Below are 72,089 nucleotides of genomic sequence, written 5' to 3' on the forward strand. Positions count from 1 at the left end.
ATGTTGAGAGGGATGCTGAGGAAGGAATACTTACTGTAATGGGGAAATAGTCTCTGAAGTAGGTCCAGATACGCCAGTTCCTTACCCAGGCCGAACGTCTGCCACCTGAGACAAAAGTGCCGGCAGAGGGTGATATTCATATTTCCACTCCATACCTCTCACTCACCCAGAGACTCCCTACTGTCTTGGAGGGACTAAATCCAAGAGGCAGGAAAGGAAGAACTCTCAGAATGTTTCCAGCTGCCTAGTGTTTGTGGCTCTGAGAACTTGGAAGAGATTTCTCTGAAAGGAACTCAGCAGACAGTGGCATGATGAGTGGAAGCCTCCTACAAGCACGGTACTAGACCAGGGTAGAACATTTTTTTTCCCCTAGGTTCATGAGTCTTACCTTGATTTGGAGTCTTCCAGTCCAGGAAAAACCAGACGAAGTAAAGTGCTGGTAACAGCCACAAAGGTGTGAACAACAGGCAAACGAGCAATGGCTGCACGATCCAAACTAAGGAAAGAGCAGGCCAGACCAAACTTGTACTGGCAGCAGAATTTGGCTCTGCCCAGTCCTATTACTACTACCTCATACTACCCACGTTCTGATCTTGGGCTTCAGCACAGTCTAGGTCTTGACATTTGCCCTTCAGAATATTCTGTCATCTACCATATGCAATCCTCACTTCTCCTCCTACCTCTTTTCCCTGGCTCCCTGTCTAGTCACCATACCGGTACTTTGGCTCTGGGCCTGGGAAAAGCTGCATGTCTACTGCTCGAATTCAGCTTATCATTTTCCTCTTCCTGCCCCCTAGCTCCCTTCCTTTCCATTATCTCAGGATCTGTAACAGTGTATGAGTCTACATCCCACTGTTCTTATACTCTTTCTTTCTCTCTTGACCATTCCCATGCAACATCTCCAGTCCTGTACTGTTTCCTACCCACTGTTCTTTTCCTCTTGCTTATTTCAACACTCCTTACATTTTTTTTTCCTTTTACTCCACGTTAACACTCCACTCTCAGAATGGAAAACTCTATGGCTTGAATGCTGGCTATCTAGCTGGGCATGCAGGCATAAGACTCAGGAAGCTGAGACAAGAGGATAATAAGTTAGAGACCACACTGAGCATGAACTTGTCTCACAAAATCCAACCAAACCATCAATAAAACAGCAACAACACAATAAAGGAAACCAAGAAGCAAAACCTCCATAGGCTCCTCTTCTCTAAGCCCACAATGCTAACTGTTCATTTGTGCAATTCCCTGTTCCCAAGGAAACCCTTGCACACACTTCTCTCTAGAGGTAGTGCAGGGGAAGGAGTGCCTGGAATTAACTGGCATATCACATTGATGTGATCGTGCTCCACACTCCCGTTTGTTCGCACTATGCCTCGGGGCTTCACCTGTTCCTTTTCGTTCAGAATACACAGAGCTTAAGAATCTACAGCACGGCTCTCTAGTACCATCTAAGTTGATCAAAAGGCCCCAACATGAGACTTTCTGAGACCATAAGACCATCACCCAGGTCTGGCCCTGCTTTCTTGGGTTGCCTTCCTGCTGGGCACTCTTGGTTCAATACTCACAGATGGCAAGGTAGCTAAGGGGCCACTGCAAGAGAAGCAGACTCTGTAAATAATCAGGCTTCTTCGAGCAAGGCATGATGCTCAGGAGCCTGAGGGAGGTAAAGGTCCCAGAGCTTGTCCCAGTGAAAGGCGCTGCCAGCCTCTGGAAGCTGACTTAATAGTGAACACCCGAGAAGATGAAGAGCCTGAAGAGCCGACTCTTTCCCTCTCCTTTCCTTGCCCTAACTCCCTCCGCCCACCCACTGCAGAAGTCTGTTCAGTAGCCTTGGGTACTGCCCCCACAGGTCTAGCTCCGCCCACCACCCTTTGACTCTTTCCTGGGACTATGGGGACATCAGGATGAAGAAAGAAGGACAATGGATGTTATTCAGTCCAAGCAGCAGATACTCAGAGGGGGGATTCTCTCACAGGCCACTCAGGGAGCACAAGGGGTGTAAACTGAAGGAGATGACTGGCGAGAAGAATATTCTAAGGGGTCATAGGGTGAGGAACACGTGGAATTGGGTCTCTGTTAAGCAGTGTGATGAGAGGCTGTCCTGCTTCACACTTTTTTTCTACATGCACACAGAAGTAGAGACTGGAGCACATTTCCGTCTTTATATTTAAAGTTAACTATTGTTTGAACCCAAGGACCAGAAAAACAAAACAACAACAACAACAAAAAACCCAATTATTAACATTTTTGGCATACTTGTCTCCTTATTTTGGAGGAGGATTTTAGAGCGACTGTGTGACACCATGCCATTTCATCACTAAATCCTTCATTTTGGAAATATAAAACTGCAGATGTTTTCTTCCACAACATCGCTACTGCTGTTACCCTTAACAACGTAGCAATTCTCCTAACAATATCTTATATTCAATATATAGGCAAATGTCTTTATAGTTCTAAATAAGATTCACTGGTTATATTTGGCTATTGTGGCATTTGAGTCTCTATTTTAATTGCACATCTCACTGTTTCGCTGTAAAATAGAACCCAGATACAAAAATCATTTAAATAAATGTATGGCTTGATTAATTATTATCAAACAATAGGCACCATTAGGTGAAAATATAGAACTTTCTGCTCTATTCCCACCCGAATCTTCTTTCTCCTTTCCAAGTAACCATTATCCGAGAACCTAGAATCATCTTTTTCATGATTTTCTCTGGGTTACCTCTCCAGATGTCATCCCCTAATAACTATACATAGAACTAAGAACAGTACATAGAACTCCCTACATTCTTCACCCAGTTTTCCCTCTCTGTTGCTTAGTGTGCTATGTAAACATTATATATTTATCAAAATGAAGAAATATAAATTGGAGACTCTGTTAACTGAACCCTAGGTTTTACTTGAATTGGGCCTGCCGTTTCACTGGTGTCCATTTTCTGTTCCAGGATCTCATTACGATTCTACATTCCCCCTAATCATCATCTTCTTAGTCTCCACACGCTCCGGGCCTCCCCTTGTCTTTCCTGATGTTGGCAGTTTTCAAGAGTTCAAGTTCATTTTATTTCGATACAGAGTCTTGCTATCTAGCTCTCGCTGCCAGGCTGGGCACAGAAGCTCCACTGCTTCCTGAATGTTGGAGTTCCAAGTGTAGGCCCAACTCTGTTTTATACTCTGTGTGTGTGTGTGTGTGTGTGTGTGAGAGAGAGAGAGAGAGAGAGAGAGAGAGAGAGAGAGAGAGAGAGGACAACTTGTGGGAATCAGCTTTCTCTTTCCACCATGTGGATCCCTGGGATCAAGCTCAGGCCATCAGGTTTATAGTGCAAGCACTTTTGTTCACTGAGGTATCTCACCAGCTCTCAAGTCTGTTTGAATATACAGGTTTCTCCTCCAGGTTTTTGTCTTCCTTAATTTTGAAATCTAGGTGATACCAATTACAGGTCAAATTGGGAGTAAGTTAACCTCCTCATTCTCTCTGCCTCCCCTTTTTGACCTTGTAATTTTTACACAATATACATGTTTATTGTTTTCACTTTCTCCAACTGAAGATTCCTATCTATCTAAAGGAATAAGGACCGCCTTTTATTTGCCACTGTAACTGGTGTGTGTGTGTGTGTGTGTGTGTGTGTGTGTGTGTGTGTTGCTGGGAACTGAACCCATGACTTTGAGCATGCTGGGCAAGTGCTCAAATACTGAATTACATATCTAGTAGTGTGACTGTTCTTAATGTCTGCCAAGTTTTAGGTCATTGATGTCAAGTGTGCAATCTTCAGTGTTTCAGTTTTGATTTCTGTGACCAGATGATTACTTATGTACAATGAGATCACTGGAATCCTATGGAAGCGTATGTTTTAGGGACCTCAACGGATGATAATAAGATGCACAGCAATAGAGAACAAAGGACACATTCCAAAAGGGAGAGGAAAGAATGCAAGAGAGGAAAGCAGGTGCCCTCTGACCTTTGAGGCGGTTTGGCATTAAGGAAAGTTCCATAAGCTTTGCTTCTCCTTATCCCAGAGTGTCCTCCTCCTCCTCCTTCAACAGGGCTTCCTATTGGTTAGAAACTAGCCTGGCCCCAGGGCAAGTGTTAGGCAGTGCTGAACAGCTGCTGTGCTGAGGTAGTGACATCAGCTGAGGATAGGATGAGGTTGCATCTCTGACACTATGTCTTTCCGGAAGAGAATGTCCTACACCACCTTCCTGCCCACACTCTCTCATCCTTGTAAATTGTTTTCTCCAGGAAGCTAGCCTCCTAGCTTAACTTTTCAATAATGTGTGAAATCTCAGTATTTCTTTCTATTTCCCCCTGTCCCCTGAAAAAATGAAGGCACATTGTTTAGAAGACACTTAAACTACAGAAAATGTTTGTGTGTGTGTGTGTGTGTGTGTATGTGTGTGTGTGTGTATGTGTGTATTCCATTTAGTGCCATATCCCAACCCTTGCATTAGTATTTTCATATGTAAAATACCACCGACTTCTGTATGATAATAGTTGTGTCTTAATATAAATTGAATAATGTATGGCACACAGAACCTGCTTTGTGCATATATGATGGTATTTGCACCCATTTGAAGCAATATATGTGCAATACACTATTTATTCATTTTCGACAATGTTCTGTACTAATGAAGTTACTCTCCTATGCCTCAGCAGTTTGCTTCCTACAAGTTGGAAACAGCTTTCTTTTTTTCCCCTCTTTTTCTTGTTTGTCTGGAGACAGGGTTTCTCTGTGTATCCCTGGCTGTCCTGGAGTCACTTTGTAGACCCGGCTGGCCTCGAACCCACCGAGATCCACCTGCCTCTGCCTTCCAGACTGCTGGGATTACAGGTATGTGTGAATTGGGCACTTCTTCTTCGTTCTTTTAAATAAAAGTTGATGGGGGCAGGAGAGATGGCTCACTGATTAAGAGCACTGGCTGCTCTTCCAGAGGTCCTGGGTATGATTCCCAGCAACCACGTGAGGGCCCACAGCTACTTCTAGCTCCATTTCCAGGGTATTCAGTGCTCTTCTCTGGCCTCCTCCGGCAGCAGGCACACACATAATAAACAGATATACATGCAGACAAAGTAGTTTTACACATGAAAATAAAATAATTAAAATTGTATATATATTTTTTCTGGTTATGGAAATAATCCATGTAAATTAGACAATTTTCAAAGTACCTAGGAAAGTGTAACAAGAACAAAAGCTACATATAACCTCATCATACACAAGTAATCACTACTAACTGCAAATGTTTGGGTGTCCATTTGTCTTGAGTATTTTTTTTCCTATACAAACATGATCATAGATGTAATATTACTGCTGAGTTTGAATTCATAAGTCCAACACATCAAGATGTGTATCTGAGAGCTCACTTAAGTAAATGACTCAACTGCTTAGTGCTTCAATTTCATCATCTGTAAAAAGATTAAATATTGACCCATATCACAGGATTGTCATTTAAATAAAATTATTCATGCAGAGTACTTGGCTCAGAGCTTTGTTCATATATATGTTCATATTAAAGGTTCAATAGGGGCTAGAGAGATGGCTCAGAGGTTAAGAGCACTGGCTGTTCTTCCAAAGGTCCTGAGTTCAATTCCCAGAAACCACATGGTGGCTCACAGCCATCTATAATGAGATCTAGTGCCCTCTTCTGGTGTGCAGGTGTACATGCAGGCAGAACATTGTATACATAATAAATAAATTTAAAAATGTTAAAAAAGGTTCAATAAATAAAACAGCAGCTAAATAGTTCAATGTTGGTTATTAAATAGTGTTATTTTTTATGTTTATGAGTGTTCAGTCTGCATATACACCTGCATGCTGGAAGAGGGCACCAGATCTCAGTATAGATGGTTGTGAGCCACCATGTGGTTGCAGGAAATAGAATCAGGACCTCTGGAAGAGCAGACAATGCTCTTAACCTCTGAGCCATCTCTCTAGCCCCCTATTTAATATTATTAATTAACTAAAATTGAGCCATACTTCATATTCCATTTTGTAAACTCCTTTGTATGAAATGGTATACTGTGTCATTCTTTCATGTCATTATAACATTTCATTGTCTGGCCATGCTATAATTCATTTATTAATCTTTTATTGCATATGAAGCACTATTTTGCTTAATCAATAATTAATCAGTTAATTAATTTTGAGACAGACACTCACTATGTAGCACTGCTTGTTCTGGAACTTGCTATGTAGACCAGGCTAGACTCTAATTTATGGAGTATTCCTCCTTTATTATGTTCAATGTCCTTTCTTCCAATAAATTTTAGGAGTTTAGGCATAGTACAAGAGTAAAATGCCTTCATAGGTCTCCAATGACATGTGTAGATATGGCATAGGTACCAGAGAGCTAGGTTGTATAGCCTTGTAAGGAGAACTCTGGGCCTAAGGAGAGACCATGACCCTCTTCTCCAAACACTTGGACAAGTAGGTACTTCTCTTTCTCTCTCTCTCTCTCTCTCTCTCTCTCTCACCCCTCTCTCTCTCACACACACACACTTGTGCGCACACACTACATCCCTTACCTGGCAATCCTCCTAGACCTGGTAGTGCTACTGTTTAGAGTCACCTGAAAATAAATAAATGCAAGCCAGTTTCAGTGGGTTGTGAAATCTGGAAAAATAGGATTTTTAAGACATGGATCATTGAGGTCAGTCTGTACTCAGAATAAACTTGAGTGAGCTATCTGTGTTTCATATTATTTTCTTTCCTTTTTGAGAAGAAAGAAAATGAATCTAGTTTTACCTGAACTAAAACGGTGAGAGTGTTTTGCAGTTCTCATGGCCAGAATATCTGGGACATCCAGGGACTTTTTTGGTATGCAGGTATACTTGGCTGCCCTGAATTGTATTAAAGGAAATACAATAAAAACAAAAAGAGATTAGGAAACTGGAGGATCTGGAGACCTGATTGTTAGTAAGAATACCAATCCTTTGTCATCATTATTATTTGTTATTAATGTGACCTTATTGAATTGTAACTATAATATTTTGTTGATGCCATACTCTCTGCTCTCCTTGTTTTGTGATTTTATGAGACAAGTGTTTCATGCAGCCCAGGTTGGCCTCAAACTTGTTATGTAGATGAAGCTGGCCTAAACTCCTGATCCTCCTGCCTACACTTTCCAAGTGATAGGATCACACGTATGTGCAACCTGGCTCTTGATGACATACATACTCATAACTTTATGGGCTTGCCTTCCTTCCTTCCTTCCTTCCTTCCTTCCTTCCTTCCTTCCTTCCTTCCTTCCTTCCTTCCTTCTTCCCTTCCATATTTTTTGGTTCATGTTATTCCTTCACATTCCTCTATCTCTACTATCCACAGATTCTGTCAATGAACATTACTTTGCTGAAAAATTCCTGAGAGGAATTTCTTTCTTGGAAAGTGTCACTTGCCCCTAAGTTGCAGCTTAGGCACACCTTGGCTAGTATTGCCTTAACTTCTTCCGAAGTCTGAAGGTTTCTTTCTGGTGTGCTAGCTTTGGAAGTAAAAATCTTATTTGTCTTGTTTTCAATCCCCAGCCTTTAAGGATTGACCAGAGCAGCATTAAATGTGCAAGTGAGTTCTGTCAAAATAGCATGTGGGCAGAACTCAGCAAAAATAGGTCACAGGGGAGGATGCACAGGTGTTAACATCCTTCTGAACCAATGCCTAGTCATATGGAGATCTAGATATTAAAACAAAACAAAACAAAACAAAACAGGTTGAAGCTGTAAGGTCAGCAATAAGAGGTCAGCAGTGTGGGAAGGCTGAGAATAAAGCAAAAATCAAAGTCATTATAAAAACTGACAAAATTAGTTGAAACTACAATGGTCCAAGTAAAGGTTACTAGAATTCAGAAGGGCAAAGCAACTTGATCTCTCTCTGTGCATGTAACTGGAAACAATCAGAGATTTTACCATTTCCCTACCTGCCTTGGTATGCTGGCTGGTGTGCCATGTGGCGTCACTGGCCAATCCCAGCTTGTTCCTCATATTACTCTATCTATCTCTGGAATTCTGCAGATTCCTCTAAGCTTTTTGGATGAATTCCTTTTGGATGGTGTGTGGGAAGTAGCCAAGCTGGAGGTGGTAAGGGCTGGGGATTGCAGCAGGACAAGGTGCAAGAGTGAAAACTACCGATTGCAAAGAATGAACTTGTCATCACAGGATGCTGCCAGGCAACTGATAACTGGGAAACTTGCTTTCGTCCTGTCTAAGGTGATTAGACTGTAAGGGCCTCGGAGGCATTCAGATGAAAGGAAAAACTCATTGGCTACACACTTTCTGGTGCACAGGCACCTTCAAGGGGTTCCTTCGAGGCCTTGCTTGTGACCAGTGGGTGGGTAACACGATCATTCATCATGTCCTTGATACAGTGGCCTACTCTATATTGGCCATTGATGTTTCCGGAAGGGCTTAGTTTCTCAGCCTTTTCCTTGTTTGGTTATAGAGAGACAACAAGTCATAAACAACCATTAAAATACATGTCTGATGTGGTGGGAGAAGTTCTCTGACTCTTCCAAGGCTCCGCCTTTATATTATAAGATACAGTAGACCTTCCATAGTCACTGTAGCTACTAGGAAGGAGTAGTCGCCTGCCACTGTTCAGTCCTGGGAAGTTACGTCATCTTTTATTGTCCTAGATTTGTTCTAAAATATAAACTTTGTGTATGGATTAGTCAGCTCATGGCAATGAGAGAAACATTATGGCACAACACTAGGATTTGTTTGCATGCAAGAGACAGGAAAAATGGAGGAGTGTAGTCCTACTAGCTACACCAGAGGTGGCAAACACAAATGTCTTTAGGAACGAAAAGTACTAGCGATGAAGGAACAAGCTGACAGTCACAATAAGGAATGATAAGAGTGTGAGGACCCATAGAGTTGCTTCTAAAGGCCCTCTAACTTCTTGTTGTAAACAATTTCAAACATCCAAGAAAATTAAAAGAATAATATAAGGGATACCTGTATATCAGCTCATTAAATGCAGTACTTGCTAATATTACACATACTTATTATGTCTCTTTCTATGTACACACGGGTGTTTGCAATATGCACATATGTACGTGTGTCTTATTTCTGCAGACCCGCCCCAGGTCTGACTGTAAACAACGGGAGACGGCTGGGATGGAAGTACAGACATGTCTAAATAATCCTGATAGCCCAGCCAACACCAATGAAAAGTGACATGAAACAACGTCTATTAGGAAAAACCGACATGGCCTTCCAGTTACCTCCCGTCCATCTTGTTTCTGGACACAGTATACAATCCTTTACAAATCTGGTAATGCCTTTCCCTCTTTAAATTTTATTTGTGCTTTTGTGAAATGCATCGCACATATAGAGTTGAAAGAAAAATAAGTGAACGTACGTGCAAGGCTCTTGGTTTGATCCCCAGGACTGTAAAACAGAACCAAAAGAAATGATAGCAGTAGTAACTTCCGGTGCCCCTATCATGCTCTTACCTCATCTTATTCCCCTGCCTACCTGTACCATGAGCCACCGCTACATTGCTGTTTCTCTCTGCTTCTGTGATTGTTATTCTATCCCATATACTCGTAAGTCTTCTAAACCAAAGACATTACTTAAGTTTGCCTTCCTTTGATACAGACACTTTTCAACGTATAGACTATTTTACATCCTGATCAATTCATTCTAATTAAGATCTGTGTTGTTAAGTTGAAATGAATTTGATGGCCCTGACGCGCCAAGCATGATAACCTAGCAATACAGCAATGTTTGTTCTTTCCCTCTTGATTGTGTGGCTTCACTGGGGGCAGTGAGTCAATGCCACCACTAAGTATCACAAAAGATCATCACTGACCTGGGGAAAGATTAAAAAAAATCAAAATATAGTTTTTAGTTGATATTCGTCATTTTGCACTGTCAAAGTTGAAAGACTTAAAGTCAAATCACCATTGAACTCAGTCTCTTAGTCATCTTCCTGTCACTGTGTCGAAATATGTGAGATAACCAGCTTATAGAAAGAAAAGCTTTATTTTTGCCCCATGGTTTCAGATGATTCAATAAGTGCTCATTTGGGGGCCTTTTGTAGCACAGCGGGAATGGTAGGAATGTGTGGCAGAGGAGGTAGCCGAGAAGCAAAAGGGACAGACGGGGAAAGGCCAGATTCTCAGTATCCCTCCCTTTCAAAACACACTTCAAATGACCCAACTGCCTTCTAATAGGCTTCACCTCCTAAAGAGGCTATCATCTCCCAATATCACCAAACTAAGGACCAAACTTTAACAACACATGGCCTTTAGGAGTCATTCTGAGTTGAAATGATGACACTGAGGGATTGTCTCTACACTCACATTGACATAGGCCAAGGACTGTTGTAGATGCTGGCACACAACATGGTAGGTGATCTGTGTTTGTTTGAGTTCTCTTTTCCTAGTTTGTAGATTGTCTTTGCTTTCCTTAATTTTAATGTTGTTAATTTCACAACCCCTTCCTTTCCTTTTAAATTTAATTTTTCGTATTGTATTTACACCATTTCTCCCTCTTCATCACCCTCACCCCATCTAACCAACTTCATGACCTCTTTAATTACTATTGTTTTATACACACACACACACACACACACACACACACACACACAGTCCAATTTAGTGTTGCTTATGTATGCATGTGTTTGGAGTTGACCACATGGGACAATACTTACCTTTGAAGTTTACATTTATGTATATATAAATTATATATGTATTTATATATATAATTTCATAAACCTTTTAAATATTTTTCTTTCAAAGGTTTCAATTTTTTGTTTTTTAAGGGAAAGTGGGGCTGAAAAAAAATAACAGGTTAATCTCCACATACGTTAACCTGGGGGCTTCTCAGTCTGCAAATGACCTGGAGCTAAACTTCCTGCTCCTTTTGGAAATACCTACCTCTTGATTTAAAGTCACAACTAAATTTCCATCCTCATCCCTGTTAGCACCAATGAAATGATGATGTGCACAGATTTTATAGGAAAGAGGTTTATTAGATGGAGATGAAGAGAGAGAGAAGAAGAGAGCAAGACATGATAGGGGGAAGGAAGGGGGTGCCCTGACAGAAAGTGGGGAGAGAGCAGGAGAGCAAAAGAGCTAGAGGGCAAGAGAGCAAGAGGGCGACAAAGTGGCTGATTAATCCTTTTAAGGAGAAACTTAACCACGCCTGCCAGGTGCGACACCTGGCGGGCAATACATGAAGACATCTGGTCTGCTAGGCAAACCGGAAGCAGGCTGCCTAAATACCTACCTCCTCGTGCTGGATGCCTCATAGCTTCTCTAGCTAAGACCTGTTGGAAAGAAGTATGAGTTCAAGGACTTGAGTGCAAGATATTTTGCATCTCATTCATCTGTCTAACAACTATTTTAGTGTTTGCTGTGCGCTGCATGTGCTGTGCTTCCTAGTACACTATGCTGTGGCTGCAGAAGGGACTCAGGCAAAACATTCTCGAGAGGGAAGACAGCAAGTAATAAACACACAACATGACATATACAGTATAATGTAGTAATGCCAAGTGTCATTGTGGACTGTGAAATAAGATCCTCTCCTCCTGGTTCCACCCTCACCTTCTTCCCTTTTCCCCTCTTCTCCTTCTTAGAAAAGGAGAGCTCCCCTAAACCTTCCCTGTGTTGTTTCTTTACCTGGAGTACGTCTTCTTTCACATAACCAACTCAGATTAGAAACCAGTCATTGAGTTGGGGAGATTGCTTAGTGGATAGACTGCTATGTAACTCTGAGGCTCTGAGGGCAGATGCCCAGAGTCCATGTAAAAGTTTGGAAGTGGCAATGCCAGAAAGTGGAGAAACACAGAAAACTTGGGGCTTTCTGGTCAAGCAGCCTAGCTAGTTGATGAACTCCATGCTCAGTGAGATGTGCTGTCTTTAACAATAAGATGGAGCCAGGTGTGGTGGTGCACTCCTTTAGCCCTAACATCTGGTAGGCACAAGCTAGAGGGTCTCTGAGTTCAAGGCCACCCTGGTTTACAGAGTGAGTTCCAAGATAACTAAGGCTCTGTCTTGAAAAACAAACAACATGAACTCAGTGGCTTGCTCTTTGACTTCTTCCCCCCCCACCACATCCCTGAGGGAGGAGCAGTCTTGCCAGACTATAGAGGAGGACATTGCAACCAGTCCTGATGAGATCTGATAAGCTAGAGCCAGAGGGAAGGGGAGGAGGACCTCCCCTATCAGTGGACTTAGAGAGGGGCAGGGAGGAGATGAAGGAGGGAGAGTGAGATTGGGAGGGAATGTGGGAGGGACTACATCTGGGATACAAAGTAAATAAATTTTAATTAATATAAAAAATTAATATAAAAAAGAAAAACAAACAGCAAAAATACCTTCAATAAATAAATAAATAAATATGGTGGAGAATGAAAAATTTCAGAAGTTTGCCTGGCTGGGGGCTGTACAAGAAATACAAGGAAACTGATTATTGAGGAGTAAGTAGTTTATTAGAAAAGTTATTAGCACTATGAACAAAGACAACAGCATGTGGGGTTTCTGAAGAGAGTACAGGCCCCAGCACTAGAGACAAGACAGTATGGCGGTGTTCTCTGAAAAGAAGAATCAGAACCTATGTGACAGAAACAAGGTATTTTTCCAATACTTTTTGAGGATGGGGGAAGTTTCATAGCAGAGGCATGCAGGCAAGCCCCTCTGACTCCCAGGTGGGAGGTAGGGAAGGGTGTGGAGCAGGATGTGGTACTAGTACCCTTTTGAATGCATGCTTATTCAGATGACAGATCCTGGCACCTGGAGATCAGTAAGCTAGGGACTCACAAACAGGCTGTCACTAGGGTGCCTGTTAACATCTGTGCAACACAGTTGCTTGGATTATCTTGGTCTTGGCAGTAGCTGGATTCTACCATTCTACTCTTACAGAGAGCAATATAGAACAACATTGCCTGCCTGATGCTGCCTGTTGGCCTCCACAGAGAAGCACACACAAATACACACACGCGAAAAATGGGGAAAAAAAGCCACTTTTCTTGACTCCCTCTAGTTGCAGAGCTATGAACACATTTAAATGATCATACTTGTACTAGAATTATTTGTGTGACGATGTAGGTTGAGCACATGGAACAACACCTTGACATAAGTTGGAGCTGTCTCTGTGTTATAAGCGGTAGCTCTGTTCTGGGGCTGGGCCCTCTCACTTTATGGTCTCCCTTTTTTCTTCATGAGCTAAGCTGGCTCACATCTCTCTAGACCACTGCAGTAGTTTCTCTGCGGTTTCCCTGTAGTACTTGTACTTGTCTCCTTAAATTTTATTTTCTAGAAGAAGCTAGAGGGAGGCCTGTAAACTCTTTGTCATTTTATGTCATTTTCCTGCTCAAAATCCCTCCAGGGATGAGGATGATTTCTGGATGATAATGTGAAGAACTTCTCAGGACATTTCTTTTCCTTGCTGTTTTAGTTTTTGAGACAAGCTCTCGATGTGTAGCTCAGATTGCACTTGAATTTGTGATCTTCCTGTCTCAGCTTCTTGAATACTGCTGGGATTAGAGGTGTGTACCATTATTTTCAGCACTCTAGGACATGTTTATATAAAAAAGTATTATATAAAATATTATACAAAGGCTACATTTTGTACAGGAAGAATTAAATTAGAATATGTACATATTCACATACACATATGTAATGTATGTATTTTTATTGGAATTTGTATAGATACGCACACAAATTTGTATATGAACAAATTCCTATGAATATACACACACATTCACACATAGATAAAGAGGTTATTGTTGGAAATGTGACTTTTTTGGATATTAAATATCAGCTGGTAAATGTGGAGAAAATGACAGAAATAGAAAAATGTTATTGTACAATCTCTGAGGAAACAATAGTGTCAGACAATGAATACTCATCATTAGTGACTGCTAAAACCATGAAGTGAAAGGTTCCCGTGGAATGTCACAATGAAAAGATTCAACATGGCATGATGGCCCACACCTATAATCCTAGTACTTGGGAAGCTGAGGTGGAAACATTAGGGGTTTGATCTTTATAGCAAGTTAAAATCTTGTCTGGAATACATGAGACCTTGTCTCCTAAAAAGGAAAGAAAAAAAAAAAAAACAAAACAAAGAAGGGAAGAAAGGAAGACAGAGTCGCACTACCACCATTTGCATTACTAAACAAAATCTTAGAATATCTAGAAGCGAGATAGCTCTGTGCCTCCAAAGTTGCACCCCAGTCTACACAAGCCTCAGGCTGACTTCTGTTTTACAGGAAATAGGGAAAATACGTGAACAAGTGAAAATACATCACAAGAAGGCAAACAGACAAAGCAAGAATATAGGACTTGCTTTTTTATAGGGTAATGATGTAGGTTCTCCCCCCCTCCAAGAAATCACTGATATGAACAAAGTGGAATGAAAAGAAAAGAGACAATGCTCGACAAATAGCATTATAGACCATCATAAACCAAATGGGAAAAATATTTAGAAGGAAATCGTAATAACACAATTAAGGACAGAGTGATATATGGAGAAATGGTTGATTTTGTTAGGTGTGATAGTAGCTTTATCTTTACATAAGGAAATAGGCTTTAAAATTTATTGACCATATTTTTAGATGTGACATGCAGAAGGATAGCTAGCCACAGCAAGTGATAACACTAAAATTTGGCTGACTGCTGAATTCATGTGACAAGATTAAGGAGATTTATTACCCTATTCTCCTTGCTTTATTAAAAAGCTTTTTATTCTCCTTATATGTTAAAAAGCTTTAAACCTTCCATTCCTTATTTAGATAAGAAAACATCCAAAGTCACTCCTCAGTCTAGGACCTCCACTTACCTCTGACCTTCTGTTCCATTCTTCCCCTATTTAGTATGTTCCAGTTACCATCTTTATGTTTCCTGACAGTTTCATGCCTAGGCTCTTTCTGGGTATCTGGATCCCTCTTCCTGAACTTTTTTTTCCTTTGGAGTAAGCATGACTGGGTCCTCTTATTGAGATTTCTGTTCAAGCAATACATTATTGCTGGGGGACTATATTATTGCTATACCTGAAACATGATTCCCTGCCACCTACTAATTGCTAATTAAATTTTACTAATAGCAGTAACTGAGGCTGATGGTGTTGCTTTCTTATCTGCCTCTCTAGTTAGAATACCAGCTCTGGGAGGACTGGTCCTATTTTATTTCAGCTGCCATGCCAGCATCCTGACTAGTGCTTGCCGCCTAGTGTACTGAGAGTTTTGGTTTCTTAAACAAACAAACAAACAAACAAACAAACAAAAAACAGTTATGTTATGTCAATACGTTTTTGTTTTAATCCCAGGTGTGGAATATGGGGCCGATCAGTCTATCCACAGCCGTTAACAAAGATTGTCTCATGCACTAGCAAGAACGTGATCTTTGCCAGCTCCAGACAGTTTAATTCTGGGGACTTTGGAGGGGGAATAAATGCCAGAGCTCAGAGAAAGAAGGGGGACACAGAAGAAGGAGGAAGCTGCTTCTTCTTCTATACTGGTCTTGGTCACTGTTGTTGCAGTTTGGCGAGAAGTTGGAGATAATTTAAAATGAAGGTTAGACTTGCCCCAAGGATCCCAATGACCCTAGCCAGCAGGAAGTAGTCAAAAAGAACTATGTTCCCTCTTCCCACTAACCTTTTTTTTTTCTCTCCTACCTGGTGTTGGAAGGAATTGGGATGGAGAAGGGTGGGAGGTATAAGAACCCAAATGAAATAGATTTAAAGATACACCAACAGCATAGTAGGAATGCTATAATTTTGTACTAGAGGAGTGTATGACAGCTTGAAGACACAGAGCACCACACCAGGGTGACATCTGCTAAAGTGCTAATCCTGTAGGAACACAATGTGCTGGCCTGACCTCTCTATGTCAGATGGTATGGGTGATCTTGGGGATAAAGATAAGGCATCTACTGAATTCTGCTTGTCTTCAGGGAGGATTCGTTTGTACAGATGCTTTGAGGCTGTTGCCTGCCTGACCTCCAGGAAGCCGGGTTTGTAAAGAGGGTGGAGCTCCCCTCCAGCTCTCAGCCTAACTGCTGTGTCCTGACTCACCCAATTCCTGTCCTAGGTCATCACTATGATTTATTTTCTTGTAGTTACTATAGTAAACAAGAAAGCTGGTTGTTGAGGAAAACTCTAGCAGGTCTTGGGGAGGTGGTCACATGATAGGTCCTGTTGTTTTGTTCTTCCTTAGGCAGTATGTCTGAAGATTGTGGTGTTGGTGATTTCATGCTCTGGAGAGTTTTCTCTATGACAGTCTTGGGTCTAGGGACAGGTAGTAAGTTTGAAGTTCTCTTTCAACAAGGAATTCTGCTCCCCCCAAACTACTTTCCCTCTACCCTTTCTTTCTTTGTTTTGTAGCTTGATAATTGCATGTTCTGTAGTCACAGGACAGACATGAACTTGGCCCTGGCACCCTAGAGATACCTGATGAGAGATACTTGGGCAGAGACTCCATTCAAATATTTCGAGCTCTACACATTCTAAAGGACCTTAGCCAATAATTGTTGTGCACACTTGGGTAATAGTGTCACATCTTTGAAATCTGCGACAAGGATGTCACAATTTCCTGATAAGCATTGTCAAGGGTATTCTTTATTATCCTCAGAACCTTCCAAGTGCATTTCAGATATTTTAAATGTGACACTTTTATTTGTCAGAAGGAAACATGACAAGGGACAGCTTGCTTTTGCAGAAGACATTAGAGAGAACATCAGAATAATTTAGTATAAATCTCATAAAGAAAGAAGTCTAGCCAGGCAGTGGTGGTGCAGGCTTTTAATCCCAGCACTCAGGAGGCAAAGGCAGGTGGATCTTTTGAATCCGAGGCAAGCCTGGTCTACAGAAAGAGTTCTAGCACAGACAAAGATACGCAGAGAAACCCTGTCTTGAAAAAAAACAAAACAAAAAAGACAGAGGTCTAAGAAATATGATATAGCTATTAAAGAAAATCTTGTTAAGCAGCTGGGGAGAAGGCTCAGTTAATAAAGTGTTTGCCACACGAGCATGAGAATCCAAGTGTGACCCCCCCCCCCCCAGCACCCATAGAAAAAGCCAGGCAGCCAGTCTCTGTCATTTCAGAGTTGGGAAGATACGAGCTATCTGGAGCTGGTTGGCCAGTGGACCTAGCTGAATCCCTAATAATTCCAGGCCTTGCTTTGTATATCTCAGTACCGTGGATAGCATCAGTGTACAAAAGGTTCAGTTCCGTCTCACTGATACCTCAGTGCAAACAGCAGCCTTCCTCTTCAGCCGAGTTCTATTAATGTTGAGAGAATGTCAGCCATCTCTGCTGGGGCCTGTGGAAACGCTTCTTCAGTTCTGATGTTCCACCCAGCAACTTTGCCTGTAACCGTCACACTCGATGAAATCCCTTCCTTTGACAGCTCACTCTGCTTATTTTTACGTGCTCATCACAGAAACAACGTTTGTACCAAAACCGTGGCATGGCTCCTTATCTACTCTTTGAGTCAAAAAATCAAAGGAGTATATTGAAGTTTTGTCTTAATTTTGGATGATGTTTTCAAACTGATTTGACATTTCTCATATATGGGAAACTGGAAAAGGTGTTCAATTCGAAGGAAACGGACCAAAATGGGTGAAGAATATTGGAAAGATTTTACAACCTGTCCCATTCTGGACCTTCAGTGGCTTCCCATTCAGTAACTTAGAATAGGGTAGAAAGAGGCAGATGGGGTAGTTGTTAACAGCACGTACTGGTCTTGTAGTAGACCTGAGTTTTGTTCCCAGCACTCACTCGGTCAGCTCACAACTTTCTCCATCTCCAGGGGATCTGATATCTCTGGCCTCACCAGATACCACCCCCCCCCCCATACACACATGCAAATAAGCACATTCACTTACACATAATAAAGATAAGAAAATAAATATTTAAGAAATAACTTAGAATAACATTGCAGACTTGGCTAGACCTATGTCAGTTAACACCTGCTTTCTTTAGCCCTAAACCAGTCTCCTCCTTCCTCCAGGTCACCTGGACCTCAGCTTGCAGACAGTTGATGTTATCAGTATAAACAGGACTTTGAGCATTACTTTGAGGATTTTATTTGTGATAAAGCGATTCCCTACAAACATACCTCTGTTGTCTTCTTATTTCTTATTATATTGACACACACCGAGAGCACACACACACACTTTGGCCACAATTAGAAAAAAAGATAAATGACTGTGTTAACAGGGGCATATTTTTTTTTTGTTTCTCTCTCCCTCCTTCTCTTTCTCTTTCTCTATCCACCCCCGCCCCCTGCAAGTGTATGTGTGGGTGTGCATATTTGTGTGCATATATGTGGAGGACAGATCTTGTGCAGGCCCGGTGTTGGTAACCATAGCTATTTGATTTCATGAGTACAACACCCATGTTGTATTCAGAAGACAGTGTTTCCCAGCATTCCCTCCCGTCCTTTCTGGCTCTTACCTGCTTTCCACCCCTTTCCTCCACAGTGTTCTCTGTGCCTCGGGAATGGAGGGGATAATGTAGATTTGGGACTAAATACTCAGCAGTCATTTATTATTAGCATCATGTGTCTTTACATGAATAGCTGCCTATGACAACACAAAACTTCTCTTACCAAGATTGAGAGCGGCCCTAAAATCTGTGGCTATAAATGTAAGTATTTATGGGGATGTTTGACAACATCTTCATTTAGCAAAACAACAGTAGTTAGTTCTCCCTTCAGGCTCATGAGCTTTTGACTCGGTTTATAGTAGCAGACATGAATTCCTCTTTGTGGAGTGGGATTCAAACACAATCAGAAACATGCAAGCCACTATTGCACCGCTGGGTATATTTTGACTAGCAAGTCAGTATTGTCATAGTATGCAGCGTCCTACATCGGATAAGAACGTGGATGACTTTTCTCCCCTTACGGCCTGGATTGCATCTTTGGGCATTATTAAAGCTGGTCAGCAGAAAGAAAGTCTGTAAGTTAGTTCTAGGTCAATCTTTCTTTCTCCTGAAACCAAAGTGTATGGTGTCTTCAGCAATAGGTTATCATCATCTAGTTCTTGTGGCAAGCAAGAGCAATAGCCTGTATTGCTTTTTTGTTGGAGGAGGGGGCTCTCTAACCAACTGCACTGCTCACAAGGAAGTGTTCCATGCATGGCACTGAGATTTTTGTTTAATAAACAATGATTTCTGGTAGTAGCATTATCACCTATCTTAGGTACCTTCATTCAAACTCCTTTCAAATTATGTATATATATACACATACACACATATATGTATATTATTTATATATACATGTATATATATGTATACATGTATATATACATATATATACATGTATACATATATATATAAATAAATAAATGTGTGCAGATTTAACTGGGTCATGATATAACTTTTTATTTCACTGAAGTTTACATTTTAAACAAGGTCTGAGTAATTCTTGACTATGAGGCCCGGGTCCAGACATTTCAACATCAGATATCATACTCCAGGCAAGTGGCTGTTGATGTAAAGACTATTCAGCCCCTCCACAGGAAGAATTCTAGAATGAAGAACTGAGAGACCAGTTAATGGCCCTTGTCTGCAATACCCAGTGCTTAAGGAGTAGGCTATTTTCTTATAGTGTGATTCTGAGGTGCCAAGAGCAGTTGCCTTTCAAATTAATTATATATGTTTTAAATTAGCTTACAAACTTAAGGTTTGCATAAGACTTTTCATATATCCTTAGTTTTTTTGGTTAACTCTCCTCTAACTCCTCTTCCCTGCTCCCCTTCACATCCTCCCCCTATCTTCCACTTAAATCTTCTCATCCCAGTATTTCCTTTTTCTTTCTTTTCCTATAACTCACCCCTGTCTCTGCATAAAGCTTTCTAGACATCTTTTTGGATGTTATGGAAGTATGCCCTAATTCTAGCAATTCTAATAACTTCATTATTATTGTTTCTTTTTATTTACTTATTTTTATTTGTATATGTATGAGTTTTTTATATTCATGTATGTAAGGGCACCACAAGCATGCAGATTCTGGGGAGGCCAGAAGGAGGGCATCTGGTCACCTGGAATTGGAGTTACAGACAGTTGTGAGCCATTTAGGTGCTGGGAACTGAACCTAGATCTTCTATAGGAGCAGCAAATACTTTTAAGCTCCAAGCCATCTCTCCAGCACGCATTTAATTATTTTTATCATTATTTCAGCATATAATAAAATATTAAGGGCTGGAGAGATGTTTCAGTGGTTAAGAGCATATATTACACTTTCAAAGATCCCAAGTTTAGTTCCCAGCCCCCATGTTAGGTGTTTCACAACTACCTGTAACTCCAGGTCCAGGTGTCCAGGTGATCCAATGACCTCTTCTGATTTCTGTGGGCATCAAAACTAACATGGCATACATGCAATTGTGTTTTTAAGATTTATTTATTCTTTATACAGCAGGCCAGCACCAGGTCTCATTATAAATGGTTTTAAGTCACCATGTGATTGCTGGGAATTGAACTCAGGACCTTTGGGAGAACAGCCAATGCTCTTAACCTCTGAGCCATCTCTCCAGCCCGTCATGTAATTTAAATATCTATATTAGAGCTAAGCCTGTAAAGTGCATGTTTATAATCTCAGCTGATCAGAGGTCAAGGCAGGAGAATCACAAGTTCAAGGCCTACCTGGGTTACAGAGTAAGTTCCAGGCCAGCGTGGGTAAATTTGTAAAATCTTGTCTCAAAATCAATAGTAAAAAGAGGGTTGAGGCTATAGCTCTAAGGTCAAATACTTGCTTAGCTTGTGGGAGGCTTTAAGTTAAATCCTCAGTATAAAAAAAAAAAAAACTACACAGTTTTTCTTTCTTGGCTACTGTAGCATCATAGAAATTATTTTTCATATTTTAATATTTGGATAAGACCTTACTAGTGATGTGACAGTCTGTTAAAGGACTTATTTTTTTTTATCAGTGTATATTAATTTTATGAAGTAATGGGCTTCACTGTGACATCTTCATATAAGAATGTAATGCATTTTAAAGGGATTCTAATTCAATTTATTCTTACTTTGTTTAAGACGCTTACAGCTTAATTTATGTGATATTGTTCTATGGCATTCTTTTTTTGGCATGTGTGCTGTTTTTGTTTTGGATCCTCTCCTACTATTAATGAAAACATGTGAAAGAGGTACTATCTTGGTGTCCTTCTTTGGGTTAACTAAATTGGTTCCATTTGTTCTGTATGGTCCTTTGTACATAATCAAAACTAGATTGATTCCTCATACGTTATAAAAAATAAAAGACAAACAATGGGATTAAATATAGAACATAAGGCAGGAACTTTTAAAGAAAAAAAAAACATATAAGAGAAAGTTTTGGGAACCTAGAACTCATTGAAGTTCATAGACATGACACCAAAAGAAAGAACTTTAGAGTAGGCTGAAGAGTGACTCTTAGAAAAACGGCCATACCCTAATCCTCCAAAATGGAGAACTAGTGCCTTCCCTAAAGAGACTTAGTAGAGGTGATTCACTTAATGATCTGGAGATGGAGAGATTGTCCAGAATCATCTGTGTGGTGATCACATGGGGTCACCATGTGTGTTCTCATGCGGGTTCACAAAACATAAATGTAGAAAGATCAGCGTTAGAGGAGATCTCATCACAGAGACAGGTGGAATACTGCCTCTGTTAGAAGAAAGCCAAGAGCTGAGACATGTGAACAGCCATTAGAAATGGGAGAGGCAAGGGAATTAATATAGCTTCCCTTACAATGCCCAGAAAGAAGAAAGTAACACTGTCATTTTATCCCAGTAATATCCATTCTCAGGCTTCTGGACTCCAGAACTGGTAGATTAAATTAAAAAAAAAATCACCAAAGCCAGGCATGGTAGTCCATTTCTCTAATCTCAGCAGGTGGATCTCTGTGATTTTGAAGCCAGACTGATCTGCTTAGTGAGCTCCAGGCCAGCCAGGGTCTACAAAGTGAGACCCTGTCTGAAAAATTGAAGTCACTGTGTTTGTAGCAATTCATAGCAGCTTCAACTGGAAACTCATATGATTTATGCAAGAGAAAAAAATTCATAAGTGGACTTCAATGAAATAATTGTTTTTGCAAAAGGCCCTGTTAAAATGTTGAAAATGTTGTGGTACATGCCTGTTATCCCAGCACAAGGTGGTGGTGGCGGGGGTTGAGGCAAGGAAAATTTCAAGTTCAATTTCTGCTTGGGCTACATAGTGAGCACCAGGCCAGCTGGGGCCACATTGCAAAATTCTTTGCTTAAAAAGTTGAAAACAGAATACACAGACTAGGAGAAAAGATCCACAAGCCAAATATTCAATAACCAAATAGTTGTACCTAGAATTTATAAGGACCCACAAAACACAGTATTCAAAAACAAATCCATGGGCTGTCAAGATGGCTCAAAGAGTAAAAACACTTGCTGTACAAGCCTGACCATCTGAGTTTGAGCCCCAGAACCCAGGGTAAGAGGAACTAACTCTTATACCACACCCACCCCACACACACAGAGGGAAGAGACAGCGACAGAGACAGAATAGCCCAATGTCTTTCAGTGAATGAATGGTCAAACCACAGTGGCACAAACAGCCTGTGGAACAGTTACTGCTCAGTCAAAAGAAGGCCACTTTGATCCACGGTAACTTAGTTAGATCTTAAGGGTATTGCGCTTCGCAAAAATAGCAAATCTCAAAAGATTACGTACGACATGATTCTGCTGCATACCATCCTTGAAACGACAAAGTTTTAGACATGAAGTGACTGTCAGAGGACAATAGTAAAGGTGTTTTTTTTTTTTACATGATAATATGAAGGCATTTCTCTGTGGAGATGAAACAGTTTTATAATATGATGGACATAAAAATGACATCAATTGATATAGAGATTCAACTTGAGAGCATGTGATCACACACACAATATGCATGTGAATATATTGAAAGCTAAATGAGGCCTATAGCTAGTTAACAATATTGTACCATGTCAATTACCTGTCTTGATACTTCAGTACATTTGTATAAGATATCATTATTGCAGGAAGCCAGATAGACATTCAAGGGATTCTACTTCTGTGACTTCTGGTGAAATGACAAGTCACTTTATTTTTTATTATTATTACTTTTTTTTTGTAACACTAAGGTTTATTGGGCCATCCTAGTACAGGCGCTGGGGCTTGCCCATGGTGCCCTTTTTTCTTATTTACTTTTTATTCACAATCATAAATTTAACTCTGAAATCCAAGTAGACTTGGAGGGGAATAAGGAAAATATGGAACCCAGAGAACTTCAGTGAGAGCAGAGGTCCCAGGGCGCTTCGAGCAAATGGGATGGGGTGCGCTCCTGAGCTACAGAAGGAATAGTCTGGTGTGTAAGATGCCTGCAAGTCAAAAGCATTAGAGTTGTCCACAGTTGGAAATTGTCATCTTCTTGCTGGTCTTGCCATTCCTGGACCCAAAACGTTCCATGGCTTCCACAATGTTTATGTCTTCTTTCACCTTCCCAAAGACCACATGCTTGCCAGCCAGCCACTCGGTCTTGGCAGTGCAGATAAAAAACTGGGAACCATTTGTGTGTGGTCCAGCATTTGCCATGGACAAGATGCCAGGACCTGTACGCTTCAGGATGAAGTTCTCATCCTCAAATTTCTCCCCATAGACGGACCTGCAGCCAGTGCCATTATGGCGTGTGAAGTCACCACCCTGGCAAATGAGTCCTGGTATAATTCTGTGAAAGGAAGAAGCCTTATATCCAAATCCTTTCTCTCCAGGGCTCAGGGCATGAAAGTTTTCTGCCAAAGTTCCACCATGTTTTCACTGTGTGTCAGCAGGGAAGAGAACTTGCCAGCCTTGTTTAGGCCTGGGCCCAGGATACCTGGGATCTGCTTAATCAGAGACTCTGAGGCGAAAAGGGGATCATACTTCTTTGCCAGCTTTTTGACCAACTTCTTGTTCTTACTAAGTTTCTTCAGCGCCTAGATGTCCTTGTAGAGGAAATCCACTGCCTTGGCCTCATCACAGTGCTGCTGGTCCCCCAGGACATACACTGAGAATTTGGGCGAGGACTGGACTTGAGCCTGACGGTGCCCGAGAAGCGTTTGTCCTTCTGAGGGTCATAGTTCTTCAGGCTCATCTGCAAGTGCACCATCTCTAGAAACTTGCGGCCTTTTGCACTGGTTCCGGTGCAGGCCTTCCCGCACTGTCTCGTGCAAGGTGTCTTCAGAGTTTGCTGCTGATGGCTGCTCCAGCCGTGAAAACCGGGAAAGAGGCACAAGTCGCTTTAAAAATAAAAAGCATTACAATTCTACTGTGATTATTTTTCCTTTAAGACTCTTTCTTTGCCACTAACTGGGATCGAACCCAGAACCTCATAAACCTAGTTAACCACTTGTCTACTGAGCTACATCTCCAGGAATACTTTTCCTTAAATATCGCCCACACTTTGAGGCAAAGTTTATAAAACACAAAATTCATTATTTTACGGGGGGCAAAGTCAGGAAGATCATGTGTTCAGTTATCCCAGACTACATAATGAAGTCTTTCCTATAAAGCCAAATATTTTTTTTCTTTAAAAATTTTTAATTGATTAATTTATTCAGTTTACATCCCAATTCTAACCCCCTCACCCCTCTCCTCCCAGTTCCACCCTCTCTTCTTCTCTCTTCACCCCTTCCCCCTACCCCTCTCCTTTTCCTCAGAAAAAAGGGGACCCTCCCATCAACCCACCCCAGCTCAAGTGACATTAGAACTGAGTGTGTCCTCTTCCCCTGTGGTCTGGTGAGGCAGCCCTTCCAGGCAACAGTCCATGTCAGAGACAGACTCCACTCCCCTTACTATGGAACCCACATGAAACCTGATCTGCCCATCAGCTACATCTGTGTAGGGGGCCTAAGGTCCAGTCCATGCTTGCTTTTTCTTTTTAATTAATTAATTATTTTTATTACAATTTTTTACAATTAATTATTTTTTATTACAATTATTCACTTTGTATATAAGTTGTAGCCCCCTTCCTCATCTCTTCCCAGTCCCACTCTTCCTCCTTCTTCTCTTTCTATGCCCCTCCCCCCCCAGTCCACTCATAGGGTAGGTCCTCCTCTCTAGCCTGTCAGGTCTCATCTGGATTGGCTGCATTGTTTTCCTCTGTGGCGTGGTAAGACTACTTCCCTCTCAGAGGGAGGTGATCAAAGAGCCAGCTGCTGAGTTCATGTCAGAGACAGCCCTTGTTCCCATTACTAGGGAACCCACTTGGAGACGGAGCTGCCATGGGCTACATCTGTGCAGGGGTTCTAGGTTATCTCCATGCATGGTACTTGGTTGGAGTATAGGTCTCTGCAAAGACCCCTGTGCTCAGATTTCTTGGTTCTGTTGGTCTCCTTATGGAGCTCCTGTCCCCTCCAGGTCTTTCTATATCCCCCTTCTTTCATAAGATTCCCTGCACTCTGCCCAAAGTTTGGCTATGAGTCTCAGCATCTGCTTTGATACCCTACTGGGTAGAGTCTCTCAGAGGCCCTCTGTGTTAGAATCCTGTCCTGTTCCCTGTTTTCTCTTGCTTCTGATGTCTATCCCATTTGCCTTTCTGAATGAAGATTGAGCATCTTCCCTAGGGTCCTCCTTCTTGCTTAGTTCCTTTAGGTGTACACATTTTAGTGTGTTTATCCTATACGTCTAATATCCACTTAAAAGTGAGTATATACCATGTGTATATACTTCTGGGATACCTCACTCAGGATGATCTTTTCTAGTTCCATTCATTTGCCTGCAATTTTCTTGTTTTTTAATTTATTTTTAAATTAAATTTTTATTTTTTTAATATTAGTTACAGTGTATCAACTTTGTATCCCAATTTTCTTGTTTTTAATAGCTGAGAGGTATTCTATTGTATAAATGTACCACAATTTCTATATCTATTCCTCAGTTGAGGGACATCTGGGTTATTTTCAGATTCTGGCTATTACAAATAAAGCTGCTACGAACACGGTTGAGCAAATGCCTTTGTTGTATACTTGAGCATCTTTTGGATATATGCCTAGGAGTAGTATAGCTGGATCTTGAGGAAACACTATTCTTAATTGTCTGAGAAAGAGCCAGATTGATTTTCAAAGTGGTTGTACAAGTTTACATTCCCACCAGCAATGGAGGAGGATTCCCCTTTCTCCACATCCTCTCCATCATGTGTTGTCACTTGAGTTTTTGATCTTAGCCATTCTGATGGGTGTAAGGTGAAATTTCAAGCTCATTTTGATTTTCATTTCCCTGATGACTAAGGATGCTGTGTATGCTTGGTTTTTCAAGACATGTCCTTGTTTGGTTTCTCTGTGTTGCCTTGGCTGTCCTGGATTTGCTTTGCAGACCAGGCTGGCCTTAAACTCATAATGTTCTGCCTGCCTTGGCCTTCTTGAGTGATAGGATCACAGGCGTGTGCTACCATGCCTGACTTAAAACAAAATGAAGAATAAAAGAAGCTACATATAGGCTTTAAAATTTTTAAACTTCCACTGATGAGTGAAGTCTCAGAGGACATTTATAGTAGGTTCCTGTTCCCTCTCTTCAGCCACTTCCTGTGTCTTTTCTATTTGCCTTTCTAAATAATAATTAAGCATCCTCCCTAGGGTCCTCTTAAGTGTTTAGCTTCTTTAGGTCTGTGGATTGTAATATGGTTATCCTGTATTATATGGCTAATATCTGCTTATAAGTGAGTATATATACCATGAGTGTAGTTCTTGGTCTGGGATATTTCACTTAGGATGATATTTTCTAGTTCTATCCATTTGCCTGCAAATTTCATGATTTCCTTGTTTTTAATAGCTGAGTAGTATTCCATTGTGTAAATGTACCCCAATTTCTGTATCCGTTCTTTGGTTGAAGGATATCTAGGTTGTTTCCAGATTCTGGCTATTATGAATAAAGCTGCTGTGGACATAGTTGAACAAATGTCCTTGTTGTATGGTGGAGATCAATTCAGATGCTGAGACTCACAGCCAAACATTGGGCCAAGTGCAAGGAGTCTTATGGAAGATTGGTGGGATAGAAGGACCCAGTGGGGACAGGAGCTCTACAAGGAGATCAACAGAGTCAGCAATCTGGGCTCATGGGGGCCTGCAGAGACTGATGCACCAACCAAGGACCATGCAAGGATCTAGAACCACTGCTCAGATGTAGCCCATAGGCTGCTCAGTCTCCATGCGAGTTCCCTAGTAAGAGGAGCAGGGGTTGTGTCTGACATAGACTCTGTTGCCTGCTCTTTAATCACTTTCCTCTAGTGGCACAACCCTGCCAGACCACAGAGGAAGAGTCTGTGGCAGTCAGTCCTGATGAGACTTGATAGGCTGGATTAAGATGGAAAGGGAAGAGGGCTCCCCCTTCCTGTAGACTAGGGGAGAGGGATAGGAGGGAAGTGGGAGGAAAGGTGGGACCAGGAGGAAATGAGGGAGGGGCAACATTTGGGATATAAAGTGAATAAACTATAAAAAAATAAGTAAATAACAACTTTAAAACTTCACCATTTAAAACTATCATTTCACCATGGCTTGCCAGCCTGTTTTCTTTCTTTTTTTTTTAATATTTTTTAATTTTAATTTTTTTTTAAAATTTTGGTTAATTACACTTTATTCACTTTGTATCCCCCCATTAACCCCTCCTTCCTCCGCTCCCAATCCCACCTTCTGACCCCTTCTCCATGCATGCCCACCCCAAGTCCACTGATAGGGGAGGTCCTCCTCTTCTTCCTTCTGATCTTAATCTATCAGATCTCATCAGGAGTGGCTGCATTGTCTTCTTCTGTGGCCTGGTAAGGCTGCTCCCCTCTCAGGGGGAGGTGATCAAAGAGCAGGCCAATCAGTTCATGTCAGAGGCAGTCCCTCTACCCATTACTATGGAACCCGCTTGGACACTGAAGTGTCATGGGCTACATCTGTGCAGGGGTTCTAGGTTATCTCCATGCATGGTACATGCATGGTACTTACATGCATGGAGTATCAGTCTCAGGAGAGACCCTTGTGCTCAGATTTTTTGGTTCTGTTTCTCTCCTTGTGGAGCTCCTGTCCTCTACAGATCTTACTATTTCCCTCTTCTTTTGTAAGATTCCTTGCACTCTGCCCAACAGTTGGCCATTAAGACTCAGCATCTGCTTTGATAGTCTGCAGGGCAAAGGCTTTCGGAGGCCCTCTGTGGCAGGTTCCTAGGTTGTTTCCTGCTTTCTTCTTCTTCTGATGTCCATCCTCTTTGCCTTTCAGGATGGGGATTGAGCATTTTAGTCAAGGCCCTCCCTCTTGATTAGTTTCTTTAGATGTACAGATTTTAGTAGGTTTAGTGAAGGATTTTATTAATCAGATTATCTGAAGCAGGAAGGCCCACCCTAAATCTGGGCCACACCTTCTGCTGGCAGCCCCTATAAAAGTACCAGAAAGAAGGAAGCTTTTCTTTTTGCCTATTTTCACTCTTTTGCTGGCAAATTCATCTATCCTGTTGCTGAGGCATTCTTTCTTTCTTTTTTTTTTTAATTTTTTTTGAGGCATTCTTTCATTGGCGATATCTTTGTGATTTCACCATAGAATAAAGATCATAAATGGACTGTAAAACTACTAGATTCTCTGCCTTCCTATTTTCAGACAGCATTTTTTTTGGACTACATAGAACATATATTGTGGGTCTGGATGAATATATGTGTGTGTGTGTATGTGTGTACTATATTTGGATATAGACCTAAGAAATGGAACTGCTATGTTATATGCTGTTTTATGGTTGATAAAACACTGTATATGTATATTCTTTTTACAGTTCTTTTCTTGAGAGAACCATGACTCAATAACAATCCCTGCCAATTTCATATGCACTTGATAGCTAGTTTTGTTGGAGGGCTATGGGACCATTTAAGGAAACACAACAGACTGAACGACTGGCTAGCATATTCAATGTCCTGGTTTGATGCTCAGTACTGCATCCAACAAGGCTTGTTGGTTTCCCAGTCTTGGGAAAGAAGGCAGGAAGAGTACATTTTCAAGACCACCCTCCCTTAGAAGCTAGATAGGCTTGTGCTCAATGCCTATACTTGTGTGAAAGTGTCCTCCATGACAACACCATATACAATGAATAAATGGAGCGAAATATCTGAAAAAAAAAGTAGAAAGCAAACTGATAAATATGCCTCTAGAAAATGAAGGCTGAGACACTGTAGTGAATTAGGTATGTTGGAGAGAACCTTGGTGTGGAATTAGTGAGACATGGGTTTGGATGCTAGTTGTATACAAAATTGTATGATTTTGGATAAGTTACTTAACTTCTAAGGACTCTAGCTATTGGTAAATGGGGATGGCAATGAGTACGGTCTTACAGGGCTGGTGTTAACACTAGGACAAAGGTTGTGAATATAATGACATGTTGCATGGCACATAGTTTGTATTTGACATCAAATGAACATATCGCTGTTGAACAGTCTTGCCATCTCATCTACTCAGGCCTAGGGTGGTTTTTGACGGCTCAGAAGAAACAGCTGCTTTGTGGGTATCTGGACCCGTTACTGGATTTCTGCTCCACTGTGAAGCAGCTGTGCTTCCATTCTATCACCCTTTCTCTCAAGAAGCATAAAGGATGGCTGAGGAAAAGAATTAGGTAGCCTGTACTTTACCAGAACCACAGAGAAATGAGGGAGGAGTCACACACTAGTTCATTCCAGAGCTTTATTTTTGTGGGGGAAACCATGGGACTACCAGCACAATTGAGGGAGTATTGTCTGTTTGAATTAGGAAGCCACAGTTCAGGTCCCCAGTTTACCCAGTCCTTAAATCAGAAAGCAAGGTCCTGGCCTTGGAGTATGCAAACAATTCCTGTTCTAAGTAAAGCTTCTAAGCTTACGCCTAAATACTGACAATGTCGCTAAGGTTTGTAGGGAAAGGGCAAAGAGTATCTTGTCTTCTCATTACTTTCATTAGGGAGTTGATGAGAGCGAACTTAGTTTATTGTCATAAAATAACAAGCTACCCCCTCTACTAGGCAAGTCCTCACCAGTCCTTTCCTGTCTCCCCATTCCCAAAATTGTCTTAACTACTGAAGTGGGGATTCAATTGCAGTATTGCCAATTCATTCAGCACTTCTGGCTTGGTTGGCCTCTGTTCACATCTTTAAAATCTGCGTCTCTCCCCAAATTCTTCCTTCCCTGTGGCTTCATCTGGATCCCTTATGTATTTGAGCTTTAGTTACAGAGATTTTTACTCATGTTATATAATTGTCAGCTGCTGGGTCGCAGAGTAGCCGAATTCAGCTTTGTGTTGGTCAAACAGCTTTCGTATGGCACTGATGTAAAGTTCACTGTACTTTTCCACCGTCTCATTGTCAGGATCACTGATTTTGGGGACTGGAATGGGTTCTCCAACTATAGAGGAAGAACAGAGACGAGTGTCAGAGTCCCTATCACAACAACACTACCCACACCTTAGTAGGGGTGCACATTCCAACAGTATCTGTGGCTGTTCCCCTCCATTCATTCTTTCCCTTGCTCCAGGTATGTCCTGACATTCATTTTCTGGTCACTTAAGTCTTACCAATGCTCCAGAGAATAAAAGCAAGCGTAGGAAAGAGCTGAATGAATTTAAATAATTCATTTAATAATTTAAATAATAATGTTCCTATGACATCTGGTGAGCTCTATCCCACCCATGAATGGCAGCAAGTATTATCTGTTTGGTTGACCTTTCCACACTGCTTTCAGCTGCACCTTCTGTAATTCCTTTAGTGTACCCTGGTTGTGATCCAGATTGCCTTGGGATTGATGGATGACTTGGGGTGAGAGACCAAAAACTTGAGCGCCCTTGAAAAAGTAAGAAAGCTCACCAACAGTGGTAATTGGATGTTTGAAAGGAACAAGGCCCCAGGATTTCTGAGTGAAGCCCCTGCCATGGAAGGTACAGAAATTTATGCCGAAGAGCTTTTTGCCAGTTTTCTGGAAGTGTTTTTGGAAAAACCTTAGCCATGTGCCTTCAGGAAAGACCGTGTGGTTGTAAACCTCATTCTCACCAAAGGAGTAAGAAGGGACAAGGTATGATCTGCAAAGAGAAGGAGAGCAGTATGAGCTCTTCATTGAGCAAAATCTCCCCCAGCAACACTCTGAAGTGGAAAATATCCCCAACCTCCCACCAACATGACCAGATTTCAAGCACCCATATATCACCAGCTTCATGTTTCATTCCTGCCATACCACTTCCTCCAATGGAACCTCAGTATTGCTGCAGCGCCTTAGACCATGACAGCAAGAAGTAAGCTCAGGACTTAGCACCTTTGTTCAGCATCCAACATGATACCCGCAAACTGCACATGTATACATGCCACTTCTCTCTTCAAAGTCCTCCCAGAGCTTCTCACTGCAGCTCTCACTGCTTAGCAAGAGATCAGTGTCTTAGACCTTGGCCAGCTTCCCCACTACTTAACCTTATAAAGTGTGCCAAGTTCTCTCATCTCTGCCTTCTCTTTATGTAGCAAATTCCATTTTGCCTCTCAGTACTCTGTTCTAACCACATCTCTTTAAAGAAATCTTTGGTCACTCTCATTTCCCACTGTGGGTTTGTTATCCCTCAGCTAATTCTTCCCCCTGTTCTGCTTTCCCACCTTCATGCCCAGCCTTGTAGTCACCTCCTTACCTGTCTGTCCAATCAAAAGTGAAAATCTGGGCAGTTCTCTTTGAATCCCTAGGGTCTGGTCTGGTGTGGTACTGCATATATCATATTTTTTTTATTGAATGCATGGGTTTTCCCTTTTGTTTGTTTGTTTTCTGTATTGTTTTTGAGGTGCTGGGAATTCAACCCAGAGACGTGTACATGTCAAGCAAGCACTTTATCACTAAGATGGACCCCAGATCTTTAAACATTTTTAATTGGAGACAGGATCTTGTCAAATTGTCCAGGCTCGTTTTGAACTTGTAGTCTTCCTTCTTCAGACTATAGAGTGGAATGGATTTCGGGCATGTGACATAATGCCTAGCTCTTTTCCCATTTTTGTCTGATTGGCAATTTCTACTCATATTTTAACTTTAGCATAGTTCAGATGTCATTCTCCAATGAAACCTCTAGTCTGGGCCATAGTCTTTCCATAAATTGATGCTCTCATGGAACTTTGCATATTTCTCCTTTATTTTCATTTACCCAACAAATTTCCACTGAGTTCTTTTTATGTAATAGCACTGTTTTAGGTCATGTGGATACACCAGTGAATACAAAAGATGAGAAAAATGTCCACACTCATGGTGTTTATTGGAAATGAAAGAGGTGGCAATGGAGAGACTAGTGAGGACTGAAGTCAGGGAGGTGGCTGAAGACCAGATTCTTCAAAATCTTTTGCTCTGTGTGGCATAGGAGTTATTGGAGCATTTTGAGACATGATATAACTTGACCCATGGTTTACCAGGATCATGCTAGCTACAACTGGGACTAGAATCTTGGAGATGAAGGAAGCAGGGACAGAAGAAAAGGAGAAGCTCCAAGGATGTTTAGACCTATGGGATGGTAGTTGGGATGCTAAGTAGCTAGACTCTACATATGTTTTGTTATGATATGTGAACGGATTTGTAATCTACCTTGGATTTGTAATCTACCTTAGGTGTGTAATCTACATTGGGAGTCTTCAAGTACTGTCGATCATTTATTCCTGTATTCTGATGTCCTGTACTAAGCTTGATACATACTAGGTATTTGATAGCTGCTGAAAACACTCTGGGGTTATCATCTGAGCACTCAGCCAGTGCCATCATTGCCTTTGGGTGGTTCTTAGGGCCTCACAGTGAATAAGTAAATACAGAACAAAGCCGCTTTTTCCCAGAGCCCCAGATTAATGGACCTTCTTCTACTCTTTCTCCCCCAGTTTCAAGATCCAAAAGTGCTCACCCAAATGTCTGGAGTTCCAAATACCCCCAAGGCATAATGTGAAGGATAAAAGGAAGTAATCACAGTAAAGAGGAGGTATCTATCAGGTTTCCTAGAGTGTGTGCCATTTTGGGTAGAGCAACAGAGGTTCCAAGTAATGTGATAAGAGAGTCCCCAAACCTAGTGACCCACCCTGTCTTCAGTGCCAGCTTCACAAAACCTTTACGACTTTTTAGGTAGAGTATGGAGACTCCTGGGTTGGACAAGATGGCTTCATTAGCTCCGCCCACTACAATGATCACAGCATTGCCTGAGCCTCTCTGGGTCAGCTTATACTTCAGGGACAATTCACTCACTGGACATATACCTGTGAAACCAAAAAGTCAGGTAGTGGGTAGAATGAACTTGGGTGCCTGAGTGTAGGAGAAGGCTTCCTTCAGGTTCTTCCTGCTGGAGGCCCTTTATCACCTTCTGTCTTTGGTCTCTTGTCTTGAGTTAACCCTAACTGGAGAATGTATCCTTAGTAGCAGCTGCATGCTTGCCTTGGTAGGACTGCAGGCTTCTACAGTCAGGGTTATACTGATTTTCTCTGTCTGCTTCCATTCATAGTCTCCTGTCCTATAGACAGTCTTTAGCTTCCCCCTTCCCATTTCTACCCATAGACTGTAGAGTTGTCTTTCTCTCTGAGCAGGCTGAGCTCTAGAAAACCTCCAGAGGCATTTCCTCTGGTGGTGATCAAGCTAGCCACCACAAACTAGTGTGCTCCTCCCCGAAAATCAAGCTGCCAAAAGGATCCTTTGACTAGGATTTCAGATGATCAGACAGATCAAGCCAAACTGAAATGTAGATGAACAATGGAATGTGGATAGTATCCTGTTCAGTTAAAACCACAGATGTTCATCACTTTGAAATTCCATTTTTGCAGAATTTGCATCCAAGGTCTAGCCATCAACAGAAACCCTAGCTACATGGCCATATCAACCTAAGAGGAGAGCTGAAATATCCTCTGGGATTCCCCTCAAGATAAATGTATCTTACCTTTTAGTTTGCCTTCACTTGTTTTCTGATGTCCAGAAAGATGAATATTCATCCAGGGAGAAGGAAATCTGATACAATGCCCTGGTATTAAGCCTGGCACTGGGAAGTTGTCCTGGATTCTGATAGATGATTGTCCTTTATCCTTGGCATCTTAAGCAAGGATCAAGGGGCTCCCAGGAGACACAGGACATGGACCAAGACTGTATGTACTAATTGGTATGAGAGACTTTACAGTGTCTTTAAGGTGCCTTGAAATGAGAGCTTACATAGAGGCGCATGCGCACACACACACACACACACACACACACACACACCATACACACACACACACACACACACACACACACACACACACACACACACTATGAATGCCTGTAACTTCTCTTGCTGCCCAACAAAAATGCTTCTCACAATCTGTGCAGAATCTGATAATTGGGCACATACTCCTGATACTGGTTGAATGCTTTTAGAAAATAAATCAAGTCATCTATCCCAGAATGACTATCAGGGCTTATTGAGGGTAGACATCTTGAGTTGAATTTCAGAACAAGATGATTGCTTGTACTCACCCTTGGACATCACATACTCTCGTACAGCTGGCAACCAGAAGATCCCTTCCAATGTTGCTAAATAGGGAGTTATAGAAGGGAACAACTTGGAAAAGCCAGTGGCCTCAGTACCAAAGTTGATGAAGGCACCAAAAGACAGAATACCATGGGGATGGTTGATAATGATGTAGTTGTGTTTGGGAGAAAGGTCATGAGTCTTCACCAGCTGTTAGAAGAAGATTGAGGGAGACTGATCAGGAAGAAGGATGAAAGGATCCATAAAGTCAGAGCCCAGCTGATAGCCTCCATATCCTTAAGATGTTATTGTCATAGAGATTCCCGGGGATTATGGTGCTAAGAGATGCTGACCTGGGTTTGCCACTGTGGAAAAAGGTATTGCTCATCTGTCTCCTCACTTGCAAATCTATTTTGGGTTTCTGTTCTACATTATACTGCTATGCCTTCACCTTCACTGATGGCCATTGGAGCCCTTGAAAACATGGATCTCAACAGAAAGTGGGAATTCAAGCAATAAGGAGCAAGGGCATCCAGAAGAAAAATGGGCATGAAAAGGAAAGGTTACCTTTACTGGGAAGTAGCTTTGGAAATACTTCCAGAGGGTCCAGTTTCGTACCCAATCTGAACGCCTACCATCTGTGGACAGAGAAAAAGAGAAGGGCAAGTGGGCCATTGCCAGTCCCTCTACCCCTCCCAGAGGTGAAAATTTTGGCCTATGCTCCTCAAGTTTTAGAAGCTGCCTCCCTCTTATATCTCAGATGTCCTGGGTCCAACTACTAAACAGAAAACTAGAAAGGTGACAGGGAAACAACCTACTCAGAGATCCCAGTCTCTTAAAGCTTCATGAAGCCCGTCAAAGACCTTTGTTCCATCTTCTCATCTCTTTATCCACCTCCCTCTTCCATGTTCCCATGACTCCACTCTTAGCACAGACACAACCACAATTCTATTCACTTCTCTTACCTTGAGTGTGGGTTTTCCAATCATAGGCAAGCCAGGCAAAGCAGAGAACAGCCAAGGGCCATAATTTACTGAACAGGATGGAATAGGGTATACCGAAGAGGGAAATACATCCTGAGGAGACACAACCCACATATGCCCTTCAGTTACTCTCAAGGCTTGATATGCCTCTCACAGCCTCATCTCATCTCTACACTAAGGGATCACGCAAGGCTGATATGGGGACCTTTTTTTCTTTTCCCCTCAGCCATTGCCTATCTCTTGCTCTAGCTCAGGCTGCTGTCTGGATCCTCCTGATGTCTGAGATCTTGTTCAAGGAAGCTGCAGAATCATAAAGTCCTCAGAGTACTTCTTCAGCTGGGGTCAAAGAGCAAAACTGCTTGGCAAAAGGAAAGAGAAGCACATTGGGCTGGTGCCTGATTATCTTCAGTCTGCTGGTTCAGAAAGTTCCTTCTAGAAGGTTGGTTTTCTTGCTTTGTTGAACTGATAAACCTATACTATCTTCTGAGGGTAGGAACCTGTTTGCAGTGTCCAGGCTGTCTGATATTGAGAAGAAAATGTAGATTAGAAACTGCTTCATTGTGTTTTATTTTGTCTCCAATCATAGGGTTGCAAAGTGTTCAGAATGGGGAAATGTCTCTCTGCTAGCAAAGAGACATGGCACACTACAAGAAGCAAACATGTGATGGCTTGTCCCATCCAAGGCTTGTTCATGATAGACAAGAGCTCGACCAATGAACTACATCCTCAGTAATGGGTTCCACTTTAAATAAGCATGTAGTCTTAGGACACTTGCTCTGAGTACCTCCAGAGCGCAGCTCCCTGAGGCCCTTATGTTGGCAAGACATCAACACAGGTTAGGATTAGTGACACACATGCCTTTAATCAAGCACTTGGGAGGCAAAGGCAGGCAGATATCTGTGAGTTTGAAGCCAACCTGGTCTATACTGTAAATTCAAAGAGAGCCAGAGCTGCACAGTGAGACCCTGTCTTGAATCAATTAACTAGTCAACCAAACAACAAACAAACAAAAACAAACACCAACACAGCAATGGTGTTTTTGAGATGGCATCTTGGGGCTACTTAGTCCGCTGCTGAGCAGCCGGTATGAAGAGAAGAGGGTTTTTACTGGTGTGTTCCTTCAGCCAGTGCTGCTAGCAGCCCTGGGTACAGCCTTTCCTCAGCTCTTTTAAAAGTCCATGTGGTTGCAGATTCTTTAAGCCTCCTCTGACTCCTACAGCAGTTTGCTGTTGGTGTCCCTTTCCACAGTAAGTGGAGCGCTCTCCAGATCATGCCAATCTCTCTGAGATTGACTCTAACCTTACTGCTTTGTGAAGTTCCCGATTTGACTTTGCTGTTTAAGCTAGAAACACCAGTGCACCGTATAACTCTTCTGATAGTTATTCTCTAGCTTTCTCCAGTCTCCAGTACCTTGTAGATGCTAGCAGACCATACCTGTATGTCACCACCCTCTTCTGACCACAAATGTGGGATTTAAGGAGGTAGCAGGGCTAGTGTGGTAGTACGTACTTGTGATCTTAGCGGCTGGGAGGCAAAAGTAGGAGGTTCGGGAGTTTAAGGACATCTTTGGATACATCATGAATTTGAGGTGAGCCTGAGCTACATAAGACTCTATCTTAAGAAAAGAGAGCAAGAGAGTGAAAGCTAGAGAGTGAGAAAACAGAGAGTTCATGTGCACATGTGACACTTCCATTGACACTAGGTCACGGTTCCAAGATCTTCTCTTTGTGTTCCAATTAGGCATTTTGGAGGGGATTATCAAGGAAGACTCTTAGATGTATATTCTCCTAATTCAGTTCACACACTAAAGGTGACCAAGCCACTGAAACAGATGCGCTGTGTGCTTATCTTCAACCTAATTTTTGTTTCCTACTAGGCTATGATGCTCACCATCTTTCTATCTGCTTGTTTATTTGCCTTCTGTGCATCCTCTTTTTTGTGCTAGTGGGATTGAACCTAGGATCTCAGAAATGCTAGGCAAATATCCTACTACTGAGCTACATCTAAGTCCCTTGATAAACAGATAAATATTTATCTATTTATCTATTTATTTATTTTTATTTTGAAGGCACATCTTGTTAAATTACTTACGATGGTCTAGAACTTGTCCTGAATCCTAGGTAATTCTTGATCATGGGACCCTTCCACCTCAGACTCCTTGGTAGCTAGCATTACAGGCATATACCCTCATTCATGGCCTCTGTGTGTTTTCTTGAATGAAGTGTATATTCAAATATTTTGTCCATTAGTCCTCTTTTTTTATTGCCATTGAGACAGAGTCTCAGGAAGCCCCAGAGTGCTCTCAAACTGGCTATGTATCCAAGGATGACCCTTAACTTCATCTTTTCCCGTCTCTATCACCCAAGCACAAGATTACAGGGATTTACTAGTTTGCCCACTTTTTATTCACTTCCAATCTGTTTTTATATTGTCTTATTATGGATTCTGGACATTCTTCAACATTTTACATACAAGTACTTTGTCTGTGGAAGTACTTCCTTCCAGTCATTGCTTTCCTATTAACAAGGGTTTTCATAGTGTAAAGCTTTTTGTTTTAGTGAAGCATAATTTGCTAGACATTTTTCCCTTTACGGATTCCTTTTCCAGTACTTCTTTAAAATGTGTGTGTGTGTGTGTGTGTGTGTGTGTGTGTGTGTGTGTGTACACATGGCGACAACTTTCAGGAATTATCTAACCACGAGGGTACACTCCCAGCTATGTTTGTTTTTATTTTAAAATAAAACCTCTTAACCAAGCAAGTCAAAGACTTGTATGAAAAAAATTTTAAGTCTCTGAAGAAAGAATTAGAGGAAGATATGAGAAGATGGAAAGATCTCCCATGCTCATGGCTTGGCAGGATTAACATAGTAAACATGGCCATCTTACCAAAAGCAATCTACAGATTCAATGCAATTCCCATCAAATTGCCAACACGATTCTTTACAAACCTGGAAAGAAAAATTCTCAACTTCATATGGAATAACAAGAAACCGAGAATTGCTAAAACAATCCTCTACAATAAAAGATCTTCTGGAGGTATCTCCATCCCTGATCTCAAGCTGTACTATAGAGCAACAGTTATAAAAACTGCATGATACTGGCATAGAAACAGAATGGTGGATCAATGGAATCGAACAGAAGACCCAGAAATAAACCCACACACTTACGGACACCTGATTTTTGACAAAGATGCCAAAACCATACAATGGAAAAAAGATAGCATCTTCAACAAATGGTGCTGGTCCAACTGGATGTCTACATGTAGAAAAATGCAAATAGATCCATACTTATCACCCTGCACAAAACTGAAGTCCAAGTAGATCAAAGACCTCAACATAAAACCAGACACATTAAATCGGCTAGAAAAAAAAAAAGTGGGGAATACCCTAGAACTCATTGGTACAGGAGAAAACTTCCTGAACAGAACACCAACAGCACAGGCTCTAAGAGCAACAATCAATAAATGGGACCTCATGAAATTGAAAAGCTTCTGTAAAGCAAAGGACACAGTCATCAAAACAAAGCGACTGCCTACAGATTGGGAAAGAATCATCACCAACCCTTTATCTGACAGAGGACTCATATCCAGTATATATAAAGAACTAAAGAAGCTGAAAAGCAGCAAACCAAGTAATCCACTTAAAAAATGGGGAACAGAGCTAAAGAGAGAATTCTCTGTAGAGGAATATCGAATGGCAGAGAAGCACTTATAGAAATGCTCAACCTCATTAGCCATTAGGGAAATACAAATCAAAACAACCCTGAGATTTCACCTTACATCCATCAGAATGGCAAAGATGAAAAACTCAAGGGACAACACATGCTGGAGAGGTTGTGGAGAAAGGGGAACCCTCCTCCACTGCTGGTGGGAATGTAAGCTTGTACAACCACTCTGGAAATCAATCTGGCGCTTTCTCAGACAACTAGGAATAGTGCTTCCTCAAGATCCAGCCATACCACTCCTAGGCATATACCCAAAAGAGGCTCAAGTACACAAAAAGGACATTTGCTCAACCATGTTTGTAGCAGCTTTATTTGTAATAGCCAGAAGCTGGAAACAACCCAGATGCCCCTCAACTGAAGAATGGATGCAGAAACTGTGGTACATCTATACAATGGAGTATTACTCGGCAATGAAAAATAAGGAAATCATGAAATTTGCAGGTAAATGGTGGGACCTGGAAAGGATCATCCTGAGTGAGTTGTCCCAGAAGCAAAAAGACACGCATGGTATATACTCACTCATATAAACATACCACATAGAATAAACCCACTAAAATCTGTACATCTAAACAAACTAAGCAAAAGAGAGGACCCTAACTAAAATGTTCAATCCCCATCCTGAAAGGCAAAGAGGATGGACATCAGAAGAAAAAGAAAATAGGAAACAACCTTGGAACCTGCTACAGAGGGCCTCTGAAAGCCAGAAGAAAACAGGAAACAACCTTGAAACCTGCCACAGAGGGCCTCTGAAAGCTTCTGCAGTATAGACTGTCAAAGCAGATGCTGAGCCTGATGGCCAACTGATGGGCAGAGTGAATGGAATTCTATGTAAGAAGTGGGAAATAGTAAGAGCTGGAGGGGACGGGAACTCCACAAGCAGAGCAACAGAACAAGATAATTTGAACACAGGGAACTTCCCAGAGACTCATACTCCAACCAAGGACTATTCGTGGAGATAACCTAGAACTTCTGCACATATGTAGCTCATGGCAGTTCAGTGTCCAAGTGGGTTACATAGTAATGGGAAGAGGGACTGCCTCTGACATGATCTGATTGGCCTGCTCTTTGATCACTTCCCCCTGAGGGGGGAGCAGCCTTACCAGGCCACGGTAGAGGACAATGCAGCCACTTTTGATGAGAACTGATAGACTAAGATCAGAAAGGAGAGGAGGACCTCCCCTATCAGTGGACTTGGGGAGTGGCATGCATGCAGAAAGGGGAGGGAGGGTGGGATCAGGAGGGGAGGAGGGAGGGGCTTATGGGGGGATACAAAATGAATAAAGTGTAATTAATAAAATTAAAAAAATGCAAAAAAAAAAGAAAACCTCTTTACGTTGACCAGGCTAGCCTAGAATTCATTCTGTAGCCTAGGCAAGCTTTGAACTGTGATCCTCCTGCCTCATCCTCCAGAATGGATGTGATTATAGGCCTGCACCATCAGGCCCAGCCCTCCCATGTTTTCTCCTACAAACTGATAACTTTCTGTTTCACATTTAGATCTATGAGCCATTTCAAGTTGTTTTTCCCACATGTGCACTGTGGCACATGCACACAGGTATACACACACATGTAAAATGTAATAAAATTAATAAAAAGACAGTGATTGTATATCACTATTCTGTGATTTTTTTTTTTACCTCCATGACTTCTTCTGTCTTTATTTTTTAGTAGACAAAAGCTTTTACAGCTGGACCGTGGTGTTATTCACCTTTAATTTCTTCAGCACTTGGGAAACAGAGGCAGGCAGATCTCAGTGAGTTTGAGGCAGGCTAGTCTACAGACTGAGTTCCAGAACAGCCAGGGCTATAGAGAGAAAGACCCTGTCTTAAAAAACAAGCAAGCAAGCAAGCAAGCAAACACACAAACAAAGCTTTTCTAAAACTCTGAATTCTGTCCCCCTCATCTGTACGAGGGATTGAAGATAGGGCCTCACATATGCTATGCCAACACTCTACCACTGAGCTATGCCCTCTGGCTGAAAGTCAAAGATGGCTCATCTCTTGCTAAGAGCTGGAACATCCTTCCTGCAGTTAAAAATGTGACTTACAGCCACCTTTCAGCCCATTCCAACACAAACAAAACAAAATCTGTGCAAAACTGGTAGAGGCAAGATTTTTCAGTCTTCTCACTTTGTAGAATGGTGGTGACATCAATCACATTTCTTTTGATATGAGACTTTTGGTAGCCTCTGATGGGCATGGCCACTGGTCGTTCCCACACCTCAGCTAAATCAGGATCCATAGGCCCTGACTTGCACAGTCTTCAGATCACGAAAGGCATGTGCAAACAGCAGTAGTTAACATGCAATAGTGTTGTGAACCAGCAGCAGCTGTCCTGCAGCGCCCAAATATCCTGCATAGAGTCCAGGTGCAGGTAGGTCACAGAGAGTGCAGGAGTGCCAGGTGGCCAACTCTTGTCAGTGGTATGAGTGCACATCTGGGTTCAGGGATAACAACCTCTCTGGTTTGGGGCAGAGAGGGAAGCAGTCCCTGGGCTACTGCAATGGTATACATGCCTCCTGGAAGGCTTCACATTATCTCTTATTTCCAACCACATTTTGTTGGAAACTTTAGAGTTTTCTCTAGATTAGATTATGTCCTCTACTAACAGATAATTCCACATCCCTTTCAGTTTAGAGGGTTTTTAAATTTTCTTTTCCTTTACAAATTGCCTTAGTTAAGAATTCCAGTCCTCTATTGAATAGAAATGATAAGAGTAGAAAAAGAATCATCTCATTGTTCATCAAGTGTGATTGTAGCTGTGGGCTCTTTATATGTGACCTTCATGATGCAGAGATACATTCCTTCTCTGTCCAATTTGGTGAGAAGTTTTACCTTGAATGAATATTGAATTTTCCAAAGTTTGGTTTCTGTATTTTTGAGACAACCATGTGCTTGTTTTTGTTAATGTTTGACTATCATTTACTGACTCTAACATGTTGAAGATGTACATATTCACATCGACGGCATAAATTTCACTTGGTCATGGTGAATATTTTTTTTATGTGCTATTGGCTTTGGTTGCCTCCATGCTCTGCTCATTGGAGATATGGCCTTCTACTTTTCCTGTAGTATTCTTGCCTGCTATGAGAGTGCTGATTACTTTGTAAAATGAGTTGGACATCTTCTCCTCTTTGTTTTTTTGGGAAGAGGTTAAGAAATGTTAAACCGTGTGGTGGTGGTGCACACCCTTAGTCCCAGAACTTGGGAGACAGAGGCAGTTGGGTCTGTGTGAGTTCAAGGCCATCCTGTTCTACAGAGTAAGTTCTAGGAGAGCCAGGGCCACACTGAGAAACCCTGTCTCAAAAAACCAAAAGGAAAAGAAAAAAAGGAAAGTTGATGTTAACTCTTCTTTAAATGTTTGGTAGAGTGAGTATATACCGTGTGTGTCTTTCTGCTTCTGGCATAGCTCACTCAGGATGATCCTTTCCAGGTGCCACCATTTACCTGCAAATTTCATGATTTCCTTGTTTTTCATTGCTGAGTAATACTCCATTGTGTAGATATACCACAATTTCTGTATCCATTCTTCAGTTGAGGGGCATCTGGGCTGTTTCCAGCTTCTGGCTATTACAAATAAAGCTGCTACAAACATGGTTGAGCAAATATCCTTTTTGTGTACTTGAGCCTCTTTTGGATATATGCCTAGGAGTGGTATGGCTGGATCTTGAGGAAGCACTATTCCTTGTTGTCTGAGAAAGCACCAGATTGATTTCCAGAGTGGTTGTACCAGTTTACATTCCCACCAGCAGTGGAGGAGGGTTCTCCTTTCTCCACAACCTTTCCAGCATGTGTTGTCACTTGAGGATTTGATCTTGGCCATATAATATAGGATAAACCTACTAAAATCTGTACGCCTAAAGAAACTAATCAAGAGGGAGGACTCTGGCTAAAGTGCTCAATCCCCACTCCAAAAGGCAAAGAGAATGGACACCAGAAGAAGAAGAAAACAGGAAACAAGTTAGGAGCCTCCCACAGAGGGCCTCTGAAAGGCTCTTCCCTGCAGACTATCAAAGCAGATGCTGAGACTTATGGCCAAACTGTTCGGCAGAGTGCAGGGAATCTTATGAAAGAAGTGGGAAATAATAGTAAGAGCTCGAGAGGACAGGAGGTCCATAAGGAGAGCAACAGAACCAAAAAAATTGAACCCAGGGGTCTTTTCTGAGACTCATACTCCAACCAAGTGCCATGCATGGAGATAACCTAGAACCCCTGCACAGATGTAGCCCATGGCAGTTCAGTGTCCAAGTGTGTTCTATAGTAATGGGAACAGGGACTGCTTCTGACATGAACTGATTGGCCTGCTCTTTGATCACCTCCCCCTGAGGGGGAGCAGCCTTACCAGGCCACAGAGAAAGACAATGCAGCCACTCCTGATGTGATTTGATAGACTAAGATCAGAAGGAAGGAGAGGAAGACCTCCCCTACCAGTGGACTTGGGGAGGGGAGTATATGGAGAAGGGGGAGAAGAAGAGGGATTGGAGGGGAGAAGGGAGGGAACTAGAGGAGGGATACAAATTAAATAAAGTATAATTAAAAAATTAAAAAAAGAATAAAAAATGTTTGGTAGAATTGAGCGACAGTACTTTATATACAAGGCTTTATACACAAGGTTGTGGGCTTTGATTTATTGAGAGGTTTTTGGTTACTGACTTAATCTACACTCAGTCAATGTATATGCACATTTTCTGATTGATATGTTTATATTTCTGTTCTTCTGTGATTCATACTTGCTAGGTTGTATATGTCTAGAGATTTAGCCACTTCATTTAGGTTATACACTTTGTTTGTATGAGACTTTTCATAGCAGCCCCTTGAGATCTTCTCTCTTTCTCAGGTAGTAGTTTTAATGTCTCTTCTTCAATTTTTTTATTTCATTTAATATGCTCTTTTTATTGGTTTATGAGCTAATAATTTGTTAATTTTATTTTTATCTGCAAGAGACCAACTTTTGCTTTGGTTGACATGTTCATTTTGTTTATGTGCTGATCTCTGTTATTCTTTCTTTGTGTTATCATCAGTGAACCTAGTTTGTTCTGATTCCAGTTCCCTTGAAGTACAAACTTATATTACTTGTTATTTGAGATCTTTATTTTTTCTAAACAAAAAGCACCTAAAGGTAGGTGCTTATCAACATAATCTTATTTTTGGATTTATAAGTATTTGATTTGAGGAAGTATTTAGTAGTGCTTAAGTTTCTACTTTCTGTTGCTTATTTTGACCTTTCTTTTCTTTCTTCCTCCCTACCTCCCTTTCTGTCTGCCTGTCTCCTCCTCCCTCCTCTCTCTCTCTCTCTCTCTCTCTCTCTCTCTCTCTCTCAGGATCTCATTGTATAGTCAGTCTAGACTGGCCTTGACCTAGCCATCCTCCTACTTCACAGCCTGCTGAGTGCCTAAAAAACAAGCAAACAAAAAGTACAAGCACATAAATAGGCAATAAATTTCTAAGGATTTTCTCTGGGTAATCATCCTATCTGCAAATGTTTTACTATCTTGTCACACTAGCTAGAACTTTTAATGTGTTGATACAAGTACCTGAAGGTGCTTTTCCCAGTCTTAGAGATAGTGTTCTGTCTTTGATCAAGTGTAGAGATGTTAGCTGTGGCATAGTCTGTACTTTTTTTTTTTTTTTAAACCTATGGATTGACAATGTTCCTGGCTATTTTTAATCTTGCTCTGTGTGTGTTTATGTGTGGGTGCGTTATGCATGCATGTGTATACATATTTTCAAATGTGCAGCTGCAGGTGTGTGGGCGCACATGGAGGCCCAATATTGGTGTCAGCTGTCTTCCTTGATAGGCTGTAGGATTTCTTTCTGAACCCAACGGTATCTAGTCTAGTTTGACAGTGTACTCCAGGGATTTCTAGTCTCTGCTTCCCAAGTGTTGGGACTTCAGGCGATTGACACACCTGCCTGGCTCTAATGTGGATTCTGAGGATCCAGACTTCCATTCCCATTCCTGTGCAGCGAATACTTTATACACAAGGCCCTCTCCCTAGCATCTTTGTCTTACTTTGAAAAAAATACTTTTTTTTTTTGTTTGAGACTATAATTCAACTGTCTTCAACTCCTGAGTTAGAATAACGGCCTCCCTTGAATCAGTTACCGATTTCTACCAGTTCTAATATCATTCCAATGATTCTGCTCCCCACTTTCAGGCTATCACCTGATCTAAGTCACCATTTTCTCTCTAGGCAAGGACAAGTTTCTTTGAAATCAACTATTTGCTTTCACTTGGATCTGGGTGTAATCAGTACAGTGCGGTTAAATTTGGTTCTGTCATTGAGCAGCACCTAACAGGAACATGTAACCAAAAGGCATGCCTGTGGCTTTGTGAGCACTTATTGGCTCTCACTTTACTATAAATATAGAAAGTTAAAGAGAACCCATGGCCTGGGAACGGTGGGGTAGGCCTATAATTGCAGCACCGGGTAGGCAGAGGCAGAGTCCACATATGTGTTGAGAAAGTATCCATTAATGAAAGAAGTCCAGCCGTCTAAGTGTGGTCTGGAGGGGCCCTTTTTGACCCAGTCTCTGGTTTCTTTATTGTACAATGTTTTAGGCCCTTCATCCTCTTCTGATATTGAGCTGCAGGGCTTCTGTGCAGGCTGCTTTCTTTGCCTGGCAGGCTGTTTCCTCAGATGTTTGCCTGGATGGCTCCTAACCACTTTTCAGATCTCATAGGAAGTGTGAGGACAGATACTATCAGACAGGGCTAGGAAATACTTGGGTCGAGTCAGGAGAGAGCTGAGTAAATTTGTTGAGACTTGCTTTGCTCGGCAATGGAAGACTATTGATGGCTTTTGGAAAAGGCAAACATGGAAATGTGCATTTCAAAATGCTGATGAGTAGCTCCAGAAATGAAGGGAACACCGGCAGCTTAAAAAAAAAAAAGAGAAAAGGCCACTGTGGTGGTGTATGGATGGATGATTTTTTTGAACAAACAATGACTAAAAATGACTTCAGGGTACTGTTATAAAGATTTCAGTTAAAACAAATTATTTAGACTACAGAAATTTTTCATTTAACAAGAGTATTATGTTAAGTAGTGTAGATGATATACATGTAGTTGTGGAAAGAACCAAAGTAGAGGAATCAGGTGCCCAACCACCAAAATCCTTTTCTTATTCAGCCTTCAACTTCCCACATCATTCCACATTTATATGTTTTTCTGTTCTTTTATTTTGATTACCTTTTCCCCAACTTTCTGCCTACCAAATTTCTTTCATCCTTCAAGGCTTACTTTAAAGATACTTCCTTGACGATAGCTTTGATAATCCCCCCAGAAGAATGAAAAGTTTCTTTCTCCGCACACTTGCAACATAATGCTTGTGCCAACCACATCTGTCTGGCTCTCTCCCCATTGGACCGTTCTTAGCACATTGTCAAGCATGGGGCAATGGCTTATGCTAGACTATTGCTACACAGAGCTGTATACTATCAATTGGATTTCCAAAGTCTCCAAGTGGCAGGTGAAAGTTAACAGGATGAGGAAATACAGTTGACCTTATTCTCAACAAGGAAGAGTCTTCTGCTGGTTTTTTTTGTGTGTGGAAGGCTATAGCGACTAGCTGCTCAGAGGATTAGCTGAACACCCTTCTGTGTGGAAACATTTACTTCAGAGAAATGGCCAAAGTCTGAGTGTTAGTGGTTGGCTAACTTGCTCTCAGAAAGCCAAGAATATATTTGGATTATCCAAAAGAATTTTCTGTGCTTATTTAGATTATTTATTGGAACTAAACCAATGATAAATGCTACTTGTTGGAGTAGAAGTGAATAAAATGATTGAACAAGCATTGACTGAGCCTACCTCTTAGGACATCTTTGTGCTAAAAGGAGGAGATTGTTGGGGACAGGAAGAGACAGGAACTAAATATGGAAGTGGAAATAAGTATGATCTGAGATGGTGAGTGCTGAACAGTGATTATGAAACACAGTGCTATTTGACATTCATTGTGCATTGTCTCAGTTAATCTTCTCACTGCCTTGGGAGGTAATGACTTATTATCTTATTATAATAATAACTTAATAACTTATTACCCTCACTTTACAGAGGAAGGAATGAAGGCTCTGAGACGACACGTATCTTCATGCCAAGACTTGAGAAAAGAGATTACATTTGCTGGGTCTCTATTAAGTGTCTGACACCTATTATGTGACAAGAGCTATTTCAAGTACTTCTTTCCCTGTGTTAATGCATATCAATACACACAGAAAACAAAGTTCCTTTCTTCCAGAGTCTCTCAGCCTTGTATGGAAGATAACCTCCCAAGATGAACTTCAGTTGGTAGAGAAAGTAAGCAAGGAAAAGCTTGAGAAAAGTCATGGAAACAGTAATGTCCAGGGTCTTTGAGTACCATTCTATCCTGCTGAAGTACATGAAGGAGCCATAGAATGAGTTGTTCCTGGGAAGAAAGCTGTAGAGATGAGCCCTGATGCTAGAGGGGCAGGCAAAGATATCAAGAAGAGGAATGGTAAAGATCCCATTCATTTCAGGAAGAGTTTGGCATGACTGGGAAAACATAAGAAACTGTAGTCAGGGAGTTGGGTGAAGGCGATCCATGATTCATGTGAATGGGAATGGAAATCTGAACAGTGCTATAGTCTCTTCAACCACTCTGAAAGCTGCCATGGAAGAAAAAGTATGATGACACCTGTCTGTCATTCTAGCACTTGGAAAGCTGGTCTTTAGAGTGTCTCAAAATAAAACACAAAGGAAAAAGAAAGGGGGTAAAGATACCATGGAAATTGAGTTTTTATCCCAGTGCAGTTCATTGGATGTAGAAAGGCTAGGGCATACTGTAGGATATTTTGTCTGGTCCTGCAGGGATGCATCAAATATGCTCAGTTTTCTAGGACCCTATTATCATTCTTCTTGAAGGTGCAATGAACTCAGAGTTTCAGTTGCCCATGTTCGAAGCACTTGTCATGCCTCTGTGGATCAAATGGCAAGGCTGACATAGTCTTAAGAGGCAGTACCATGATCTGAAAGTATGCCTGAAAGTTCAAGTGTTGGAAAGTAGATAAATGCAAAGGTTTTAAAGAGATGGGACCTTTAAACTGAATTAATGTTATTTCTGGATCAGGCTCCTGATAAAGTCGAGTTTTGCTTTCTCTTGTTCCTCTCTTTCTTGCATACTCTCTCATCCATCCGTTTTTCTACCAGGGAATGACAAAGGACAGCCCTTTCCTGATGTTGGCACCTTGATATTAGGTGTCTAGTCTCCAGTACCCTAGACAAAATACTGTTATGCATGAGTTGCTCAGACTGTGGTATTTTGCTATAGCAACAGAAAATAAAGACAGATGGGACGATGTAGCTCCAAATGATGTCAGTTTCTATAATAAAAATGAAGAAAAATTAACATGGGTTGAGTATTTTCTCATCTTGTTGTTTTGTAGAACAGCCATAAGATTCAGGAAGTACGCACTTTTTCTATGGTAAACAGGACTGGCTGACTTGCCTGAGGTCCCATAGAAATTGACAGTCATAGACAGAAATGTATTAGACTTTTGATGGCAAATAAAACTTATATTTCTCTATTAAAAAAAAAGAAATTGACAGTCCTCCATGCAAAGGAACTTGTAGCAAGTAAGTGGCAGAAATGACCTGTCCGACATCAAAGACTATCTCCTTTTTTTTTTTGTAGTATCAAAAACCAGAAGAAGGCAAGCACCCACACAAAAAGGATGAATAAAGGAAGGGGAAAACATAGAGTTAATGGTTTCTATCAAGGAACATGAAATCTAGGAAGATGGTATATTTAATGTCAAGTCTGCTTCTATGAAAAAATGAAAAAATCAGTTCTCACTCTCATGGAGCTCATTAGGCAGAGAGGGAAAACTGGGGCCTGCACACAGTAAAGTCCTGTAATAATTTAATGAATAAAGGGGAGTAGGTTCTGGTAAAACAGTGTATACCTTAATAACTTACTTTTTATAACATCTTTGTTTTGAGACAAGGTCTTGCTATACAGTCTTGGCTGGAATTCACCATGCAGCTCAGGCTAAACTCAAAGTCATGGCTCAATAACAGTCCAAATTCTGGGATTACAGGCTTAAGATGCCATGTGTGCATGAATCGCAACTTTTTGGAATATATTGATTTTTTTGATGGCACGCCTTTTAACTTCATCACTCTCCAGAAAACCATAGTGGAAAAAGAGGGATTCACTGATCCTTGTTTCAAAGTTATTTCAGCTTCTATAACTAAAGTAGAACATTGTGAGGTTTTTTTTTTTTTTTTTTAAGATGTAAGAGATGTTACCCAGTTTAGTCTTGAAAAGTGCCCTAGGTCTTCAGAACTGGCACAGTCTAGAAAGCGTTAAGGAGAAGATACGGGTCAAGTAATTTTTCTAAGGAGAAGGTGTCCATTGACAGTGTGGGAAGAACATTCAGCATCCAGTCAAGGAAGTAGGCAGAGCAGAAGTGAAGGGGTATTCCCCCTAACTCCATGGGGAGATTGCTTTAAATACAAACTTCATACAGGTAGATGAGCTGATGGAGGCTCAGAGTCAGACAGAGAAAATGCTCAAGGAGGCCCAGAGTACTAAATTTGTACAGAAAACTATTATTTTTGAGCAGAAAAGGGATATGGTCAATTTGTTTTATTTTTATTTTTTTAATTATTTTATTTTTTGATGGGACAACTAATATAGTTAACTGCAATGCATTAAGCCTTGAGTTTGATCCCAAAAACTGGGGGTAAAAAGACTTGTTGAGCATGCAGTAGAATAGATGGAAAAGGATGGAGACTAGAAACTAGAGGACCAGAACTATTATTCATAGTTCTGAGAGTTGGCAATGCCAAGCCCAGAAAGAGACACATAGAGAGCAAGCCTCAGAAGTCTGCCAGAGCTACCATCTTGCCTAACTCATCTTCTTATCTGTTCTTCTTACTTCCTCCTACTTATACCTCTGCCTTTTTCTTCCCATTTCCTGTAGTTTCTCTTTCCTCAACATAACATCCAGCAGCAATCGGTAACTGACTGTGATTCTGAATGTCATTCAGAGAGAATAACCAAGCAGGCTCAGAGCATAATAGAAGGAATAAAGAAAAGAGAGAAAGAGGATGCATGCAGAGGATTTCCTGTGGACACAGCTAAGGGGGTGATGAGACTAAGCTTTAGAGAGTTCCCAGACTTGGCCAAAGTCACACAGTGAACTGTAACCCCACTCTAACATAATCTGGGACTCATGACCTGAGCACATCATACTAGTCTGCTTCCCTTTCTAACCTTCTCAACCTGCTGTAAGATTTTATTTACCTGGCACCCTCATATTTCTTTCTCGTGGCTCTTTCACTTATCACAGTCCACATTAAAGTGTAGTTATTTGTGTGTCTGCCAAGCCCTAGCACATGAAATGCGTACAGTGGCTGAAGAGTTTGTTTCTGTTGGTTGATAGCAAAGAGCTTTTAATTAGATCATTGTTAGAGTCTCAGCAAAGGCAGCTCAAGGTCTTATTAATGAATATTTTCTACAACGATTGATGAATAGAACTGAACATGTTTGATACCTCTGTGGCCATTATGCTCCATTGAATAATTGATTTGGTTGTCTGCAATACCTAGGATTCTTGAAATTCTTATCATGATCACTGAAGAACAGAAACAGAATGTTATAAAAATGGAATGATAATCGGTCTAAAACAAGTCAAGAGAGAGGGCCAAGAAATACTTGAAGATATGCTCAGTGTCATTAGTCATCATGAAAATGCAAATCAAAACCATGGTGAAAGTTCATTTCACACCCATTAAGATGGTTAAAAAAAGAATCCAGAAGCTCTTGGTGATGATATAAAGAAATCCAACCCCTTGTGCACTGCTGTGCGAAATGTAAAATGGTGCTGCCACTGTGTAAATCAGGTTGGCAGTTCTTCAAAACAGTCCAAAATATAATTGTCATACAGCCCATAAATTTCATATATATATATATATATATATATATATATATATATATATATATATATATATATCCTACAGATTAGAAAACAGGGTTTCAAAGATGTTGTTAAACACTCATGCTTGAAACAGCATTATTTCTAATAGCCAAGAGGGAGAATTAATGCTCATTAATAGATGAATGAGTACACTAAATTTAATCTATTCATAAATGGGATATTTGATTTTAAAAGGAAGGAAATTCTACCATATGCTGCCATATGAAGAAACGTTCATAACTTTATGGTATGTTCAGTCAGCTAGTGACACAAGTGACTAACGGCACAATTGTCTTGAATAGGAAAGTTTATATGAATAGAAATTAGAATGGTGGTTTCCAAAGCTCTGGGGAGAGGAACTTAGGAATTCAGGGTTTTATGGGCACAGAGTTTCAGTATAAGAAGATGAAAAATTCTGAACATGGCTTAAAACACTATAAAATACAGTACAATTGATGATGCAACTGAACTGATGCTTGAGACAATGAAATTTGTTCTCTCTATAATTTATTATAATGAAACCCCTTTAATAATGAAGACAAAATAAATCAACTTTATTTTTATGTGTTTTCACTAGTGACACAATTGTGCCATTATGTGTCACAAGTGTTCCCATTCTACTTCTCCGAACTCTTTCAGGGTAGCTCACTGGGAGCCAGTGAGTTTTAGTGGGGAGGAGAATGCTGTCCCCAGCCTTCTTGATTCCCTACATACATAAGGTGTCGCCTGATAGCCCCTTTACCTTAGTCCTGCTGGAAGGCAGTGTGCCCTTTGAAAGGGGAAAAAAATGGATAAAGAAAAAGAAACCCTGAGAATTGTCTTCTGGGAGCAAAAGAAAACCATTGTACTGAAAATAGCTGCCAGAGTAGCCAGAACAATCTGAGCATGTGTGTTCAAGCACCGTACCAAGGAGACCTCAAGCCTGAACGTACCCACTCACAGAACTCTTCCCATCTCATTTTTTTTCATGGTGCTGGGGTTGGAGATGGTGCTTTATACCTGGTGCCCGCAGCTCTTCGACTCTTTCCCTCCTTTCCCTTCTCTTTTAGCCCCCTCTTTCCTCACCCTTTCTGGGATCCAGACTTGAAATGGTGGCTGTCACCTCAACAACCATGTCTCTTTTGACCTTCCTCTCTGCCCCTTATTTTTCTACTGGAGGGGAAGAACTTATCCAAGGGGGGGGGAGTTCTTTTTGAGGAAGTTAAAATAAAATGCCAAGGAAAACAGAAACTATGAAAAAATAAAAACAAAAATTTTCCCGAAAAATAACTTAGTTTTTCCTTTTATCCTTTCTCCTCCTCCCTCCCTGTATCTCCCTCCATCCCTCCTTCCTTTATTGCTGAGAAAGGGTCTCATTTCACAGATCAGGTTGGCTTGGAACTCAGTAGTCACTTCGTACCCCAGGCTAGCCTTGAACTCATAATATTCCTTCTGCCTAGGCCTCCTGAGTGATGGGGAATTACAGGTGTGAATTACTAGGCCTGCCTGATTTTAACTTCCTTTTATTTAAAAAAATATTTATCTATTATCATCATTATTATTTGCATATGTATATGATGTGTGATGTGTGAGAGTGTGGGGGCACATGCGCCACGTTGTGTGTGTAGAGGTCAGAAGACAACTTGAAGGAGTTGTTTATTACCTTCAGCTGTGGGTTTTGGGGATTGAAGTCAGTCTTGTTCAGTAGGAGCTTTTACCTATTGAGAAAAATCTCACCAGGTTTAATTTATTTTCCTTTCTTTTTCTTCTTTTTGTTTGTTTGTTTGTTTTATTTTGTATGTTTTTTTGTTGTTGTTGTTGTTGTTTTGAGACAAGTTTTCTCTGCGTAACACCTCTGCGCTGTTCTGGAATTCACTTTGTAGACCAGGGTGGCCTTGAACACACAGAAATCCATCTGCCTCTGTATTCAGAGTACTGGGATTAAAGGCGTGCACCACCATGACCAGCCTTAATTTCTTTTTCTTGACATAGCTAAAGTTAAACAGATGATGAGCACAGCATGATTTGATTTTAATGAAGCTTAGAAAGTCTGTATCTTCTGGGGGCTATCCTCTGGCAGTCTGATGAAGTGTATAAACCTTTTCTTTGAATAATATTTTTAAATGGATCAGCAAAACACTCAGCATACAAAGGCAGGCCACTATATTAAAACACCATTATCACATTCCTCACAATATGATATAGTAGCATACATGCGTCTTGCTCTATTCATTACGAAACCAGCTTTGACAGCAGTTTTAATAACTACTGAAATTTTGACGCCATCATCAGCATAAGCAAAATTTTGAGATGCTTTAACAAACAACTCCTTCAGTGAAATGCAAATCTCTTCCATGTCTGCTACTGACAAAACCGCAGGTGCTGCTATCACATCTAAGGCTTATCGCCTACATTCACCATTGAAGGAACAAACACATCTCAACTAGAAGTGAATGACAGTAAATCCATATTTCTTTCCACCAAAATCAAAATTCCCCAAGCTACCCCTTAATCCTTAGTCTATATCCCTCTGGTTAAGAATCTCTGCTCTAACAGGTCATATAGTCTGCTGTGGCTTGGCACCACCTACTTCCTACCCATCTCATCCTTCAAGATGCTCTTATTTCTCCCCACCCAGTTTCTACACTTGCCACTCTAGCTGACTTCCCAGGAAGCCTTGACTTCTGGCTTGATTCTAGGAGCCCGTTAGCCCAACACTGGTCACTGAGTCTGCCGAAAAATTCTAATGTCACTCACACAACCTCAGATTTTACAAAATTCGTCTACAACATTCTTGTAGTAGAGAAATCACCTTAGATCTTCCTAGTAATACCAACTACCACTCTGTCCCATTCTTAAATATGATTCTTTTCAGATAATTTGTAGAGGTCAGCTCTTGAGACTGGGATAATATTTAAACCAGAGCAGTTATAGCTTCATTCCTGGCCTCTGGTCCACCTCCAGAGGGATACAAGGACCTAAGAAGGTGCTGGCACCAGAGCTTCCCTCATGGGGGATGCCTGGCCTCTTTCTGGGCATGTTCCCTGGCATTTGAGGGTTACTCACCTAAAATTGCATAGACTGGAATCCACTGAGATACAGCAAATACTCGGAGGGCTTCCTGCAGATCTAGTTGGGAGAAAAAGGCCATAGTCTCAGTGCTTTCCAGCTGTGGCAGAAAGCTCAACCAGAAGCAATGAGCCACTTAGATGGAGCTGATGTCAGATGCTTTGCTCTTATCTCTTATCATCAGCACTGGTTAGCCACTGAGCTTTTATCAGATTTGACTGAACCTTTCCTCCAGTTTTCCTGACCCGCCCCAACTTCCTACACACAGAAGGTTGTACATTAGACTAATATATGTACCACTAGTTTTGACGAGAAAGCAGTGGCCTTGGATAGCTTTACCTGTTGGGTGGTTCTCTGACTAACTAGTGCAAGAGAATAGAATGGCTTTGTCCACCTTACTTACAGGCTCTACAAAGAAGCTTGCTGCTAATCAAACCTGCTTTAGAAAAGGGATCTAGAGGCCACACTTGCTTCCAAGCTAGTGGCTACTCTGGCTCCTTCAGCTGTGGGCCACCCAGCCCAATAGAGCTGGTGTCCAACATGCATATCTGGGCTTCTCCAATTCTTTTGTGTGCCTCTGTTCCCATGGGTTCTGAATCAGTAGCCAGACCCCACATGGCAAACAGGAAAAACACTGCTGTCAGGTTCCAGACACCTTCTCTCCCCTCCTCATGACTATTCCCTCCTGAAATCAATCAATTTCTCCCACACTATTTGAAAATTAGTGTTGGAAGGCAGTAGAGTGGATAAGATCATAGACTTCAGATCTGAGTCCTGACACTTGTAAGTTAGTGATACCTCGTGCCCTGGTTTATCCATCTGTAAAATGGAGACAATGCCTGCTTCATGGTCTTATCTTGAAGATTAAATTAGTGAATGAGCATTCATTCAATTTATGGATATTGGCCATTGATTGTTTCTGGTTAAGGGTCATGCTTCTGTCTACCAGCCTTTGCAAAATTAAAGATCATACCAAGGTCCAGTTCTCAGAATTTATTTTTTTTCCTGTCATTATCTGCTGAATGATACTGAAGTTACTGTTGTTATGTACTGAAAAGTTAGTGGAAAAGAAGACACACACAATTTCTGACTTCACTAAGCTTAAGGGCTAAGAAAACAGATAGACATATTTTTTTTTTCAATTTTTTGAGACAAGGTTTCTCTGTGTAACTGTTCTGGCTGTCCTGGAACTTGCTCTGTAGACCAAGTTGGCCTCAAATTCACAGAGATCTGCCTGCCTGTGCCTCCCAAGTGCTGGGATTAAAGGTGTGTGCACCACCACCACCTGGCTAAGATAGACATTGTTTTTAAACACACAAAAAAAATCTATACACTTGATTTTGGAAAAGATCAATATTCCATACATAAGGGTTTGAGTACTGAGTACTGAAGTTATTCATTTTTCTGTTGTTTTGTTGAGTGTAACTAAAAGTGTGCCTGTGAAAATGAAACAAAAATGATATGAAGTGTTTTACAAGTGTTCTACCTGGGCAACCAAGCAGAGCTCTTTACTGCTGATCTAAATAATTCCTATGACGCTGCAGAGTTGAGCTTAGGGAAGCTTTCTCCTAAGCTGTGACGTGCCTTCATTGTCAAATGCATCCATGATATGTCAGCCCTTTCTTTTTTTCCTCCTGAGCTAGCTGGGGTTCTCAAGTTGATTCTTGCGGCTTCATGGCCACATAAAAGGAAGATCATGTCTATTGAGAATTTTCAGGGGAGGAGAGAGAGGTAAGTTGGGAAAACCTGACTTTTGGAGAAAAGAGATGTGGAGGGCCTGGGCAGCCCACAACAGACAAGGTCCACCTTGCCATTAGGATATGGAGAAAGTTTAGAAAAGTCTTAAGGAAAACATGAAATCAGAACAAGGGCAGGGCCAGACTGTCTCCCATCTTCAAGTCCCTAACATATAGCTCAAGACCATGTGATGCAGGCCCTGAGCATTACTCAAGTCAGTGCTGCTGGAACCAGTGAGGTAGGTCAGAGTACCTGGTACCCAAGGAAGTAAAAGTATCTCACCCATGGTCTCACAGCTAGGAGCTTTTTCTTCCATATACTTTGACTTCCCTGGTGGCCCTAATCTTGAACTTTTGACATATAGACTCCTATCCCTCACTACCAAACTCTTGACTCAGAATACATGCTGTTGAAATCTAGAACAATACCAAGCATATGGTAATATGACCTTAGTTAAAATGTGCTGGATAAACATAACACAGTAACTCTTAAGAGTCAAGCATACCTTCCTGGTTAGTAACCAACAGCTCTCTAATTGGACTTAAGGCCAATCCAACAAGGGGTAAATGATGCCTGATACCAGAAACCTAGCTCCCTACTCAGTGCTAATGAATTCATGGCTATTGGAGGAGGATTGACAGCCACCAGTCCACTAAACCGGCATAACATGTATCTTTACAACCACAGATAAGTGCAGTCTTCAGACCTCATCAAGGAAACTGCTCTTTGCAACAGATGGAGACTATTACAGAAAACCACAACCAATCAAATTGTAGAGGTGTGGATCCCAGTTCCAGTTCTACATCTACAACACACCCCCATACCCAAGGCTCAGGGAACATTGAGGAAGAGGAGGCAGAAATGTTGTAAGAGCCAGAGGATCAGGAAGTTTGCTGTGAAATTGTGTCTCCTAGTGAAAACAGAAGCTATACCCTAAAGTATCACCAATATGACTGCCCAAATGTCCACTGAGCAAGGTTGACACCAACAAACCTGCCAAGTAGATGGGGAAAAGCCTACAAGACCTAAATCCTAACAAAGAACTACAGAAAACATGCATACAACTAACATTATATGGACTGAACAGGAAATATATATATATATATATATATATATATATATATATATATATATATATATATATGCATGTAACAACAAATAATGAAAAATAGACTAAATCTGAAAGAGAACATGAGAGGTATATGTGAAGGTTTGGAGGAAAGAAAGGGAGAAATGATGTAATTATATTATAATCTCAAAAATAAAAGAAATAAAAAAATAATAAAATGTCCTGTATAAAGGGATTTTGGGTACGCTCACCAAGTTTTAGCTTTTTCATGGTAGAAGATATTAACCACACATAGCTGGGTGTGCTGGCACATGCCTATAATTCCAAACCTTGGGAGGTAAAGGGAGGAGAATCAGCAGCTCAAGATCATCCTTGACTTCATATGAGTTTGAGGCCAGGTTGAGGTTGGTAGAACCTTGTCTCCAAAAAACAGAACAAAACAAAAACCCAAAACATACATCTATATAGAAAGAATTACTCATATTTATTTTCTGTGGGGTTTGAAAAGCCTATCACATGGGGCTGGTCCCTGAAGCTGTTCCATGGTACTAGACTTTGGCAGTTGGGAGTGCAATGGGAACTAATAGGCTTTGAGGTGAAGAGCATGAGTTCTTAGAGTGTGGAGAGACCGTACACAACAATGCAGAACTTTGCTGCTATGCAGGGACAGTTGCCTCTGAGAGATGCCTTCAGCTTAGTGGGCAGGAGGAAAGAAAATCCAGGAAGGTGGTTAAGTGGAGCTGTTCCTCACAAGTCTCTCAATGTCTGAGGCCACTGGGCATGAAGTGTAGTGAAGGAGTCTCAGGAGTAGTGGTTGGACAAGGGATCTGAAAGGGTCCAGGGTAACCCAGATGGGGTTTTCAGGATCCCTGGAAGCATGGGTCACTGGGTTGGTTATTAGAGCAGGTCAGCACACTGGCTTCCAGTGCCTGGTTTAAGCAAGAATGACCAAACCTTCCTGTTGCCTGAGACTGAGTAGTTGTCCAGGATCAAGAGCTTGCTGGACTAACCTGTTATGACCTGGGGCAAAGGATAACAATGAGTCTTTCCAGCTTATGCTCTTACCATTGTTTCTTCTGCGTCATAAGTTTGCTGCCCACAGATGTCCACACTACATTCAGAGGGATTGCTATCAAAGATGGTTTTTACAAAATGAAAACCAAAGTGAGCAAACAGCAGCAGCAGCAGCAGAAGCAACTGCTCTTTAAGCCAAGTCTCAGCACCAAGAAAACTGGGGCAGGAGAATTGTAAAGTTGAGGTCACCCTGGGCTATACAATGAATTCCAGGCTAGCCTGATTTACACAGTGAATTCCAGATCAGCCTGGCCTATCTAATAAGATCTTGTTGCAATGGAAATTAAGAGAATAAAATAAAAAAAAAACAACAACAAAAACATTCTTACTGTATCATTGGCTCATTTCAAACTTTTGAAGATGCTGTTGCCTTGGAGATAAACTCTAAGCCCCAGAGCCTGGGCTTGGGCTCCTTTTTACATGCATATTTGTCCTCCTTAAAGGTCTCATTTCCAGCCACATTTGATGATGCATGCTTGCAATCTCAGCATTCAGAAAACTGAGACAGGAGGATCACTGCAAGGTCTAGACCCTCCTGGACTACATAATGAGACCTTATCTTTTATTGTAAGGGTTCATTTTCCTTCAATTTTGAAAACTCCATATCACATATAGCCTTGTTCCTCAATCTGCTCTGAGTTGGGCCTCTTTTTGTCAACGGCAGTCTCAGATCAGTCTGACTGCTATCCACCTTCCAGGGTTCAGTGAAAATGTTATTCCCTGAGACACCACGCTCTCTGAGTCCCCAAGGCACATTATATGTACTTTTGAAAGAACACATCCTAAAGATTTAGGCTGTGTGCCTAGACCCTATCTTAATAGCCAGGATCTAGTGCCATACTTGGTAGACAATAAGCCTTCAGTATGTGTGGTATGAGCAGCCAGTGTGCTATGAGACTCAGAATTCAAGAGGGCCTTCAATGGAAAGCTTCCTTTTCACTCCTAACCTGTAGCATCCTTACCATCCTTCCCCTTTTAGTGCTACTTTATTGGTATATAAGCAAATCAGGCCACATGCCTGACCATACACTAATATTATGGACTAACCTGTGGTCAGTAAGGCAATAGAATTACTTCAAGGTGCACTGTTGCATTATTTACTAAGCTTCCAAAGAGAAGGTACAGTGAGCTCTATTTGGCAGAAGAGCAATCTCCTCAGAACAGGCTGAAATGCTCCATTCGTCTGCCAGCTATGGCGATGGCTGCCCCTTTAAGGCAAAGAGATTCTGAGTTTTCTTTTATGCAAAGTGGTTTGAATATGAAAAGAACAAGGCTGGATTATTGTGAATCATCCTGATGAGGCAGTGTGATTTATGATAGGACTCATTCATTCCCTGATCCATTCAGCAAATGTTTGAATACTTGCTTTCTCAGTAGGGAAAAGCCAGAAACAATAGCGAGCTTTTTAGGATGAGCACAAGTTGGTTATGGGGACACAAGAAGCCCTGATGGAGAAGAGGGCTGGGAATGGTTGAGTTCAATTCAAGGCTGTCAAGTTCTAGTTCTGTTTGTACATTAGGAGGAGCAGTGTTGCACATGGCAGGAGACAGGCCTGAAATTTAGGTGGAAAAGTCAGGGCAGGTAACAACCTTAAGGTAGAGACTATTTGGGACACAGAAGGCAGAGTGAAACAAGGGTAGATAAGCAAAGAAATGATAAGGGGGCATTAAATCAAGCTGGCAAAGAAGTCTCAAATAAGGATTTCTCAATTTCTTGGAACCAGGACAGGGAGCCAGGGTCAGGATCCAGGGCCTAGGGCAACAGATGCTCAATGTCTCCTTCTGCCTCTGTAAGATGCACGCACTTATGGCCAGTTTGTGTTGTTTGTTGTTCTGGAAGGCCTGGTGGATGAAGAGGGCCTTGAATGGCTTATAAAATATGCAGGAGTCCCAGAGTGAGAGGCTGTCATAGAACACTTTCAGGCTTTCCCTTAAACAAATATCAGCCAGGGCTGAACATGGACTAGGTTTGGCAGAAGAGGAAAGGAGCAGGGATGTTACCCTGTAGGTTGAGAAATGAAGAGGTGGTAGAAAGTGTGTGTGTGGTGTGCGTGTGTGTGCGTGTGTGTGTGTATGTGTGTGTGTGGGTATTTTCCATGAGCAGATCTCAAATAAGTCCCTAAAAGGCTCAACAAACAAAACTGATGGAATTGTTGCTCAAAACAGAGAGAGCAGTTTCCTACTAGGATTTGTTCTCTGCCTTCATATGTCGTATATGCTGGGTGCTTCCTGGAGATGGAGTGCAGCCCACTGGAAGCTGTTCTGGAGTCAGTTGATCTGGAAACCAGGCTCATTAGAGCCAAGTGATCTTTGAACACTCATTTATCTGAGCCTCAATTTTTTTCATCAATATAGTCAGTCTTTGGTAATATGTACTTTGGGCAGTTATAAGGATTAGAAATACTCTGTACAAAGCTCCTGGTATATAGTAGGTGCTTACTACAGTAGCTTTTAGCATTATTATTATTACCACATTGGAGTAGTAGTGGCTTAAGACATTGCTCCATTTTACTGTCATTGAGGAATTTGTTACCAGTTGGGACAAAGAATCTGAAAGCTAAGTGTTTGTTAATTATTTCCCATATATTTGTCAAAGGCAGCCTTGGAGCTAGATATATGAACCTCAGTTTGCAGCTTCTACTACCTAGAATCTTTTCCTTTGTCTGTTGTTTTGGCACACAAAGAAAATCATGCCATAAGCCTTTGGCTGCTGCTAATCTGCAAAAGACAGCTTGAGAAAACATTGAAGCAACAAAGCACCATCTCACTCCATCTCTACATATTTCAGAGGGTATTTCTACAAGATTCAAACTCCCTTTTAAAACCACACAACCTGGGCCTGGTGGTACATGCTCATAGTTCCAGGCCTCTGGAGGCTGAGGCAATGAGGATCACATGAGCCTGGGGATTTGAGACCAGCCTGCGCAACAGAGTGAAACCTAGGCTTTTGAAAAGTTTCATAGCACAAATGAACAGGTCCTTGTATCATAAAATCTCAGTGTTGCACTTGGTGTTCTCCATCCCTTACTCTGTGGGTTCAGGAGGATGAAAGTTTGTTGTTCTCCTCTTGCGTGGGGGCTGCCTCCTAGCAGCCCACAAAGCCAGGAGGGGCAGGAGACAAGAAAGTGCCTGGAATGGTTGGCAAGAACTGTAAAGGGATCACACCCCCCCCCTCCTGGAACAGCTGATGGCTAGTTTCTCTTTAATACCAGTGAACAAAGGCTCTATACCCCTAGGGGGGTGAGTGGGAGCTCCAAGAATAGGTGTACACAATTGATTGGAATTAGGCACTTCACGACGCTTGATTTGCATTATACAGCATTTTCATATCATAAGAGTAGAATGTCAGTGCTTGATTAACATATAGATAAGCGCAGGAGTGGAGAGCTAACAGGGAGCTGTGTCAGAGGCCATATATCAAGTGTAGCTATGGGAATCTGTAATGTAAAGGCACTCACCAGATGAAGTCAGGCAGAGAGCAAGGTCCCCACTTAGGGGAGGGAGTTCTGCCTTTAGCTTCATGCTTGTAATGGGTATCCAGTACAGGCAGGAACTGCAACCTCAAAACTTCAACCACAACCAGCAGGGTACCTCCAACAGAAGTTTGGAGGAAGTAAGGTCAATAATGAGTTGGGGCAACCCTCGAAGCTGACTGAAGCTTCATTATATCCTCTCATACACGATTTTTACATACTTAAATTATTCTGAATAGAAAGTTCCTTTTAAGCAAATGATGCTGTCAAACACCGGATTAAAATAAAGGATCTTATACTGGACAGCATCATTTGCTTTCATGGTTTTTGTTTCCCGTTGTTCTTCACTCCAGTCTATGGAATAACTAGGGCAGGTATTGGTTGTGCCTCTGATTCAGAGCTCAAACAGCCCTGGTATGGGATCAAAGTCAGTTGCCTTGCTTGAGTGAAGCTTGGCTCAGAGGGTTGAAAGAAATCAGGGAAACACTGTGCTGTTGTTGAAGAATGCTGTTTTGCAATGTGCTAACAATGTACTGTTATTGCTATGGGATGACCCACTGGAATAGGTGTTAAAGAACCAATTGTGCTTGAGTCAACTTGAGGCCAAAAGGAAGTGGAGGAGGCTCTTTTGGAGTTCAGATACCAGAGTAGTGAATCATTTGTTGTTGTTGTTTTTGAGATAAGGTTTCTCTGTGTAGCCTTAGCTGTCCTGGACTCACTTTGTAGACCAGGCTGACCTTGAACCCTCAGAGATACACCTGCCTTCTCTACCTTCTCCCTGAGTGCTGGGATCAGAGATTGAATTTTAGTTTCAAAAGTCTCTCCCTTTTAAGTTCTTTGAATGACAAAAGCGAACATTTTGCTTCAGGTACCAGTCCCAAGAATTCCAAGGATTGAAACTAACTCAGAACACTCTTTTAGCTCTCCTTCTTTGTCTTTCTCAAGGTGTTAAGGGGTGCAAAAATGGAAAGGACACTTCAGTTTGAAATGCCTTGGAAAGAAACATTGCTTCGGATATTGGAAATGATAGTACATGTTGGGAATCCCAGTGTTCAGGTGAGGCAAGAGGATAAGGAATTTAAGGCCACTCAATAATGATAATAATTGGATAATCATTGGATAATCCTTGCTCCCTTTCTTCCCCCTCTTCCTCCCTCAGCACCTCTTTTTCTTGCCTTTGACAGGGTTATGTAGCCTAGGCTGTCTTCAAGTAGCTTGTTGCTAAGGCTAACTGTGAAATCCTAATCCTCCTGCCTCCACTTCCCAGTGCTGGAATTATCCTTGTGCACCACCACACTGGACTCTTTTTTTTTTTTTTTTTTTTCAGTCAGGCTGGTTTTAAACTTGAGACCCTCCTATCTCAGCCTCCTCTTTGTGAGAGCCACAGAGGGCAAATGCCTTCATTCAACTTGTGTATTTGCATGCTTTGCTTAGCTGTGTGACAGTGATAAGTCACTGATTCATCTCTCTGAGACAGTCTCTTCCACTGGAGAATGAAGATAGATCTGGCCTGACAGGATGTGAGAATGAAAACAAACAATAAACAAAAACAACAGAAGAACCCTCCACAAATCAGCATATGTTTGAGCACAGAAATGCAGGCATACATGCGCATGGTAAGCAGAACTGAAAAGCAGTTTTGTTACTGTGAACAGCATAGAGAAGGCCCAGGTCCTGGAATTCACCCAAACCAGCTGCCTCCAGGACCCTGGAAGGCGTGGCTCTGGTAGGGGTAGAGAAGGTGGTGCTTTTTTGGTTTCTGAGGAGTGAGGCATCAGGCACATAGTGCTGAGGAGAATGGAGGATGATGGGTTGCTCACCACCTCCCTCTGGCTTTCGCTGAGGGAGGAGAGGTGGGAAACTGGCAGAACCTTTCCTTTGCTGAGTCAACTGAGAAGGAGCCTGTAGAGTTCCAGTGGTGTTTAAGTGGCAGTTTTAGTTTGGGGTTTTTAAGGCTGCTCCCACCAAGAAGTAGCCTGAAGATGCATGACTGAAAGCATATGGAGCCCAGAAGTGCAGACTTGAGGAAACCACCCTGATTGGTCCAATCCACTCTGCTCTGTAGCATGAAGACAGTATTCCTGCCTTTGCAAGGCCTTTGTGTCAATAGTGGAAGAAGTGCCTGTTACTTGCCCATTTCCTCTCCCTTCCTAGCAGACAGATACCAACATGAAAGGCTTATTCTCCAGCTGCCAAACTTTATTACAGTGGTGGCCATTATTCACTTAATCATCCCAGACCTAGGAGACAGCCTTCCTATACCCACCAAAGACAGACACTTTTGGGTTTTTACTGCATGAACTTATTTATAAAGGTTCCACTTGTACACTTTGCGTGGTCTGCCTCTTGTGTCTCCACGTGTGCAGTGTCATAATGAAGTTGGACGGTACAGAAAGTACAATCTTAAAAGGGCTCTGGCCAAGGGGTGACTCCAGCTGCCCGGTTTGTAAATGAAGTTCAGGGTGGGGTTCTAAGTGCAGAAGAGAAAGCTAAGGCTGGGGGTAGCCTGGCGACAACTGGAGGAGGGCTGAGAGCACTGCTAGCTCTGTAGGAAATTTCATCCATGCTCTACCAGTTTCAGGGGCCTCTGTGTGCGGGGGAGATGTAGCCTTTATTAGGCAGTATACAAATATATTATTGGTAGCCTTCTTGCTGTCACCGCCCACGAAACAACCTCCTCCTCAGCACCTGACAGCCCTCTACCTCCCACCCCATAAACAAGAGGGAACCGAGTCTCTGCAAAAGATCCCCAACTAGACTGCAGGAGTTGAGAATAGGAGGGCTGAGTCATCTTCCTCTTCAAAGGAAACTAAAGTGGACTGGAGCCACAGAACAAAAGGATGCTCTCTAAGCAGATCATAGGCTGCTCTTTGAGGGCACCAATCCCTCTGTCCCAGAAAGTTGAGATTTTTGTTGTCATGGGTGCTGCCATCCCTTTTCTCCACATTTACTCATCTCATCAGCAGCAGTGTGCTAAACAGGCAAGGAAGAGAGGCACACATGGCCACCAAGCCAGGTAGAGAACCGCACAGACAAGTAGGCCGTCTGATGTGGTTGGAAGTTGCTGCCTTTCACCTTAAGGTTTACACTAATGTTCGTGTGAGGGGAAAGGATGAATCTTAAGAGCATCTTTTCTGGTGCTCCCATTTCTTTTGGCTAGTACTAGGACTAGGTAGGTAGGAGTTTTATAACAGAGGCCAGAGGCCTTTTATTTATTTAGAGTTTCGTGTAGCTCAGTCTGGCCTCAAACTCATGAGGTAGTTAAGGATGGCTTTGAACTGCTAAGATTCCTCCTTCTGCCTCCCAAGTCCTGAGATTACTGAAATGAGCCAATATACTCACAAAACTAATTCTTTAAAGGGTCTGTTCACCCATAGCTCTAATTTCTGAAACCCTTCTGTCATCTCTTCGTGTGTAGCACTATTTCATAGCGTGGGTGTTGCTCTCAGGGCTCATACCATGTCTAGTGGGAAGGAGAACGTTTGGACGGTTCAGATGCTGGGCAATTCCTGCTCAGAATGAAGGCAGATGTTTTCCAGACACTCAGAGACCCACGGCTGAACCCTGATGTTTACCACAAACAACAAAACCAGCAGATACTTACATTTGTGCATAGGTCCACATAATAGAGGGGATTTTTATTAATTTTTAAAAGAGAATCAATTTATACTACTATTGATTATATAGAGCCATTTCTTAGTGTTCTTTTCTGACCACTTAAGAAATCAGAATATATCGTGATGAGCTTAATAAAGCCAAACAAAAATTAATTGGTCATTACCTAGGGTAGGTACAAGCATAATTGTTTGACACTATCAAATGCAAAGCAAGACTCCACCATGACTGCCTTCACTGCACCCTCCTGATGTTGTCCTGGGTGTGAAGGTGTGTACCACGTCTTCCTTTTGCCTTTTTGGAATGATTAACCCATGTTCTGCCGGTTGCCATAGCCCCTGGGATGGGTGTCCTTCCAGTCATCCCACTCTCGCATTCTGTGCAAAGTTTTTTCTTCATTCTCTTCATCCTTTTGTTCTTGATCTTCCTGCTTTTGAGCTGCTCTTTTGAAATCAGCTAACATAGGAAAATGAGAAAAAGGAGAAACGAAGTCAAGGAAATGCAGATAAATATTAGGGAGCTCAGCTTTGCTCTGAAACCAGGTACAGACGATGAGAACGGAGCACGGCTAGCTGCCCAGGCATGGCACAAATGTATTCTATAATTGAGTACATGACATGTTATGCAATGGCAGCAAATAAAAGTGCCTCCAGAAGTTTTCACAGAAGCCAAGATCGTAGACGAGTCCTCCATAAATGGATTCTATTTTGGGAAACAATTCCTGCTGAATGGCCAATAATCCTTTCATCAAAACAAATACACAAACAAACAAAACCCAAAACAACCCCCAACAATCCTATCTACCAGTAACAATAAAAAAAACCTAGAAATCCAAAATCACTGAAGTTAAAAAAAAATGATTTGTGATTCTCCAGGGATGTGGCATTTGCAGGTGACTTATTTCATCACCAATTTGCTTTATTCATTTTTTTCAAGATTAAAGAAATTAGGTACATGTATGTTTGTAAGAGTTTATGAACGAACACTGGAAGCCCTCAGAGAGCAGAAGAGGTCATCAGATCCTCTGGAACTGGAGTCACAAGTTGTTGTGTGCCAAGACATGGGTACTGGGAACTGAACCTGGGTCTTTTGAGAGTACTGAGTGCTCTTAATTACTGAGATATCTTGCCCCAACTTCCTTTATAGTCACAGTCTTTCTATGTATTTATTTATTTTTTCTTGAATTTGTTAAATATTATAGAATGCTTATACTGTTAACCATGCCTGAGAATCAAATAAAAGAAATGATGCCATGGACAGTCTAATCCACTCTGATACTTGATTTGTGTGCTTTCTGATGATATTCGATTCTTTGATACATCTTTTAACAAGAGTTGGAATTTAACTACTGTGGGTCTTCTGTTTTCTAGTAATTTACATCAAATAAACTTCTTCACATTTGTCTCAGTTCACATTTCAAAAACACAACACCCATCAAAGTTTCTGAGAAAAATATGCATTCTTTTGGGCTGAGGAGATGGCTTGCTTAGTCAGTAAGTGCTACCTGCACAAGCATGAGCATCTGTGTTCAGGTCCCCAGCATCGATACAACACTGTATGACTGGATTTCCAGCACTGCGGAGCTGGAAACAGGGAGATCTCTGCTGCTCACTGGCAGCAAGCTGATGAGCTGAAGGTTCATTAAGAAACAGTCTCAAAAAATAGAGAACAATCAATCTCTGGCATCCACTAAGATGCCCATCCACCCCCAATTCACACAAAGACACACACACACACACACACACACACACTGAAGTCATGATAACCAAACTAGCATGGCAATGACCTAAAAATAGATACAAAGACTGAACAAATAAAATAAGAGATCCTAGAAGTAAATTCAAAAAGCTCTAGCCAACAGATATTCAACAAAGATGCTAGGAACATACCTGGGGAAAAGTCTTTTCAGTAACTGGGATATGGAAAATTGGCTGTCTACATGCAGAAGAATTAAACTAGACTTCTATCTTTCAATTACAGAGATTACTAAAATAGATAAATATCAAACTGAAAAGATGAGATTACTAGAAAAAACACAGGAGAAATCACTTCAGACATTGGAAGGGGTAGGGATGTTAAAATTGATTTCTTTTTTTTTTTAATTTTATTTATTTGGTGTGTTGGTAAGTGAGGAGGTTTGCCACAAAATGACAACTTTTGGGGGATGTTTTTCTCCTTTCCCCGTGTAGGTTCTGGTGATTGAACTCAAGGGCTCATTAGTAGTGTAGGGCAAATGCCTTTACCAGCTAAGTCATCTTGCTGGCCTTAAAAGACTTTTAAGATAAGAACCCCCCACACAAAGTATTGGAAACAAAACAAAAAAACAAGACAAATGGGTTCACTTTAAATTATAACAAAAAGTTTCTGTACAACAAAAGAAATAATCAATAGTAAAGCGACAATCTACAAGTTTGGATAAAAGTCTACATCTAATCAGGGGTGTATGTTCAGAACATATAAGGAACTCTGAAAACTCAATAGCAAAAAAACCAAACCATACCCTCCAAACAATCTAATTTAAAAATGGGCACTAGACTTAAGTAGGCATTTCTCAAAAGAAGACACAAAAATGAACAATAAATATGTGAAGAAATGACCGACATTATTAGTTATCAGGGAGACATAAAGCAAAAACACAATGAAACCTTCAGTTATAGTGCTTACTATAAAAAAAGAGAAAAAAAATAGTTCTAGAAAGAATGTGAGTAAAAAAGAACCCTGGCACATCGTTGGTGCCATGATAAATTACGACAGTCACTGTGGAGAACAGTAGGGAAGTTACTTCAAAATTAAAAGCAGAACTACCATATGATCTAGCAATCTTGCTACTGGGCAAATATCCAAAAGAAATGACATCAGTCTGTCAAGAAGACATTTGCACATTCACATTCACTCCCAGCATAAAAAAAAAAAAAAAAAAAAAAAAGCAATAAACCTATGTGTCCATCATCTGAAGAATGGGTAAAGAAAATGTTACAAATACATTAAGGAATACTATTTAGAGACTTAAAAAGGATAAGTATCTTGTCCTTTGGGGTGACATAGATGGAACTGGAGAGGATTAAGTGAAATAAGACAGGCACAGAAAGGAAAGTACTGCATGATCTTATTCATACACAAAATCTAAAAAAGTCGATAGCACAGAAGTTGAAGAGTAGAATAGTGGCTACCAGGGGCTGGAACGAATATGGGAGGAGGAGGGAGGGATGGGAGCATGGTCAATGGGTACTAAGTTACAGCTACACTGGAGGAAAGTTTTGCTATTCTACTGCATGGAACAATAACCTTAAATAATGATAATATACTAATAAAAGGAAGAGGAGGCCTGAATGTTAAGCTCAGTGTAGGAGAGCTTACCTAGCATATGTGAAACCCAACGTTGTGTCCCTATAGCCACAAAAAGAGAAGGGAAAAGCTACAAGGATTCTGAATGCTTTCTTTTTGATATCTGCCCAGCAGTGGGACTGCTAAATCTTATGGTACTTCTAGTTTTAATTTTTTTAATTAAGTGAAATGATGTTTGTGGAGACAGCTATGTTTATTCTGATTTGAAAACATGATACCATATATATCATGTATGATACACACACACACACACACACACACACATACACACACACACACACACACACACATATACTGAAACATTCCATGACACCTAATAGTTTGTCAGTTTCTGTCGATTAAGATTTCAGTAACAACTTTGATAAGAAAGGCTTGGTTGTTAAATGGACTTAGGCTACTTATAATTGCCCTTTTGTGTGTGGGGGCTACTGGAGAATGAACCCAAAGCTTCATAAAAATGGAGCAGATGTGCTATTAACTGAGCTCCATTTCCAACCCCAATTTCTTCTTCCTGTGGCCCTGGGGGCAGGGACGAACAGAAAGCACTGCACACACTAGGCAGGAGCTCTAACACTGAGCTACATTCCTGATCCCCAATTATCCTTTCTGAAGCTAAACTGGCTAGTGGAAATGAAAGCTTCCCGATCTTTCTGAACATTCTGAACACACGATCTAAGTTTATCTGGACTACTACCCTTCAGAAATAGAAAAGGCTGTTTCTCTAAGATATTCTGCTTTCTTTTGATAGGGATTTTTTTTTCTTTTGTTTTTGACAGCATCCCACTTCATAGACCAGGCCAGCCTTGACCTTACGTTGTTTTTACCTCCTGCCACAGAGTGCTGTAATTACAGGCCAGGCCTCGAATGGTACTTCAATGCCACAATTAGGCTAGTGAGTATACTTATTACTAGGCTACTCCTTGTTGTTGTCTTTTCAGTTGCTAGAGCAAAGGTCTGTGCATTTATTATGAAATACATGTTTTCATATGTTCATATCAGGGTTTACAGCATTGCTGTTGCTTCCTTTCTAAACTGAAACTCTTTTGAGTTACATCTGTGTAGTTACACACCAAAAGCCCTAGTTCTCAAAGATAGAGAACTAAGAATACCAGACTTACTTATTTACACTCCCTTACATCATACAGCACACTGCTACCAACATAATCACTGAGAATCATTACAGTTTTTTTTTGCATACACTTTTCTTATTTCCTCATTTTAAGAAATGGTTGCATTCTATATACACATTATCCAAGCCTGTATGTATTCATATTCACTCCATCTTAACACTCATTTAGTCTTGGTTCTACAAATAACTGCTCTTCAGTCACCACCAATGTCTCCCACCAATGCAGTTGTCTGAATTTCATTTTCTAAAAAAATTCTTCAGGAAGGGATCATGGAAACAATATTTCCCAGTTCCTGGATTTTGAAAATTACCTGTACACTTTAGACTTAAAAGCTTTTATCAGATACAATGTCCTTGGTTTCTGTTTTTTCCCCTCTGAGGTTCTAAAATATTTGCTACTTTATTTTCTCACAACTATCAAGTATATCATAGTTCACAGGTAAGCTAAGCCTTTTTTTTCCTTCAGAAATAAATCACTTACAAAACATTGAGGTATCTATGATATTTAATTTTTTTAACCTAGTAGTTTTACTCAAATTAGTTTTACTCATTCTGGGTGAAAAATTTCAGAAATATAATATGTGTTTATATCAAGTCTTTTTTAATTCCAGGAGTTTTCCTATATTAGTTTTTATTTATTTGTTTTTGTTGTTGTTGTTGTCAGGGTCTGTCCTACGGCTGGCCTTAAACTTTCTATGTAGCCCAGGCTGGCCTCCTACCTCAGCTGGAATATTGTTTACAACCTTGCCCAGCCTTATATTCAATTTCCCTTCTTGCCTTGGTTTTCTTGTTCAGATAATCCCACTATCCATATGACAGCTCACTTTGCTGTATTTAATATTTGTCATTTTATCCAAAACCCTTTTATCAGTTTCTTTAGTTTATATTTTTCCTTGTTTAAAAAATATTTAAATCCTTTTTCTCATACAATTTAACTTTGATTACATTTTCTTCTCTCCAAACTTCTCATTTCCTCCATGTTGATTTTCATCTTTTTTTGTTGATTTTCTTACTTTCTGCCTTTTAACTTGGTAAGGCATTTTCAGTTTTTCCATATTTTTCATTGGTTCTATTTGAGCCTTTCTAGGTCCCTCTACCCTGAGCCAGATGGTCTCTCTGTGGTCTCTGCTACTTTTCAAATAGTATTTCCTAGCTCATTTTAAAGATATTATTTCCTATTTGTTCTTTTGTCTTTGTTTTGCTCTGCTTTGTGTTTTAAGCCAGGGTACCACAGCCTTGGCTGGCCTGGAACACTGAGGGTAGCTGAGGGTCCCTTTGTACCCTGGACCTCCTGCACCTCCCAAGTGCTAGGACCAGAGGCATTACTACCACCCCAGGTGTTTGATAACCTGTCCTTCTGGAGTACTTGCAAATATTTCTTTTACGCCCCCTTCATTTTGTGTGGGATTTGACCTTGGTAATTTTCCTTACAATTCTGAAATTTATTCCACGTATCACACAATTAATGTATTTAAAACTATATTTGCAGTTTTCCAACCATCATCACAATCTATTTCTAATTTTTATCTCAAGTGTTTCTGAATTTTTAGAAAGGCTTATGATTCAAGGTGGTTATCTCAAATTCACAAAGGCTCCATTCTGCTGCTTTTGCACACACTGGAGAAGTGTGGAATCTAGATAACATAGCTACTCTGGTTCTTTCTCCCTTTCACATGTTCCTTCTCTTTCTTCTCTATTGCTCTTGTCCTAATTTTGATTTTACTTGTAGCAACACAAAATGGAGGAAAACAAAAACAAAAACAACAACAAAAAACCTAAACAAACCTGAAATAATGTTTTTAAAATGAGTTGGGTGATACTATTTAAAAAGTCTGTGGGCCTCCTGCCCTGGGAGACTGGGTGGACTAATTTCAAGAGTTCATTACAGACTGGATCATGCCACTCCTTCCAGATTATCTAATCGTGGTGCTTTTCGATTGTTTGGTTTTTACCCATTGAGCCACCTCACCAGCTTGGCTTGGATTTTATGGGATATCAAAACCTCCCCTAGTTTCAACTGCTGTTCTATATTTGGGGGAGGGGAGGGACAGGTGGCTTCCAAGACAGGGTTTATCTTTGTAACAAGCCCTAGCTGTCCTAGACTCTCTTTCTAGACCAGGCTGGACTCGAACTCACAGAGGTCCACCTGCCCCTGCCTCCTGAGCGAGTGCTGGGATTACAGGTGTGTGCCACCACAACTGGTTTCAAGTGCTGTTCTTAACTGGACTCACTGCAGTTGTTACTGAGTACACTATTGTAGGCTTTTCCAGGATAGTTAACTCCCAGGGTCTCCTGCACAGATGCCGGTAACCTGCTGATTTGAAGCACCGGTGACCCGCCTTTCCCTGGCTTTACTTGGAAGTTCACAGGGATTTCCTGTCATCTATCTGTGGTCGAAATACTGTCCGAGTTTATTTCGTACTTTTACTGAAGTATAAACACATGTACAAAAGTAAAAAAAAATGTGAGTGTAGCTCAATGAATTGTCATTTATCTAACACATCCCTGTAATTGGGACCCAGACAGAAATACAAAACACTACTAACTCCCAGAAAGCCCCTTCAGGTCCAACTACATTTCTAACCCACCACTAAAGGCTTTT

General features: G+C 41.2%; 3 protein-coding genes and 1 pseudogene across 3 annotated transcripts in view; all 4 read right to left on the reverse strand.

The window, feature by feature from the left end:
* Awat1 (acyl-CoA wax alcohol acyltransferase 1) overlaps positions 1–1,641 on the reverse strand; it is a 5,909-nt gene extending 4,268 nt beyond the window's left edge. The window contains exons 1-3 of the mRNA XM_055605131.1: positions 1,566–1,641; positions 389–496; positions 35–105 (exon numbers count right to left, since the gene is read on the reverse strand). Coding sequence (XP_055461106.1) covers positions 35–105; positions 389–496; positions 1,566–1,641 — 255 coding nt within the window. The remainder of the gene's footprint in view (positions 1–34; positions 106–388; positions 497–1,565) is intronic.
* Positions 1,642–23,302: 21,661 nt separating this feature from the next.
* On the reverse strand, positions 23,303–24,411 carry LOC129675009 (60S ribosomal protein L10a-like; annotated as a pseudogene).
* Positions 24,412–30,117: 5,706 nt separating this feature from the next.
* Positions 30,118–54,128, reverse strand: Dgat2l6 (diacylglycerol O-acyltransferase 2 like 6). Its single transcript, XM_055605122.1, has 7 exons — positions 54,044–54,128; positions 35,319–35,429; positions 34,921–34,991; positions 34,359–34,563; positions 32,944–33,118; positions 30,731–30,942; positions 30,118–30,272 (listed from the first exon to the last, which is right to left on the reverse strand). The coding sequence occupies exons 1-7, from the start codon at positions 54,126–54,128 to the stop codon at positions 30,118–30,120; spliced, it is 1,014 nt and encodes a 337-aa protein (XP_055461097.1).
* Positions 54,129–64,998: 10,870 nt separating this feature from the next.
* The window catches only part of Igbp1 (immunoglobulin binding protein 1), a 23,886-nt gene continuing 16,795 nt past the window's right edge, over positions 64,999–72,089 (reverse strand). The window contains exon 6 of the mRNA XM_055605087.1: positions 64,999–65,469. Coding sequence (XP_055461062.1) covers positions 65,321–65,469 — 149 coding nt within the window. The 3' untranslated portion in view covers positions 64,999–65,320. The remainder of the gene's footprint in view (positions 65,470–72,089) is intronic.

Source organism: Psammomys obesus, unplaced genomic scaffold (genome assembly GCF_907164565.1).
Source record: "Psammomys obesus unplaced genomic scaffold, mPsaObe1.curated_primary_1811, whole genome shotgun sequence".
In the NCBI taxonomy this organism is placed as follows: Eukaryota; Metazoa; Chordata; class Mammalia; order Rodentia; family Muridae; genus Psammomys; species Psammomys obesus.

Excerpts from the sequence above, each read along its gene's own strand:
- Dgat2l6 (XM_055605122.1), bottom strand. The coding sequence starts at position 54,128 with ATGGCCTTTTTCTCCCAACTAGATCTGCAGGAAGCCCTCCGAGTATTT. Across the intron at positions 34,992-35,318 it reads TTGGAAAACCCACACTCAAG|ATGGTAGGCGTTCAGATTGG; the intron begins GTAAGAGAAGTG and ends CTCTGTCCACAG. Across the intron at positions 33,119-34,358 it reads AGAGTATGTGATGTCCAAGG|GTATATGTCCAGTGAGTGAA; the intron begins GTGAGTACAAGC and ends TTGGTTTCACAG.